This window comes from Vicia villosa, unplaced genomic scaffold (genome assembly GCF_029867415.1).
Source record: "Vicia villosa cultivar HV-30 ecotype Madison, WI unplaced genomic scaffold, Vvil1.0 ctg.000460F_1_1, whole genome shotgun sequence".
Lineage (NCBI taxonomy): Eukaryota > Viridiplantae > Streptophyta > Magnoliopsida > Fabales > Fabaceae > Vicia > Vicia villosa.
Window position 1 is genome coordinate 306,421 of NW_026705220.1, and position 72,089 is coordinate 378,509.

Below are 72,089 nucleotides of genomic sequence, written 5' to 3' on the forward strand. Positions count from 1 at the left end.
GTGGTAGACAGGTTGACGAAGTCTGCACATTTTATACCGGTGAGAATGGATTATCCGATGGAGAAGCTGGCTCAATTGTATATTGAGAAGATAGTGAGTCTGCATGGTATTCCTTCAAGTATCGTGTCAGACAGAGATCCGAGGTTTACGTCTAAGTTCTGGGAAGGTTTGCAGAAAGCTTTAGGTACTAAGCTAAGATTGAGTTCTGCTTATCATCCGCAGACTGATGGACAGACTGAGAGGACGATTCAGTCATTAGAGGATTTGTTGCGGGCTTGTGTGTTGGAAAAAGGAGGTACTTGGGATAGTTATCTGACTTTGATTGAGTTTACCTACAACAACAGTTATCATTCGAGTATCGGTATGGCTCCGTTTGAGGTTTTGTATGGTAGGAGATGTAGGACGCCGTTGTGTTGGTACGAATCTGGTGAGAGTGCTGTGATTGGTCCAGAAATTGTACAACAGACTACAGAGAAGATTAAAATGATTCAGGAGAAGATGAAGGCTTCTCAGAGTCGTCAGAAGAGTTATCACGACAAGAGGAGGAAAACACTTGAGTTTCAAGAGGGAGATCATGTGTTTATGAGAGTTACTCCTATGACAGGGATTGGTCGGGCATTGAAGTCGAAGAAGTTGACTCCGCGTTTTATCGGACCATTCCAAATTTCTGAAAGGGTGGGAGAAGTGGCTTATCGTATCGCTTTACCGCCGATGCTTGCAAATTTGCATGATGCATTTCATGTGTCTCAGTTGAGGAAATACATTTCAGATCCGTCCCATGTGATCCAAGTAGATGATATACAGGTGAAAGATAACTTGACGGTTGAGACTTTACCTGTGAGGATTGAGGATCGAAGGCTGAAGCAATTGCGTGGCAAGGAAATAGCTTTGGTCAGAGTAGCTTGGGGAGGACCTGCTGAGGGGAATGTTACCTGGGAGCTAGAGAGTTAGATGAAGGATTCTTATCCAGAACTTTTTACCTGAGGTATGTTTTCGAGGACGAAAACTCTTTTAGTGGGGGAGAGTTGTAACACCCGTATAATTTTAATTTTTAATTTAATTTGAATATTAGATTAATAATTATTATTATTATGGATTTTATGAAAATAAGAGGAAAATGATGGTTAATGGCATTTGGGCCATGTGTGAAATTAGTAAGAAGAGGGGGTGTGGTGCAGTAAAGCCCTTACTAATTTAATATTATTTTTCATAAAATAATCAGAATTGGGAATTGGGAAAGAAAGAACGTGAAAGAACAGAATTGGGAACAAGGTACGTGAAGGAGAACTGTAGAGGGAGAGACCAAGAACCAAGACTTTTATCTGAGGTAAGGGGAGACTCTCCGTTTAATCTCTTTTATCGTATTATAGGTGATAGTATGGATTAGGAGTATGATTTGATCCATTGATTCTATATTCTGAATTTTCATCTGTGTTCATCATTGAAATTGAACTGTTAATCCCTAATAACTGATAGATTTAGGGTATGATGAATGAAATTGATTATGGGATCATATACTATGGTTATGGACGAATTCGTATGCTGTTTAGATGCAATTTTTCTGGTTTTTAGACTCAAAATCGTGGACTGGTATGAGTAAAAACGAATGGGTTTTGGACTGTTACGAATTCTGCAGGTTCTGGGCATTTTCTGGTGTTTCGCGTATGAAACAGTTGTTAGACGCTGGCCTTAGGACCTAGAGGGGGGGTGAATAGATCGTACACAGTTTTACGGATTTAAACGACTTTTCAGCGGAAGTGATTCTGAATCGACTCGCGTCTATTCCGAACCACTATCGAAACGATTATATATGTGTTTAAAAAACCAGTCAAAGACTTGAGGTAAATGATAAGAGTATATGTTGCAGAATCAAAGCGTTTCTCTTATTGAAAATCAGATTAACTTTTTGTATGATGGACAATGTTTGCAATGCAGTAAGAGTGATAGAAACAAATATACAAACACTTGGTGATAATGATCAAATTGAGGGTAATTCAATGTGTGGTGGATTGTGATGTTTATGTAAGTTCTTAATTCACAATCTTAACACTTGAATCGTTGATCAATTTGCTATTATAACCAAATATGAACAGAATGTAAAAGAAAAAGTAAAAGCGACAAGAACACGATATTTGTTTAGGCAGTTCGTCGATCGTCCTCGCTACGACTACGTCTGCCCCCAATTCCAAATTGAAATTGGGTAATCTTTCATTAATGTTGAAAGTAGTATATACAAAGAAGATAACAAAGCGATAAACGATAAACCAATTATGTCGATCCTTTGAATCTTCTTCCCCCTTAATCTTGAGCAAGATCAAGGTTATCCAAGAGCTTCACTTTGATTCCCTTCTGCAGTGTCTTGATTCCTTGAACTCCCCGTTCCTTAATCGTTACACTCAGCCGAATCCTCAATGAACGCCTCTTGATAAAAACCCCAAGAACCACCCGTCGTGGAGGACAAAACCCGCAGATTTTATTCACCAACAAACCCCACAAACCTTCACCCACTAGGAATCTTCAATTCCGTTCCATGGACGTTATCGAACTCATCACTAACCCGCAACGCAAGAATGATTATGTGTAATTGTGTTGGAGATGATGAAGAACGAAGATGAGAAGCGTTTGTGTATCTTTCAGTCGTTGGTGTTCTGTTGAATAATGAACCTTTGATAATATATAAGATAGCTTAGCAGTTGGAGATGAGAGAAACAAATTTTTTGGCATTCTTGATCAGTTAGGTCGACCTCTTGTAGAGCTTAGGTCGACCTAGCAGTGCTTGCAGAATTTTGCTCCCAGTTAGGTCGACCTGTTTAAGGAGTAGGTCGACCAGAATCCTCTCAAAATGCATTCTGGGGACATTTTCTCATATTAGGTCGACCTAGTCGTTGTGTAGGTCGACCTAGCAGACTGGTATGTAAATTTCATCAATTTAGGTCGACCTGGATGATGTGTGAGTCGACCTAGCAGAAGTATGTGGATTTTTCTCCATTTTAGGTCGACCTGGGTTGAGAGTAGGTCGACCTAACTGCTGGTTTTCTGCATTCTTCTTGATCTGCTTGTGTTGAGTCGACCTAAAGTATAATAGATCAACCTGTACTGTCATGAGTGATCAATGCTTGCTTTTCTTTGAGTTTTCTGCTTCCGCCTTGTTGTTTGAATGCTCATTTGAGTTTGCCATAAATCAAAAACATCTTTGAGTGTAATCTTGTATTCACATGCTCCCCCTTTTTGATGATGGCAAACCATTAGTCGAAGCTTTGGTGGTAAGTGATAAAGACTCAACAAGGCTCCCCCGTACATCCAGCATCTATCTCTCAACAAGTCAATCTCTCAACACAGCTCCCCCGTACACTCAGCATCTATCTCCCCCTTTGTCAACATCAAAAAGAGATACAACGAAAATAGAAGAGTAACGAGAGAACCATAAATAAAATGCTAGCATTCATAAAAAGGTAGTCAGTTATAGCATGAGAGTCAAATGAGCAAGAGCGATATATGTATGAAGTCACTATAAGCATGTTAATTGATAGCATATTATAGTATCAATAATATTTTTGGAAGTGAACAACAATAACGTTACCGCTTTCTCAACTTTAATGGCAGCCTTTAATCAATGTGGAATGACGCCTGGCTAGATGATGAACTACCTTTACGCTAAGAAAAATGTTAGCAAGAGAGAACATATATATATATATATATATATATATATATATATATATATATAAAGTAAAGGAATAATATTAAGAGAGAACAAACGTAATTAGCCCAAATTAGAGATATCGAGTATCCCTAATTCCCTACGAATGTTGAAGTATTGCTCCGTTGCTAGAGGTTTGGTGAATATGTCAGCTAGTTGCTTCTTGCTTTCTACATGTTCAAATGTAACGTCTCCTTTTTCTACATGATCTCGTAGAAAGTGATGTCTTATTTCAATATGCTTGGTACGTGAGTGTAAGACAGGATTTTTACTCAAGTTTATGGCACTTGTGTTATCGCACATGATAGGTATGCGATCAAGCTTAATACCAAAGTCAAGAAGTTGTTGCTTGAGCCATAATATTTGTGCACAGCAGCTTCCAGCAGCTACATATTCTGCCTCAGCAGTAGATAATGCAACCGATACTTGTTTCTTGCTATGCCAACTTATCAATGAATTTGAGAATAGATGACACGTTCCACTGGTGCTTTTTCTATCGGATTTGCAGCCAGCAAAATCTGAATCAGAGAATCCTACCAAATGACACTCATTTCCCTTTGGATACCATAGGCCATATGTAGTAGTTCCACGTAAGTATCGCAGAATTCTTTTGACAGCTTTCAAGTGAGATTCTTTTGGACAAGATTGATATCTTGCACACATACACACACTAAAAATGATGTCTGGTCTTGAGGCAGTAAGATACAATAGTGAACCTATCATACCTCGGTATAATTTTACGTCAACCTCTTTACCTTTCTCATCTTTGTCTAGATTAGTATTTGTTGCCATAGGTGTGTCAATTTCTTTTGCTTCACTCATTCCAAATCTTTTGAGCAGCTCCGTACAGTATTTAGTTTGATTCACAAACGTTCCATGACTGAGTTGCTTGATTTGTAGGCCAAGGAAGAAATTTAGCTCACCCATGAGACTCATCTCAAATTCACTCTGCATAAGCTTAGAAAAATCTTTGACAAGTTTTGCATTAGTCGACCCAAATATAATGTCATCTACATAAATTTGGACTAAGAGAATATCTTTATCTTTTCTTTTAATAAAGAGAGTAGTGTCAACTTTACCCCTAGAGTACCCTTGACTAAGGAGAAACTTGCTCAAACGTTCGTACCAAGCCCGAGGGGCTTGTTTAAGACCGTATAGAGCACGTTTCAGCTTATAGACATGAGTTGGATACATGTAATTCTCAAAGCCGGGTGGCTGAGCAACATAGACTTCTTCATTTATATAGCCATTTAGAAAGGCACTTTTAACATCCATTTGGAATAGTTTGAAGTCTTTAGAACAAGCATAAGCAAGTAAGAGACGAATAGCTTCGAGACGTGCTACAGGAGCGTATGTCTCTTCATAATCAATACCTTCCTCTTGATTATAACCTTGGGCAACTAATCTAGCTTTGTTTCTAGTAATAACGCCGTTTTCATCAAGTTTGTTACGAAAAACCCATCTAGTGCCTATTACTTGATGATCTCCCGGATGAGGGACTAAGTCCCAAACATCATTCCGTTTAAATTGGTTTAATTCTTCTTGCATGGCCATTAGCCAATGCTCATCAAGTAATGCATCCTTAGCGTTTTTCGGCTCAACTTGTGAAACAAAAGCAAAATGATGACAGAAGTTGCTTATCTTTGAGCGTGTTGTAACGCCCCTTGAGATGTCTCCTATTATATTGTCAATTGGATGGTCTTTCACGTTTGTCCAGGCCTTGGGAAGTTCTTCATTGTTTGAGATGCTTTCTTTTTCATTTTCATTGTGAGACTCATCTTTCTCTCTCTCAGCATCTTTCTTTACAATACTTTCATCCTCATCTTCCTTATCCTTGACAATGTCTTCAGTGGATGGACCTGCACCATTAAATGAAAGACCTTTCTCGACATATTTTGCATAAGATTCATCAAAAGAAACGTGTACTGACTCTTCTACTATAAGTAATCTCTTATTATATATTCGATATGCTTTGCTAGATTGTGAGTAACCAAGGAATATGCCCTCATCAGCTTTAGCATCGAATTTGCCAAGATTATCCTTACCATTGTTCAAAACAAAACACTTGCAACCGAATACATGGAGATGAGATACATTTGGTTTTCTACCTTTTAGTAATTCATAGGGAGTTTTGTTCAGTATAGGACGTATTGTTATCCTATTCAAAACATAACATGCTGTACTAATCGCGTCAGCCCAGAAATACTTTGGTAGATTACCCTCATTCAGCATTGTTCTTGCCAACTCCTCTAGAACCCGATTTTTACGTTCAACTACTCCGTTTTGTTGAGGTGTTCTAGGAGCTGAAAAGTTATGCTCAATTCCATGTTTATCACAGTATTTTTCAAAAAGAATGTTTTCAAACTCTCCACCGTGATCACTTCGAATTGCAACTATTTTGTTGTTCATCTTGTTTTGACATAATCTTGCAAATTGTGTGAAAGCTGGAAAAGTTTGATCCTTACTAGGTAGAAAGATTGTCCAACAAAATCTCGAGTAATCATCGACAATGACAAAACCATAGGTGTTTCCACCTATGCTTTTAGTCCTTGAAGGGCCAAAGAGATCCATGTGAAGTAGTTCAAGAGGGCGTGATGTTGAAACCACGTTCTTTGATTTAAAAGAGATTTTTGTTTGCTTTCCCTTTTGACAAGCATCACATAGATGATCTTTTGAAAACTTCATTTTAGGTAAGCCGATTACTAAATCTTTTGAGACAACTTTATTAAGTAAGTCAAAATTTACGTGGGCGAGACGTCTATGCCACAGCCATGAGTCATCGCCCAGAGCAACTAGACACTTGGTACTAGACTTAGATACCTCATCCAAGTTTAGCATGTAGATGTTGTTTACTCTTAAGCCCTTAAACATAATGTCTCTTTTCTTAGTATGTTCTATTGTGCAGCCAGAATTTGTAAACATTACTTTAAATTCTTTGTCACACAATTGACTTATACTTAAAAGATTATGTTTAAGACCTTCTACTAGCAGCACATCAGTTATAGTAGTGGTAGAAGGGTTACCTACACTTCCTTTACCAAGTATGGCTCCCCGATTGTTATCTCCATAGGTGACATACCCCTTTTTCTTTGCTTGAAACTCAACGAAAAGAGATAGGTCTCCAGTCATGTGTCTTGAACATCCGCTATCAAGGAACCACAACCTTTCGGCAATGTCAAGACACTTTTCCTGCAAGATTAATTTAAAGAGGGAGGTCCCCAATTTTCATTGGGTCCTTGGTAGTGAGTACACAATTTGTTGCACTTAGGCAACCATTGAAATACTCCTTTAGGAACTAAAATTCTCCTAAATTTGCATTTTTCAATGGTATGTCCCTTTTTGCAACAATAATGACAGGTAATATGATGAGAATATGGAGTTTTGCTAGTTGATACTTTTGGTACAAAAGTGTATTTACTATATAAAGGAGTATACGATCTTTTGAACTTATTTGGATCAACCGCAAAAGTCACTTTTGGTTGTAGAGCCTTGTCTAACTTGGCTTTTAGATCTCTTACTTCTTTTTGCCAAATGTGACATGTCTCACAACCAAACCATGATGTAGGATCTATTTCAACTTTGTCCTTTTGAATGTCTAGCATAGATTGTTTTAAAGCTTCCATATCCTTTTCGGTTTTCTCAACTTTTGATTCAAGATATGAAAATATTTTCTTATTTGAGGCCAAAAGTTTGAAAGCTTTAATTGCATCTCTATGTAATTCTTCAAAAGCAAGTTTTAGTTGAGAATGAGATACCTTATCTACGAGTTCAGGTTTAAGATGACTTACAGCTTTCTTTTTCTTGTTTTGATGAGCCATGAAACATAGGTTTGCTGATTCTTCTTCATCGCTTGATGAGCTTTCACTAGATGAATCACTTTCCCATGCTATGTAAGCTCTTTTAGATTTGTTATGACCTTTGCTTTGGTTCTTCTCCTTTTCTTTCTTAAGGTATGGACAATCCGGTTTGTAGTGACCGGCTTTCCCACAATTGAAGCAAAGACCTTTGATCTTTCCTTTGTTGTCGTCATCTTGTTTGAACATGTTTGATTGCTTTCTATAGTTGATCAAGCCTTTGTCGGAATGTTTTGCTCCATTTTTCTTTAGATATTTGTTGTATCTTCGCACAAACAGTCCCATTTCCTCATCATCGGAGTCTTCGTCATCACTTGTGTCACTATCCTTTGGCTCTCGTTTTGAGGTCTTGGAGCTCGAAGCTTTTAGAGCTATTGACTTCTTCTCTACCTCTTTCTCCATGTTCTTTTCTTTCTTTGTCCTTTTCTCATGCATGTCAAGGCATTTAAGGTGTTGTTCATGTTCCTCTAGTTTACCAAATAGAGTTGTGATGTCTAAAGTGTTTAGATCATTTGCTTCCTTTATTGCTGTAACTTTGGGTTGCCATTCCCTGTTCAAGCATCTTAAGATTTTGTTAGTAGCAACTGCATTGGAAACAGGTCTATCAAGTGAATTTAACCGATTTTTCAGATGAACGAATCTCTTCTGCATGTTTTCGATGGATTCACCATCTTCCATGTGGAAGAGTTCGAACTCTTGAGTTAACGTATTGATCCTAGCTAGTTTGACATCATCCGTTCCCTCGTGGGCAACTTGCAATGTGTCCCACATAGCTTTAGCTGATCTACAATGGGAAACGCGATAGTATTCATCAACTCCTAGAGATGAGATTAGAATGTTTCTCGCTTTCCAATCGTATGCATATCTCTTTTCATCTTCAGCATCCCAAGTATTTTCTGGTTTTGGAACAACTGCACCAGCTGCATTTGTCATGGTGATCTGAAAGGGACCATTGACAATAGCTGTCCAGATGTTCCTATCAATTGCATTGATGTGGACACACATACAATCCTTCCAATAGCCATAGTTTTCACCGTTGAAAACTGGAGCTCTATTATGAGCCCCTTTAGGTCCGGAAGCCATCTTTCCAATAAGTGTTTCACGTAGCACGGAATAAACCAGAGCTCTTGATGCCACTTGTTAGACGCTGGCCTTAGGATCTAGAGGGGGGGTGAATAGATCGTACACAGTTTTACGGATTTAAACGACTTTTCAGCGGAAGTGATTCTGAATCGACTCGCGTCTATTCCGAACCACTATCGAAACGATTATATATGTGTTTAAAAAACCAGTCAAAGACTTGAGGTAAATGATAAGAGTATATGTTGCAGAATCAAAGCGTTTCTCTTATTGAAAATCATATTAACTTTTTGTATGATGGACAATGTTTGCAATGCAGTAAGAGTGATAGAAACAAATATACAAACACTTGGTGATAATGATCAAATTGAGGGTAATTCAATGTGTGGTGGATTGTGATGTTTATGTAAGTTCTTAATTCACAATCTTAACACTTGAATCGTTGATCAATTTGCTATTATAACCAAATATGAACAGAATGTAAATGAAAAAGTAAAAGCGACAAGAACACGATATTTGTTTAGGCAGTTCGTAGATCGTCCTCGCTACGACTACGTCTGCCCCCAATTCTAAATTGAAATTGGGTAATCTTTCATTAATGTTGAAAGTAGTATATACAAAGAAGATAACAAAGCGATAAACGATAAACCAATTATGTCGATCCTTTGAATCTTCTTCCCCCTTAATCTTGAGCAAGATCAAGGTTATCCAAGAGCTTCACTTTGATTCCCTTCTGCAGTGTCTTGATTCCTTGAACTCCCCGTTCCTTAATCGTTACACTCAGCCGAATCCTCAATGAACGCCTCTTGATAAAAACCCCAAGAACCACCCGTCGTGGAGGACAAAACCCGCAGATTTTATTCACCAACAAACCCCACAAACCTTCACCCACTAGGAATCTTCAATTCCGTTCCATGGACGTTATCGAACTCATCACTAACCCGCAACGCAAGAATGATTATGTGTAATTGTGTTTGAGATGATGAAGAATGAAGATGAGAAGCGTTTGTGTATCTTTCAGTCGTTGGTGTTCTGTTGAATAATGAACCTTTGATAATATATAAGATAGCTTAGCAGTTGGAGATGAGAGAAACAGAATTTTTGGCATTCTTGATCAGTTAGGTCGACCTCTTGTAGAGCTTAGGTTGACCTAGCAGTGCTTGCAGAATTTTGCTCCCAGTTAGGTCGACCTGTTTAAGGAGTAGGTCGACCAGAATCCTCTCAAAATGCATTCTGGGGACATTTTCTCAGATTAGGTCGACCTAGTCGTTGTGTAGGTCGACCTAGCAGACTGGTATGTAAATTTCATCAATTTAGGTCGACCTGGATGATGTGTGAGTCGACCTAGCAGAAGTATGTGGATTTTTCTCCATTTTAGGTCGACCTGGGTTGACAGTAGGTCGACCTAACTGCTGGTTTTCTGCATTCTTCTTGATCTGCTTGTGTTGAGTCGACCTAAAGTATAATAGATCAACATGTACTGTCATGAGTGATCAATGCTTGTTTTTCTTTGAGTTTTCTGCTTCCGCCTTGTTGTTTGAATGCTCATTTGAGTTTGCCATAAATCAAAAACATCTTTGAGTGTAATCTTGTATTCCCAACAGTGCCATACGCGTATGGGATGAGGTCATACGCGTATGGGGGACACTCCCAATGGGCTATACGCGTATGATACGCAGTTGCCCTGTCCCAAATACCACGTACTGGTGTTTTGCGTATGAGGAGCGTATGAGGATGCTCATACGCGTATGGAAATTTTGAAAGAGGAAAATTATTCTGGTGATACGCGTATGACAAGACTGATACGCGTATGAGGTTGCTTTTGGGCAAAACCTGGTCTGTTGAAATGCGTATGATACGCGTATGAGGCAAGGGGATACGCGTATGGGCGCGTATGGACCCTATGATACGCGTATGGTTTCCTGCATGTGAAATTTCTGTTTTGTGATTTTTCTGGAAAGTTCGATGTTGTGTAACTTTCGATTTGTAGGCCTGTTTGTATGCTGTTTTAGACTGTGTAAACCTTGTGATGTGATTCTGCGGTTTACTGTTGATTGATTGTATTGAATGATGTAATGTATATATGAACATGCTTAGTATTGTTGATGATGATGATGATGATGAAATGAGTATAGATGATGCTACTCATAGAATGGTAATGATGAAAGTATGTTATATATATGTTGCATGCATTCATAAACATGGGCTGAATCCTAGATGATGAGAGGATTCAGTGAGGGGCAGAATTCCCATTGTGTGGAATTGGTGCTGGCAGGGCCGTATCTGGATGATGATAGATCGGTCGGTGGATGATTTCCACTGGTGATGATTGGTACCACATGCATAGTGTCAGTTTCATACATGTGCATGATTTGTTTATAGCATGATGATATATGTTACATGTTGACTGTCTGTTTATCTGTGGATGTGTGAATGATGATTTGTCTGAATATGAAACAATTGGGTGAATGATATAACTATGATATGTTATTATTTATGATGCAATAACATTGGTTAACTGTGATGAGACTCACCCTTACTTGTTGTCATTTTCAGATTGAGGATAGCGGCGCGACTTGGTGAGGATTAGCTCATAAGTCGGTTTCTAGTTATAGTGTCGGTGTCATGCTCTGGTAGATGTAACACTGGGAACACGTTTGTTTTGAGTTGATTATAACTCTAATTGGTTTTGTTGGTTGAGTCGGATACATTAATGATGAATGTTGAGTCTATGTTTTTGATTCCGCTGTGTAAAACATGATTTTATTTAATGAGTTATAATTTCAGTTGTTTCAGTGAATGCATGATATGTACCGACATATGTTTTCTTCATTTTATGAATTGTGATGCCTCTCTACATGTTTACTCTGATTAATAATTATTTAATTGCCGCGGGTTATTAGAGGGGTGTTACATAAAGTAGTAACCTCTTCACATCGGGGAGTTACTACGGTGTAGATTGTGTTGTAATCGAGTTTTGGAGCACTTTGGTTGAAGTTTATCATATCAGCCTTCACTTTGTATCAAGATTCAATCTCCGATCGGAGTAAGGTTCAATTTACTTGCTTTATTTATTTTCTTGCTCTTACCATAGTCTACAAGTTTTATAGACTCTAAATGCTCTTACAATAGTCTACATGTGTTATAGACTCTAAATGCTCTTACCATAGTCTACAAGTTTTATAGACTCTAAATGCTCTTACCATAATCTACAAGTGTTATAGACTCGCACCCTTTTATTACTCGCACTTACCATAGTCTACATGTGTTATAGAATCGCAATTACTATGTCTAGCTAAATCATAAAGGTTTGAATGTAATGATTGTGATCATGTCTGTGTTCTAATTGTCGCATTAGTGAAAATACTCCGGGGATGTTTTACTTTTAACTTAAGTCAAATTGTGCTTAAAATGTTTATTGGGTAAGATCGAAAGCCGTCCATATCAAAGATAGACTTGATTATTATTTAACCAAGCAAAAGAAGTGAAAGCGATTTGGTTGGTTAAATAGGAATCATTAACTCTTTTTAGAAAACGATTTTGAAACTATTTTCAGACGCGTTTGTAGGTTTGAAATCTGACTCTTGGTCAAAAGCCAAGAGTCTCTTTAAGTTAATCTTTCCAGGTAAAATCACTTTTCTGTTAAGTCAAAACTATCAATTTCTTAAAAATAGATTTACTACTTTAATGCGGAAGGCACCCTTTATATGTGACAATAAAGGAAGTTAAATTAAAGAGTAAATTCGGTTCTTAGTAGCCAAAAGCTACAAGTTCCTGTTAAATTGGTTCTTTGCTACGAATAGAGAATACTGCCCCATGAGTTGTTTCACTGATGCATGTCTAGAACATTGTCTGGTTTCATGATTTACATCCCAACCTATCGCTTTTAACTGTTATTCACTCCACTCACTTACCTTGTTGCACTGCACTCACAACAATATTCCTGTTCACCTTAGATAAGCACCTTAACAATAGTGTTGATAGATTGACGATTGGTCTCTGTGGTTTGATAATCTTTTATATTACTTCGATAGGCTGTGCACTTGCAGTACTATATTTAGGCTATACGTTACAGACCCATAAAGTTTTTGGCGCCGTTGTCGGGGACCAACTTCGTCAAATTTCGTACCCTATTGTTATCCCGTTTAGACTAAGGCTATTCTAGCCGGTAGATGCGTAGAAATCATAGCACCGGTAACTTATTAAACCCTTTAGTGGAACCCGAACGTTACGTCCGAGCACGTCTGTTTATCCTTAAATTAAGGAAAGCAATGGCTGAAGACCGTAACCAAAGATCACTTAAAGAGTTTGCTCAACCATCTAATCAGGAGCCCAGTTCTAGTATCGTAAACCCCGTTATAACAACCAACAATTTTGAACTTAAGCCCTCACTAATTCAAATAGTTCAACAAAACCAATTCGTTGGTCTCGCTACAGAGAACCCGAATCAACACCTAAAAGTGTTTATCCAGTTAGCCGACACCCTTAAGGCAAATGGAGCCACACCTGAAGCCATCCGCTTAAGATTGTTTCCTTTCTCCCTTAAAGGTAAAGCCCGTGACTGGTTAGACGCCCTTCCAGCCAACTCAATAAAAACTTGGGAAGACCTTAGGAGAGCCTTTCTTGCCAGATATTTCCCACCGAGTAAGACCGCTGTCCTTAGGAACCTGATCACCAGTTTCACTCAAAACCAAGGCGAATCACTTTTTGATGCTTGGGAAAGATATAAAGAACTTTTGAGAGCCTGTCCACACCATGGCCTAGAGCAATGGTTAATCATGCACACCTTTTATAATGGACTCCATTACAACACTAAAATGTCTATTGACGCTGCCGCTGGCGGAGCGTTGATGAACAAACCTTATCCCGACGCTTGTGCCCTGATAGAGGACATGGCCCAAAACCATGCCCAATGGGGGATATAACCAGCAACGGTAGAGAAAAAGGAGAGCCATGGAGGAAAGCATGAGATAAGCTGCATGAACATGATGAATGCTAAGATGGACACTCTGGCCTTAAAATTCGAAAACATGTCTCAAAACCTACCACGGTGGCAGCAATCCAATCAGAGTTCGAGCTCTGTGGAATTCAAGGACATCAAACCATTGATTGTAACCTTTTAAACGATTCTGGCTCAAACCAAGTTAACTATACCCATGGAAATCCTTCCTCGAACACATACAATCCTGGATGGAGAAATCACTCGACTTAGGAAATCATATGATAGACAAAGCATTTCTGGACTTAGGAGCAAGCGTATGTCTGATGCCCTTGGCTGTCTGTAAGAGGTTAAAACTAGGAGAGCTTCAACCTACTAAGATGTCGTTACAACTAGCCGATAGATCTGTTAAATACCCCATAGGTATCTTAGAGGACATACCTGTCAAGATTCGTCAGTTATACATTTCGACTGATTTCGTAGTTATGGATATCAAAGAAGATGATGACATCCTAATCCTTCTAGGTAGACCATTCTGATCGACCACTGGAGCTATAATAGATGTTAAGAAAGGGAAGCTGACTTTTGAGGTAGGAGATGAAAAGATCGAGTTCATTCTATCAAAATTTCTAATGGCACCAGTGATAGGAGATGCGTGTTATGCCATCGCGTCATCGATGAATGTGTAAATGAGCTCAACGATTCCTTAATCAGATTACCTTCTACCCCCATTTTAGAGGATAACGGATTTAAGAGTATGGAACCTTACATTGACGAAAAACTTTTTGAATGCTTAGCACTTACCCCCGACCCTATGCCGTGCACCAAGAAACCTACCATAGAACTTAAGGAACTACCCAAGAATCTAAGATATGAGTTTTTGGATGAGGAGATGAATCGACCTGTCATAATAAGCGTCACTCTGAACCAAATCGAAACAAACCAACTCTTAGATACCTTGCGGAAATATCCCTCAGCTTTAGGATACAAAGTCTCTGATTTTAAAGGAATAGGTCTGTCTGTATGCATGCATCGGATTCTGCTAGAGGAAAATTCGAAACCCTCGAGAGAGCATTAGAGAAGAATAAACCCTATCATGAGCGATGTAGTGAAGAAAGAGGTCCTTAAGTTATTAGAAGCTGGCATCATTTACCAGATTTCGGATAGTGAGTGGGTAAGTCCCGTCCATGTGGTACCAAAGAAAGGAGGTATCACTGTCGTGGAAAATGAGAAAGGTGAGCGTGTAGCAAAGCGGACCGAAGGAGGATGGCGCATGTGTATAGATTACAGAAAACTGAACAAGGCGACTAGGAAAGACCATTTCCCTCTTCCATTTATAGATCAGATGCTTGAGCGTCAAGCTAGACACTCGTATTTCTGTTATCTTGATGGATACTCTGGTTTTTTCCAAATCCCTATTCACCTAGAGGATCAAGAGAAAACCACATTTACTTGCCCTTATGGAACATTCGCCTACAGAAGAATGCCCTTTGGGCTCTGTAATGCGCCCGCCACTTTCCAACGCAGTATGATGTCGATTTTCGCAGACTGTCTCAATGGAATCATGGAGGTATTTATGGACGATTTTTCGGTGTGTGGATTTGATTTTAAAAACTGCTTATCGAATTTAGAGAAAATCTTAGAAAGATGTGTGGAAGTAAACCTTGTGCTGAATTGGGAGAAGTGTCATTTCATGGTGAACGAAGGGATAGTCTTAGGACACATCATCTCCGAGAGAGGCATAGAAGTTGACAAGGCCAAGATAGAAGTTATAGAAAACCTAAACCCACCTAAGACCGTTAGGGAAGTGAGGAGTTTTCTAGGTCATGCTGGATTCTACCGACGCTTCATCAAGGACTTTTCTGGAATAACTAAACCATTAACAAACCTATTGATGAAAGATGTCGAGTTTGAATTTGATAAAAAATGTCTTGAGGCCTTTGAAGTTTTAAAGCAAGCACTGATTTCAGCGCCTATCATACAACCCCCTAATTGGACGCAACCCTTTGAAATCATGTGTGATGCAAGCGATTTCGCTGTAGGAGCCGTATTAGGGCAGAGAAAAGATAAGAAACTGCATGTCATTTACTATGCTAGTAGAACCCTAGACGCTGCCCAGCTTAATTATACAACCACAAAAAAGGAATTGCTAGTCGTCCTGTTTGCTATCGATAAATTCTGATCTTATTTGGTAGGAGCCAAGATAATAGTATACACTGACCAGGCTGCAATCCGATACTTGTTAAGTAAGAAAGATGCTAAGCCTAGATTGCTCAGATGGGTTCTCCTACTCCAAGAATTTGACCTTGATATTAAAGATAAAAAGGGAATAGAGAACTTAGTTGCTGACCACCTCTCTAGGTTAGAACATCTTAAACCTGAACTAATACCCATAGATGATCACTCCACCTACGAAAGGCTAGTAGCTGGGATGAACACTGTTGAGAAGGACACCCTAGATACCCTTGGAAAAGAAACCTTTGAGGAAATCTCAACCTTGAGTAGCGCGCCATGGTATGCAGATATTGTAAATTATCTGGCCGCTGATATCATACCCCCTGACCTAAGTTACCAACAGAGGAAGAAGTTTTTCAGCGATGTTAAACACTTATTCTGGGAGTGTTAGCTGAAGATTTCGTTTGGAAAAAATATTCTTCGAAGGTTTGAAATTCGAAGGAAGATGGTTACTGATGACCATCTTTTTTGGGTCAAAAATGGCTACTGATGGCCATGTTCGAGAATGATGGTTTAAGTTGGAGCGGAGACAGTTAGCACTAAAGTTAAATTCGAAAGGAATCATCTTTGGAGACTTAGACATTTTTACGAAATATGTAAAGTACTGAAGCTTAACGTATTTTCGTGGCATTCTCGATTCTGATTACGTTGCCACGCGTCGAAAGAGGATTCAGGCGGGAGGATTTGAATTTCGAAGAAGTTTTTATAACTGCACAAAGACAGATGGCATCCCAAGGATTCTCGGGAGTAACGTGGCATCAAATTAGTGTAGGACCGTTAGGGTCGAATTTAGTATAAATAAGGGTCTTAGTATTAGGATTCCGGGTGTTCATTTTGTACAAATCACTCACATATTGCTCAAGTATCAAGTGTTAAGAGAATGAGTTTCGCTGAGAAATGTACGTATGACACCAACACCATTTTAAATACCTTTGTATCTTTCGTTATTCAAGTATCTTTTGATATTATTGCATTTCGTTTACTTTCTGTCATTTACATTCCTGCACTCTTTATTTTCATTCTATTTAGTTTCGAAGCATTTAAGTCTCTACACTTTAAGATTCTTGCACTTTACAGTTTTTGTCTTATATTTTATCTTTATCTTACCTTTCGCTGATGTTGTATTTACGTGTATAACAAGGTGATTGTTAATCTTTATTTCTTTGATTAAGCATTTCTTATTTCGAGACAAGCCAACCATAGACATGATTCGAACTATCATGAGTAACAACCTTTTTGACTGTCCTAGGATCAATCTAGTCGATCCTGCGAGTAACCAAATCGTATTTATTATAGTTTAGAAGACTAGCGGTTGTTTACCGGAAATCACCGTAAACAAATTGGCACGCCCAGTGGGACAGTGTCAAACAGATTGTTATTAATTGATTGCTTTTGTTTTCTCTAGAAAATATCAAGACCTTGTATGAACCTTAGGAACGGTAAATTAACCAACAGTGCACAACCGATTCCTAAACGAAGGTACAACAAGAAAATGGTCAATGTGGCCAGTGCAGGGGGAGATCAGGATCCCCCACAAGGGTCAGGAACGGTGGCTGCAAGTTCTACTCATGTTTCGACTTCTGCTCCAGAAACCCAGGCTATACCGGTTTCGACGGAATCTGATCCTATAGGCAATTCCCAGGCGATACCTAAAAATACTACAGGGACGACAGGAACGCTCCCAGTTTCGAGTTCGATTGCTATCCCTTCATTAACAGGTACAAGCGAGATACCGCATTTTGCAACTAATACCACAAATCAGATGTTTACCCCAAGACCACCACCTGCCTCAGAGATGTGGAGATCCAATTTCCAATACGGAATGCCACATTCATACATGACAGGATTAGGAGGAGCAGGGCCTACATACACTACAACTAACCCAACAGCGTTTTCGCCTAATGTTGGTTCGATAGGTCGAAGCGGGCAGAATACGGGTTTCTCTGCCCAAGTACCCCCTTTTACCACAAGTAGTCAAGCAGCATTTCGACAGGAAATCGATGCAAGTAACCATGATATGTTAGTAAATCTTGCTAAAGAATTGGGGTCCATTTTGAATCCGTTAGCAACAAACATTGCTAGGACTAACCACGATAATGTGGAAACTTTCCAAAAAATATCATCTCAAATGAATCGAATGGCGGATTTTTTAGGAGTTCCACAAAATAGACGAAGGAGCAACCAATCAACTTATCAGGAAGGGGAACCCATTCTAGAGCAAGTTAGAGCCACAGCACCGCCACCTAGACCAACACCAGTCGAGCAAAACCAAGTGGTAGATGTAGAAACTCGAAGGCAAACGCCTAACGTTGGCCAACAAACAGTTGCCCAGTGTTATACCCCAAAATTTGCCCGCATCTTTTTTCAAGAAAACTTCAATCTAAAAATTAAGAGTTTCATATAATCTTGGATTTTCACATCCTGATTTATGAATACTTGGTTTTTAGAATTTTTCTTATACGGTATTTTGGCTCGCTGGTGGATTTATTCTTACGCAAACGCCAATTACTGTTTATTACTTCACACACGCTATTTATTTGATATTTATTTACAGATAAATAGTACTGACGCAATTGGTACAGAACTAAATCTTTTGCAGGCGCAGAGTCCGGGATTCAGACTGTACTGGTAACAAGTAAATTATTATTAATTTTTTGTTTACCACTAATTTTTTGTACTATATTCCATTATTTTCAAAATATTTTCCTTTCTTTTCAAATCTCTTTTTCAAAAATCAAATCTTAACTTTATTCTACACATCTCTCTTTTTTTTTCAACACTATCATACACTTTCTTTCAAATCTTACTTCCACTCAAATTTTCCTTTTGTACGGAATCACTTCATTCCCCAACATCTCTATCCTTCTTTTCATTCTATAAATACCTCTCATTTTTTCCATAAAATCTCACATCAAATTCTAACTCATCTCTCAAATTTCTACTTCATATTCATTCTCTCTTCTTCCCCCGGCAAAAATGGTGAAGCGGATAGAAACGTGTTTTCTTATGGTCATCACTGTTGTGGTGGTAATCATGTCTTTCTTCTGTCTACATAGCCCGGAAAAATGTGGACCTGGGATGTTGACACTCCCAATCATCTACATGTTATTGTTTGTAGCATTGGTTATTAATCGTCATTCTTAAAGTTTGCCGTATCTCTTATTTTCTTAAAATGTACCGTTTACTCGTCGTACCGTTCATTATAGTATGTAATGTTTGTACTGTCAGTATTAAATGTTGTACTATTTGTCATACTGTTGCTTAATTATTCAGATAATATTTTGTGTGTTTTCTGCTAGTTAAATATTTATTTTTCTGTGCATTAAATGATTTTCAGGGATATTATCGGTAATTTTGCTCGCATACAGTATATATTATTTATTTATTATGTTTGTGTTTTTCTAACAAGTCATGTAAATAAATTTTCACCATTAACATAATCAAAAACAATAAAAAAAACAAAAACAAAGATATCAACTTTGACTGTTGAATTTTTTCACTCTAACTGCTACATTAATACCTGAACAGTCAGTCGACAATCAAACCGCTGACAGTGCAATTCTCCGTGTTTTGTACCATCAATCAAATCAATCTTTTGCAATTCAAAACTCCAAGATTTTTGTTCTAGAAGTCTTCTGAATATCACATGATTAGCAGAGACTCAGCACTGCACAAAAATCAGGTACGCTCAACTGTCTCCTACACAAACAGTCCCTAATTAGGGTTTATTGTTTTTTCAGGAGAAACAAGTTTTTGAGACTTCAAATGGATTTCATGGACCTCCATATATCTCAAAGTACCATCATACAAATTTTCAAACTTCAATTCGCTCAGACGCACCGTCAGCAGCTCAAACAGTCAACAGACAACCCGTTTGACCAAAAAAGTCAACAGACAGTCAAAAATGAAATTTTTTGTCAACATCCATATTTTGTCAAAGGATTCATCATTTGATCATTGGATGATCATAATTCATCAAGGAAAGATCAAAAATCAACAAAACCCTAAGATTCAAAATTAGGGTTTTCTCCTAAAAAGTCAACTGAACTTTGACTGGTCATAACTCTCTCATCCTTCATCCAAAAAATTCAAACCAAAGCTCATTGTGAAGGAAATTCAATTATCTTTCAAATGAAATTGGTCCCATGATCATTTGATTCACCATTTGAAAAAGATGAATCAAGACATTACAGGTCATTTTCAAAGTCAACAAAAAGTCACTTTTTTCAAAAGGACACACAAGGAGCATGGAAAATCATTTTGACATGAGACCAAAGACATTGGTTAGAGGACTCTTTGAGGTTTCCAAAAAGTGCAAGAACTCCTTCACATGACAAAAATTGAGGGATTTACACCTTGTTGAAGTTGGCTAAATTTTGGGAAAATGCATGAAATCAACATTGATCAAAAATGTGTTTTTTTCCAAATGGGGCCTAATTTCCATGATTCAAACATATTTCCCATGATGTAAAGGGCCTCCCACGACCAAGACAAAGCCCACATCATTTTTGTTCCATTTTTGGTTTAATTTTATCATATTTAAGATTAAATTGAAAAAGAAAATGGGAGGATAATGCTTGGCTTAGTTTCTAAGCATGACTCATCAAGGAATCAATCAAAACTCTGCCCCAAGCCAAGTACAGCAGAAGGAGAGTGGAAAGTCAAGCCATGGTAGCTTAAATGCAAAGCTACATGTGTTGAAAAAGTCAAGAATTCAACAAAAGCACTTAATGCTTTTTAGCTTAGTTCTTAAGCACTTCAATGCTTATATAAGAGCTAGCATACTTCAGTAATGAGGAGAGACAAATTCAGAACCAATACTATGCATATGCCACTTTTGTAATCACTTGAAATTTTGAAGAAAATTTAGAATTCGAATTTTAAATTATAGCTCGTTTCAATACAAACTAAATACTCAAACACATTCCCTAACCCTCACTAAACATAATCAGATCAATTTCAAGTCTTGAAACTCACTGAATCGAGCTACACAGGTCACGATTTGTTCAAATATAAATCAACTCGTATTTGATCATACACGCATACTTAGCAAGATGTAGACATATATTTGAGTTTAGCTTGATGTGTTGATCATTTCTGGAAGTTTAATTGAGTTTTGAATGCTTGTATACGAGGTTACCATTTTTAGGGTTCTTAGATCCTATTTAGGGATTTTCGTTACAAGCAAAATTAGAAGAAACTAAGGCCATATTCGAATTCAGGGGAGAAAACCCAGTCAAAAGAGCATATCGCGAAAAATTTATGTTTTGATTTACCCCTGTTCGCTATTTTTGCAGATTTAGGGTTCATCAATTACAGCGCTTTTGCATAAAAGCGCTGTTAAAGGTGGTGTCTAGAGGTTGAAGACGAAGACGTGTCCTCACCCCATTGGCTTACGCGCGCGCGTTTTTTAAATTCAATTTTTCTAATCCGGTGTGTTGCAGGTGTCTTACGTGTCATACGCCTTCAGGCTTCCCACCATCAGATCCATCCATCTGTCAATCCAACGCATCAAAACACGCATCCTTATCATGGACTTTATTTAAATACCACACATGATCATATCTTTTTATATTTTCTATTTTATTTTAATTTCTTTGCAAAATTAATTAAAAATAGTTCTAAAAATCAAAAAAATACACAAAAAATATTTTTAGGCTTCTAAAATAATATTTTATTTTCTGATATAAAAATATTTTATTTTTCTTCATAATTTAAATATTTTGCATAATTAATTAGTTTATATTTATATATTTACTTTTTAATTATTTCAACCAATCAAAAAATCATAAAAAAATTTGTTCTTTATATAAAATATAGTTTATATATTATAGGCTAATTTTGTATATATTTAGAATAATTTTCTATTTAAGTTTTAATTACTTGTGTAATTATTTGTATAATTATATGATTGTTTGACTTAATAATTTTCAAAACAATTTCAAAAAATTCCAAAAAAATTAGTTTTGTTTTAAAATTAATTGACAAGCATTTTGAACATATTTTAAACTTTTTTTTTTAGGTTTAAATTTTATTTCCATCTTTTTCTCATTTTAATTAAATTAATCATGCATTAATTATAATTAAAATCAATCATAAAAAATCCAAAAACACTTCTTTTATTTTCTTGCAACTTAAATTCCTAGATAAATGTATAGGTTGTCAAACTCATGTAAATAGCGTAGTTTACATTTCCTGCACAATCGATGTAATAGCGTAGATTTACTTTCCGCATTTTACATTTCCGCATTTAAATTCCAGCACATATAAAACTGCGTGTATGCCAAAGTTAAAAATTGAATCGTTAGATCACTAACTTCAAAGATAAAATATCTGAATCAAAACACAATCGCACTTGCACCTCTTAGGGTAATCCCTCTTTCACTCTTTTTCAAAATCAAAACCAAACTCTACTATTTTAAATGCAAAATCGAACTTTCGTTTACATCCGGTAAAAGGATAGTTTTTTAAAGGAAATAGGATAAAGACCTTATAACTTAGGGTAGACCTCCTAATTTGCTTGCTCAGATCAAAACAAACAAATCTCTCATACACCATTGTTTTTCAAAATAAAACTTTCAAAAAAGACAATACTTTGTATATATCCAAACAAGGATCATTACGAAGTTAACGTTCTTTTTTCAAAAACATCTTTCGAAAGATAAAAACACTTTGTATACATCCGCACAAGGATCATTACAAAGTCAATTTACAAAGGTATTTGAAACCACATACAAGCATTTCAAGGCAATAGAAAAGTGATTGAAAACAAGTGAGCTAAGCAAATTAAAGAGCCCATGGATAACCATGGATACAAAGGGTGCTAACACCTTCCCTTTGTATAATCTACCCCCTTACCCAGAATTTCTTAAAGGTATTTTTTCTGTTTCTTTTATAAACCTTTCCTTAATTGGATAAAATAAAAGGTCGGTGGCGACTCTCTGATTTTCAAAAACACAAAAGCAGAAACAAAAAAGAGTCAGTTCGCGTATCTCTCCGCGAGAGGTATGGTAAAAAACCGAGTGCACGACACCCAGCAACAGCCTAATCTGGTGATGGTAAGAAGAAACGAACATCCTGACGAAGTGGTCCATAGGGTTAGGAGAGACAATTTGGCAACAGAGAACAATCTCACTGCCATGATAAAGAGAATAATGGCTAACAATGGCCTTAATACCGGGCTTCGACGCCCAAATTATACATCCCCAATAGCAGAATATATTATGCAAACGGAATTGCCAAGGGGTACCAAAGTACCAAAATTTACTAAATTTTCAGGGGACACCAAGGAGTCTACCGTGGAGCACATAGCCAGATATCTGACGGAAGCAGGGGATCTAGCAGGGAACGAAGACTTAAGGATTAAATACTTCCCTAGTTCGCTAACAAAGAATGCTTTTGTTTGGTTCACTACGTTGCCCCCAAATTCCATAGATGCATGGGCACACTTGGAGAGATTATTCCATGAACAATTTTACATGGGTCAAACCAAGATAAGCTTGAAGGAATTGGCTAGCATCAAGAGGAAGTTCACGGAATCTATAGACGATTACTTAAACAGGTTCCGTTTGTTGAAATCAAGATGCTTCACGACTGTCCCAGAACATGAATTAGTTGAAATGGCTGCAGGTGGCCTAGATTATTCAATTCGAAAGAAACTGGATACTCAATACCTGAGGGATATGGCCCAATTGGCAGACAGGGTTCGACAAGTCGAACGGTTAAAAGCAGAAAAAGCCAGAGCAAGTAAGAGTTATAAGAAGGAGAGAGTAGCATACGTCGAAGCAGACGACGGTGATGGCGAACCTTTTGAAGATTCATACGACATGGAAGAGGTCGAAATAGATCTTGCTGAGTTAAAAGAGGCGCCACCCTATTCTTGCAAATTGCTTACCCCTTCTAATGAAAAGAATCCAGTAGAGAATGATAAAAGCGATAGATTTCCTAAGAAGACTTATACATTTGATGTCACTAAATGTGACGAAATATTTGATTTATTAGTAAAAGATGGCCAGATGATAGTACCTCCCAATTCAAAAATTCCTCCGTTAGAACAACGGAAGAAGCGAGGTTTTTGCAAATATCACGGTTTTTTAGGCCATAAAACTTCACAATGTTTTCTTTTCAGGGATCTAATTCAGAATGCTATCAAGGATGGACGTCTGAAATTCGCTGACAAAGCCAAGAATCTTATGAAGGTTGACGCAGACCCTTTGAATGTGGCTGACACTAACTTGTGTGAACCACTTGACGTCAACATGGTGGAAGTATCTGAAATTGATGTTGCCGAGTCGGAGATAATTTCAGGTGGAAAGCAGGCTACTGAAAGCCTAAATGCCAATTCAACCTTCAATACTGATGTTGAAGGATCCTTTGATGCTGAAATGACTGAAGATCTGAAAGGAAAAACAAGTGAGGCCACTGAAGACCTCACAGTGAAGCTTCAGCAGATACGAATTTCCGAGGCTCCTCCGGCAGGTGTTAACATGGTCAATGTTAGACGGCCTTTATCTGAAATAGAAGAACTAGAAAAATGGCTGAGAAGGGAGAAAGGAAACATTGAAATCCCACCAAGGGGAAACAGTCTGAAGGATTATCTTTGGGATTGTCATGTGAAAAATGGTGGAAAAAGGCTGATGTGCCCAAGATGTTCAGTTATGTTAAATCGAAGGGTTCAAGCCAATTTCGAGAGGGCCCTGCGAGAAAGAATGGAGCAGCCTTGGAGAGGAGGAAACTTGTTGCTGAAAGTATACCCAAGGTCTGAAGAAAGCTTGGTTGGTTTCTTAGTCAGATGTCACAACGACAACTCTGAAGTTGCACTGTGCCCTAGATGTGGTGCAGTCTATGACAAACTACTAGCAAGATCATTCGAAAGGGTGTATCTCTACATGGGTCGGGAGACTCAGGGACTTCGTCCTAATTTGTTTACGTTCGACAATTGGACCCCTGCGAAGAGGCCTGACAGCCCACACCCTAGAGCTCGAAGGGTCACATTCAGAGTCCCTGCAGACATACCCAGGGATAGATGGATGCAAGCTGGTACCAGAACCAACAAATGGCGAAGTTGGGACCAAGGAGGAAGAACTGCAATGGCATATAGGAAGCAATTCCAGACTTCCAATCGAGAGATGTACAGATTGGAGAACTGCAGAGGCAAAAATCCTATGTCCAGATCCCAATGGAGGAGGCACCAGAGGATGAAGAAGGCCCAAAGGGAATATAAACCAAGGGAGACTGGAGAATCAAGTAGCAATCAGATCCTAATGCAGGGGGCAAGGACAAGTAAACCTCTAGTTGAGCGTAAGTTGTTTGATTCTGAAAATGAAAAAGAAGAAGAGAAAATGCATTCCAGCCCTTGGAAGGAAGATGATAGGATGACAAATGATTTCGACTCAGACGGAGTGTCGTCTATAAATCTCAATTGCAATGTTGTGTCAGTACTCCCTCATGAGTTTAACCAAGAGACTGAAGTTGAAGATTGTGAGGAAGCTGATGAGGAAGAGATGGCAAGACACAGACCTGTGTGTTATTATGTGCTGAACAATGGGGCAGTCGAAGAGCAGAACGCTTTCTTCGAAAGGCCTGATGAAGGTATGAGGAATCATTTGAAACCACTCTACATAAGAGCCAAGATTGAAAATGTTGGCATTAACAAAGTGTTAGTAGATGGGGGAGCAGCAGTGAACCTAATGCCCCAATATATGCTGAAGAGAATTGGTATGTTCGATACTGATATAAGACCACATAACATGGTTCTGTCCAACTATGAAGGCAAGACAGGGCAAACTTTAGGAGTAATTCAAGTGAATTTAACTGTGGGTTCCGTCACCAGGCCAACGATGTTCATGGTGATACCAGCAAAAGCTAATTACAATCTTTTGCTTGGAAGAGAGTGGATCCATGGAGTGGCGGCTGTGCCTTCGACGATGCATCAAAGACTAACCATTTGGAGAGAAGATGGCATAGTAGAGAACATCGAAGGAGATCAAAGTTACTACATGGCTGAAGTCAATCAGGTCAATAAAACTAGTTTCGACAGGAATCTGGCGAACATAGGACCTTGTCATGCTGCTGAGGATATATACACTCCAAACAGAAATGCTTTATACTATTTGTCTTTACATCCTAATGGATTCCAATGGAATAGAGAGATAATGGACGGTCCAGAAGATATCTCTCCAGCGGAGCATTCACCACCAATACGGCCAACAGGCTGGGATGATGACGTTAACGATGTCTGAGTCATCCTTCTTCGAAAAGATTTCGGCTTATATAGCCGAGAACAAAAGAAAAACGGCTCTTGAAGCCGAATTATCAAACATGATGGTTAACGCAGTTCCAAGAAAGGAAGAAACGACAGATTTGGGGGTATACACGATCCCTCAATCCCTTGAAGATCCAGGTCAAGACGAAGTGATCTCAGGAGAAGAATCGAGTCAAAGATTAGACGCAATCTACGATGAAGAACCCTTGGGATTCGAGAAAGACCCAATGGGGGCAAATATCAAAATGTTAGCCCAAGATCCACTCGAAGAAGTAAATCTCGGAGATGGAGATCAGAAGAGGGTAACATACATCAGTGCGAAACTGGCGCCAACGCTGAAGGCAAAAGTCATCGCGTTGTTGAAGGAGAACAAAGATTGCTTTGCATGGGACTACGACGAGATGCCTGGTCTAGGGCGAGATTTGGTCGAATTAAAGTTGCCCATAAAGGAAGGAAAAAAGCCCATCAAGCAAACTCCTAGGAGGTTCGCACCAGAAATTCATTTGAAGATCAAAGCAGAGGTCGAAAGACTTCTACGGTGCAAGTTCATCAGAACCACGAGGTATGTTGAATGGATTTCTAATATTGTGCCGGTTATTAAAAAGAATGGTTCATTAAGAGTATGCATAGATTTTCGTGATCTTAATGCAGCAACGCCTAAAGATGAATATCCCATGCCTGTGGCAGAAATGTTAGTAGATTCAGCCGCAGGCTTCGAATACCTAAGTATGTTGGATGGATATTATGGGTATAACCAAATCTTCATTGCAGAAGAAGATGTGTCTAAAACAGCTTTTCGTTGCCCAGGGGCCATAGGCACCTATGAATGGGTTGTAATGCCTTTTGGTCTAAAAAATGCTGGGGCAACTTATCAAAGAGCAATGAATTCTATATTCCATGATTTCATAGAAACTTTTATGCAAGTATACATAGATGACATTGTGGTTAAATCTGTGTCGGATAACAGCCATCTTGACCATCTGAGCCAATCGTTCGAAAGAATGAGAAAACATGGCTTGAAGATGAACCCCCTTAAATGTGCTTTCTTTGTGCAGGCTGGAGATTTCCTGGGCTTCGTGGTCCACAAAAAGGGAATAGAAATTAATCAAAATAAAACAAAGGCTATTATGGAAACGAAGCCTCCATCCACGAAGAAAGAATTACAGTCTTTACTGGGAAAGATAAACTTCTTGAGAAGATTCATTTCCAACTTGAGTGGACGCACGCAAGCATTTTCTCCCTTACTTCGACTAAAGCAAGGAAAGTTCGAATGGCGTGCTGAACATCAAGAAGCTTTCGAGAAAATAAAGCGATACTTGATGCATCCACCAATCTTATCTCCCCCGAATGGGAAGAAACACACGCGCCTGTATATTTCAGCGTCAGATAATACAATAGGTAGCATGTTAGCTCAAGAAGATGATAATGGCATCGAAAGAGCCATTTATTACTTAAGTAGGGTACTCAATGATGCAGAGACTAGGTATAGTGCAATAGAAAAACTCTGTCTTTTTTAATATTTCTCTTGTATCAAACTAAAGTATTATATAAAGCCAGTTGATGTTTATGTTTCGTCTCATTGTGATGTGATTAAACACATGCTATCAAAGCCTATATTGCATAGTCGAATTGGAAAATGGGCGTTGGCCCTCACTGAGTACTCTTTGATATTTCAACCCCTTAAAGCAATTGTCATACCCCAATTTTTGACCCCCCTGAGATGACATATCTTCAGGATTTTTCATCAGGTCAAGACAAGTACCCAGAGCAGTCATTTCTCCATCTGGTACCTAATCGAGGATGCTCAAAGACAAGAAAGCTCAGGCAAAGGATCAATCAATACAAGGATTAGTCCCTAATACAATCATGAGGCTCAAAGACTTCACTTTTCTCATCTATGATTGATTAGACATCCAGTCATATGAGTACAGGTTTACTCAGGTCGCCAGACTAGGGTTCTGAGCCTATCAAGGACTGAAATCAGGGATCACATTTGGGAAACCCTAAAAAACCTCAGAGGGTCATTCAAAGACATCAATCATCTTCAAATAACTCATATTACAAGGTCTACTGGACATCACACTTCAATTCAAAGTCTACAGTCATTACTTTCACATGGTCGACAAATTAGGGTTTTGACCTAATTCACCAAGATAGTTGACTTCTGATCAGGGCATGAATCCAAAACTCAAGACATGATTCAAGGATCTCTACTACCTCCATATAATCCATTTATATCATCCATTTGTGGAGAAGATCCTATTTCTACACAAAAGCCCAAAAATTCACTTTGTCAGGAAAAAGTCAACTGTGAAGGATCATCATTGACTTTTAAGGTTTTTGGTCAAAAAATGACTTCCAAAGATCAATATCATCAATATATGGATGTCAAAGTCATTTGGCCAAAGAAATTCAAAGAAATTCATCAAGGAGCGAAAAGTCGGGAATTAGGGTTTTTTGAAGGCATGGTGAGATCTCAAAATTTCACCTACACAACTCAAAAAACTTCCAACATGAAAGTTGTAGATCTTGCAAAATAAAACAATATCTTACAAAGGAACTTTTTTCAAAAGATCAACCATTTATGAAGTTTTGGAAATTTTGAAGTTTAGGTCATAAACACTTAGAAATTTTTCTAAGTGTTTTAACCTAGTTTTCATCCAACTTTGGGCTCATTTTTCACAAATTTCCCAAATGATTCTGAAGAAGACATAAACTAATGATTTGAAGTAGATGTTTAGGGCTTTCCAAATTGTGTTCAACCTTCTCCAAATTCAATTTGAGCTAGGAGTTATGCTTGTTCAAAGTTGGCCTCATGAAGTAAAATTATAGGTCATGGACACTTTTGGACTTTGCAAATTTTGTGCAAATAACCTCTCTTATGGATGCTACACGACCCATAACACATCTGAAACCATGCCATGCATTCATTTTCACCATGCCATAAGGATTGAAGAAGATTCTAAAAACAAGAACATGTGATTATGTAATGATTACATTTGTGAATTTATGGCAAATTGATGAATCACCCAAGGAATCTTCTCACCAACCAATTAGAGCTCATTTCTGGCTCAGAATTGTCCCCTAAGATCAAGCAAAATCGAGGGCTAGGGGATTGATCAAATGGAATCAAAATTCTCATCATTGCATAAGAGATATTTGCAAAATTCCTTCATGGCTAAGAAAGCAAATCAACTTCACTAAGGAAGCTCACTCCTCTGCAGCTATACTGATCCATTTGCCTATAAATACAGATGCATTCCTCATTCAAAAACACACCAAAGCAACCATATTACTTGCTTTCTCCTTCTCTCCTCTTGTTCATTGTTTTTCAAAGTTCTTTGGCAAGAAGAATCGATTTCTTCAAACCAAAGCTTATCTTTGGGAAGTGAGCATTCTAACATCTCAAGGGAGGTCATTTGAGGTGATCCAAGCACCTGGATCACTTCTGTAGGTGGAGGAACACCATTGTTGCTCTCACTTTGAAGCACTTGCAGTTGGAGGTCCATGGAGTGATTCAGAAGGTTTCAAGGCAAGCCAATCATCCAGACACACTCCTCAGGTCATAGTGAAGCTAACCAGATGGCTGCAGCTCATCTGTAACTCAGGATTCAACAACCTCCATGTCCACTTGAAGCTCAAATCGAGGGAGGTCCATAGAACAATTCAGAAGGATTCAGGCTACAATAAGCATCCAGTTAGCATCATTGAGTCTCAGGGAAGCTATTGAGATCATTCATTCAAACCCAGGTGCTCTCAATCATCCTCACGATCTCCATTTTCAGAGGTAAGTTTCTGAACTTCACCTCTCTAATTTAAGTACCTTTTGTGAAATAGCTCGATTCTATCTTGTTCAGCATCATCAGAGGATTGAAAACCCTCTATCATCATCCATTTATCTTTCAGTATAGTCATTTAATTTGATTTTGAAATTTTAGGGTTCTTCACGTATTTTAGGTAATTCAGTAGATGTAGTTAATATAAATTCATGTTAGTTACATATTTGAAATCGTGAGAGAATTTAGAGCAAGTTTGGTCTTTACATCTTTGCAAATGGTTGAGAATTGAGAGAGTTCAGAAATTCAAAAATCCAAAAGCTAGAGGTTGAAGACAACAATGGTGGTGGCGCGCAAAGTTCAAATCCAGGGCTAAAGTTTATTTTATTTTGAATGGTAGTTGTTTCATAAACGACTAAATCGTTATAGCCCAGTGGTAAAGAGTGTTTGTGTGTTGCGCGTGCCCAAGGTCTGGGGTTCGAATCCCCCTCGCCCCAGACCTTTTGATTTTATTTCTTTTTTCTCCTCTATGCATTAGACAACATACATATTGCAATGGATTCCCTTCTATAACACCATGCGCGCGTTGGCTGATTGGTGTGTGTTTTGATTGTTGGCTTCAAGGGCGTGGGTTCAAACCATGGTGAGGCCAAAACATTATTTTTTATCACTTTTCCTCTTCATTTTCTTCACAACTTTAACCAATTATTTAACTTATCAAATTAATTCATTTTGACTTCATTTTTTAAACACTTGTTGATTAATATATATATTTTATAAATAATCAAAAAAATCATAAAAATATTATTTATTTCATGTATTTTAATTAGGTTTAAAATAGTATGTTTTAAACGTTTTCTTAAATACTTTAAAATATATATATTCATTTTGTTTTAACCTAATTACTTTGTGAATAATGTTATGATAAAAACCCTATTTATTTAGGTCTTAATTAGGTATAGATTTCATCTTTGCCTTAATTAAGTTGACTTTTGTCAATCTACAAAATTGTTTTCAATCTCCGATTAAACAGATGATTAAGGTTTTCAAACAACAAAACCTTATATCATTTCAATCTTTTCTTCAACTGTTTTCATAAACAGTAAATCATTTTTAAGTGGGCCTCTAATAGAGTATAAGTCCCAAAAACCTTCTCTTCTTAGCTTGTTTTCAAAACTGTATTTTCAAAATCTTCTTTCTGTTTTCAAAAACATTCTTCTGGTATTTGAAGGGCATTATTCCCGGTGAAACTCTTCAGATACCTATGTGACCTTTGTCCATCTTCACTTCTTCTGTTTTTCAAAAACCATTAACTGTTTATCATATACATTCAACTGTTATCAACAAAAACAACAAAAATTACTGTTGAGGCTCTGTACATACTTCTTCAATGGCCTCCACTCCATCCAGGTTAGGCTTTACAAGCTTTCAATTTACAGTCTTTATTTAAATTACTGTCAAATATAAACTGTGCATATATTAGTTTAGAACTACATTTGAGTATAAACCTTAGGACAGTTAAACTATATATATATTATAGGAATATGACCTAGGATTGAGAATGTCTTCCCGGTGAAGGCTCTTTCCTAATTAGAGATCTGTAGTTCAAACCCCCAAGATGAATTATTCCCGGTGAAACATCTTGGCAAAAACCTTAGAATCCAAAAGTAATAGGACACATCCACCCAAAGAGGAATTATTCCCGGTGAAACCTCTTACCCATTTGCTTAGAGCCAAAATAAGTTCAAAACCACATAGCTTTCTCTTGTGCTATAACAAGGACCCTCGATCAGCCTCCTCTTGGGCTTTGTACAAGGACCCACAGGCTTCTTAAAAGCATTTCCAGCTTCCTCTTGAGCTTGTATACAAGGACCCATCAGGTTTCTTATAAACATAGGAACAGGTCTTTAGTCACCTTTTAGCCTACCCTGGTGAGTTTCTTCCAATTTAAACCAGACTTTAAACAAGCTAAGTTTGTCTCAATTTCACATTGAGTACATTTTTGGAATGAGAGACATGGACAGTCTCTGTCACCCTTATCTTCATCAATCCTCCTTAGTAGAGTCTAGGATCTATGTTTTGGTCATCCTCAGCATTGAGTCAGCCTTCATCTTGGGCTTTAAACAAAGAGTCTCCTCTAGATAATCTTTCTGCCATCCACTTTTCAATCATAAATATTCCCTGGAAAGGGTTAGCCTCCAAAGTCAATTAAAATCAATCCATCATTTCAATAAAAACCCCTGGAAAGGGTTAGCCTCCAAAGTCAATTAAAATCAATCCATCATTTCAATAAAAATCCCTGGAAAGGGTTAGCCTCCAAAGTCAATTAAAATCAATCCATCATTTCAATAAAAACCCCTGGAAAGGGTTAGCCTCCAAAGTCAATTAATAAAAAATGTCAAAAAATAAAGATTCATCTCTCTTAGGAGATAATTCCCCAAAAGAGTCAAAACCCCTGGAAAGGGTCAGCCTCCAAAAAACATGATAAAGTCAGTCTTTTAACAGACAAATTCACCAGCTGAGTCAAAATCCCTGGAAAGGGTTAGCTTCCAAAGAAAAACAGTCTTTTTATAAATAAAATCTCCTCAGTAGAGTCAAAACCAACAAAAACAGTTAGCCTCAACCTTGGGCTTCATACAAGGCACCCAAACAATAAAACTCCCCTGTCAAGAGTCAGCCTCAACCTTGGGCATTGTACAAGGCAGATAATAGAGTCTCCCCAGTGAGTTCTTCATCACTCAGTAGCCACAACCTTGGGCTTTGTACAAGGCAGATAAATAATATTTTTCATGTGTCAAAGATTCCTAACACTTAGGATCTTTCCCCATATAGTCATCCATACTCAATTCATTTATTTAAGAGTCCGCCACAACCTTGGGCTTTGTACAAGGCAGAAAATAATGTTTTCCCCTAGCTAGAGTTAGCCACAACCTTGGGCTTTGTACAAGGCACACAAAATAGAGTCATTCATTCAATTATCCTCAACAGTCAGCCACAACCTTGGGCTTTGTACAAGGCACACAAATAGAGTCTCCTTAAGTAGAGTCAGCCTCAATTCTGGGCTTTGTACAGAACACAAAAATACCCTGTAATTAATCCCCAGTGGAGTCATCTCCCAGAGTCAATAATATTAATTAATCAATCAAAAAGCCTCAAGCTTGGGCCTCATACAAGCCAGCTAAAGTCAAATCTTTCATACAGTAGATAGACATAGCTTATCTCTATAAAGAGATATTTTTACTACTCTACCACATTCAAACAAACAAACATTTCAATTTCAATTTCAATCAAAGTCTCCCATTTAGGACTCTGAAAGACATGCTCTGGCACATCCCCAGACTTGTACACTTTCCCTAATTTGGACGAGCATCTTTCTTTCATTTAAGAGGCATCTGACTGGCATACTTGCACACACACAAGTAAGGTCCCCCTCTTGAATGAAATGAATTCAGTTATTCTGTCACTCCTTTAAATGTTTGTGGTAGAATAGTACAAATACCTCTCTGTAGAGATAATTTCATGTCTCTTTACTGTAAACAGAGATTTAATTCCAAGCTTCAACCTTGAGCTTCAAGCAAGGCACCAAAAACAATTAATTTCCCTAGTTAGTTCCCCGAACTACATTAAGCTCTGACTTCCACTAGGGATATGTAGGCATGAGGTTCACAAGGAATCTCAGCGAGCTAATAAAATACCAAAAATAGTCAGTCTGTCTGTCTGTCTGTCTTTTCAAATCAAATCAATTCCTTCTCCTAACACAAAGGAGAAACTTTCCCAATCATTAGCAGCAAACACAAACACAAATGACACAGAGAAGGTTCCTGTAGAGTACTACAGATATGTAGGGTGTTTAAACACTTCCCTATGTATAACCGACCTCCCGGACTCCAGAATTTCTAGTCTAGGTGTAAATCCCCACACTTAGCAAACTCCTAGGGTTTAGTTGAGATCTTTTTTCCCCTTTCCTACTCGTAGGACAAATAAGAAAGTTCGTGTGATATCGTAGGAAGAACTGAAATAAAATTCATCCCACCACGGGCGCATTCTCCTTCCAAATTTCGCGTGAAGGGTTTAGCGTGCCGTCCTCCCAAGTGAAACGGGGAGGTAAAAGAAAACGACACCACAGCAATGAAAGGTCAAATTGTATCAGATTTCATTGTTGACCATGCAGTGGTCGAAAACCCTCAACAATACGTAGAATTGAAGCCTTGGAAGCTATACTTTGATGGTTCAACCCATAAAGAAGGGACTGGCGTTGGAATACTAATAATTTCTCCTGATGGAATTCCAACAAAGCTCAAGTATAAGATTGAAGGTCCCTTATGCTCCAACAACGAAGCTGAATATGAAGCATTGATTGCTGGACTTGAGGCTTTGTTAGAATTGGGGGCAACCAGAGTCGAAATTAAAGGAGACTCTGAACTAGTGATTAAGCAGTTGAAGAAAGAATACAAGTGTATCAAAGAAAATCTGATCATGTATTTTGTCATAGCAAATAGGCTGCTCAAAAAATTCGAGTACGTGGATCTAAATCACGTTTCCAGGTTAAAAAATCAAGAAGCGAATGATTTGGCACAGTTAGCTTCAGGATATAGGGTATCAAAAGAAAAACTAGAAGAACTGATCGAAGTAAGAGGCAAGGCGATGGCTACCAGGCTCTCCCCAAGTGACTTGGAGAACTCACAATTAGGTTTTGCCAACAAACAATAGTTTGAAGTTTTGAATATAGACTCTTTAGCAGACACAGATTGGAGAAGTCCAATTGTGAATTATTTAAAAGATCCTTCGACATACACGGATAGAAAGGTAAAATATCGAGCTTTATCATACTTTTTAATGGGAAATGAATTGTTTAAGAAAACTCCCGAAGGAGTTTTATTAAAGTGTCTGGGCGAAAAAGAAGCGTATTTGGCTCTCTCAAACGTACATCGCGGAGCATGTGGTGCGCACCAAGCAGGGCATAAAATGAAATGGCTTTTGTTTCGATACGGAATGTATTGGCCCTCTATGTTGAAAGATTGCATAGAATTTGCAAAGGGTTGTCAAGAATGTCAAGAGCATGCAGGTATTCAACATGCTCCTGCAAATGAATTAAGTTCAATAATAAAACCATGGCCTTTCAGAGGCTGGGAATTAGACTTAATTGGAGAAATTCACCCCAAGTCTTCTAGAGGTCAAAGGTATATTTTGGTAGGAATAGACTACTTCACAAAATGGGTCGAAGCGATACCACTTGCGAATGTGGATCAGGAATCTGTGATTGAGTTTATTCAGAAACACATCATATACAGATTTGGAATCCCAGAAAGTATAACCACAGATCAAGGATCAGTGTTCACTGGGCGAAAGATGCAAGACTTCGCCAAAGATATGGGGTTCAAGTTGTTCACTTCTACACCTTACTATGCTCAGGAAAATGGACAAGTCGAAGCAGCAAATAAGATAATAATTGGTCTTATAAAGAAACATGTAGGGAGAAAACCCAAGAATTGGCATAAAACTTTGGACCAAGCACTTTGGGCTTGTCGAACATCTCCAAAAGAAGCTACAAACACAACGCCTTTCCAACTGACGTTTGGACATGATGCAGTACTCCCAATTGAGATATATTTGCAGTCAGTTCGGATACAAAGATAGGCAGAAATCCCTCCAAACATGTATTGGGAATTGATGATGAATGAATTAGTAGATTTGGACGAAGACAGACTTCGAGCATTGGAGATGATAAAAAGACAGAAAGAAAGAGTGTCCAGAGCATACAATAAAAAGGTGAAAGGTAAAACGTTTGTTAATAATGACTTAGTTTGGAAAGCTATTTTACCTATAGATCGAAAGAATCAAGCACTTGGTAAATGGTCCCCACATTGGGAGGGACCCTTTCGAATCTTGAAAGTGTTTTCAAATAACGCTTATGAAATAGAAGAATTGGCAGAAGATCGTAGGATTTTAAGGGTAAATGGAAAGTATCTGAAAAGATACAAACCAAGCATGCATGAAGTAAAGATTCTTACAAAAACGTAGATATTCGAAGTATATTACGTAGGCCAATATGGTTGAACTAACACCAAAATGGTTGTATGTTCAAACGAACATGCATGATAAATACAGTAAGAAGCCAAAGAAATGCCAAAATATTTTTCATTAATATCAAAGGAGTACATTTGTTACATAGAAGGTGGTTTCTAAGAACATTGAGGATTACATAAGCCAAAACATGAAGCCTAAAATAACCCACCTCCTAGTTGATCCTTTGATCTAAACCCTCTAGGGACAGCAGGGGCAAGCTTTCCGCCTCGAACATGTCCAAGGATCCAGATCTACGCATCCTTCTCACTATTCCCTTTTTAAGGAACATGTAGGACAAGAGTCTTCCATATGGAAGACATGTTACCACACCTTGCCGAGCAGCAGCCATGGAAACGGCTTCAACAAGTCCTTTGAAGATCATCAGAGGAAAGTTAATCTTCTTCCCACGGAGGGCACAGAGTATAAACTCCAAATCCTCCACCATGATGCTATTTTGATCATGGTTTCGTGGACGAAAGTTGCCCACGAGGAGTTGGTGCCAAACCCTGATGACCTTGGCGCTGAAAGGATCATTATCCATAAGAGTCCTCAACATAAGATGGGTGGTCATGTTGAAGGTATTGTCGTCAAAAGTCTCCCCAGAGTTATTGCATCTCAGCAGGTTGGAGATGGTGGAAGGAGTGATAGTGATATGGGCCCTTCGAACCTCAGAGACGATAGTGGTTCTGCCTTCCGGATCTATGCGCAGAGACGCAAACATCCAAAAGTCTGCTAACATATTGGGATAAACAGATCCCTCCAGGATTTCATGGTAAAAGTCAAGCTCTTGGTTAGCAAAGAGGGCACCGATATTGATAAAGTTTTCATCAAGTTCTTCTTCAGAGATTCTGAATTCTTTCTTGATGCAAGCCCTGATGTTAGCATAAGTTAGGGGTAGTGCCATTTGGACAAGAAAAGGTTGGAGAAGGTTTTATCTGACTCTGTATTTGAGAGGATGCAAGAAGAAACGAAAATTTTGGGCAAAAGTTTGAAGAAAGGGTGAAGGAAGAAGTGGAATGCCAACCCTTTATATAGAATAAGTTGGCAGTAGAGGAACGGTTTATTTTAATGTTTGATTGGACTGCGTTTGGTATTCCAAAGAGAAGTCATGGCTTCTGCCGTTTCCCGCCCTTGGAAGTTGAAATGTAATCATGATGAGAACTGATGCACGCACGTCTCAAATAGACGTTTTGGAAAAGGTGACGTCAGCTTTCAATGATGGTTATGGCTAAGGGTAGTAGAAACGTCAAGTCTAGGCTCAAAGGGCTGCGAAGGATAATCATGTCACGTGGTTACATTTATTAAAATTACTGTGACAGTGGAAAAAGTATATTTTGGCAAGTTTTAGAGAATTGCTAAGACATTACTTATGATAATTGCAAAATAAAATATGTGGGGAAATTGAAAGATAAAGTTGCACATATATATATTCTTGGAGAAATTTGATTACAAAACAAGATAAGTACGCAGCACAAAAAAGAGTACAAGGTTCGAAGCAACTAATTAAAATCTTTGGGAAGGTTATCTTTTATCTTTGAGTACGGGATCTCCTATAAGGACATATGAAGTTCGATTAATGCCTGTTGTCTTTTCAGTTCTTCGATCTCTGGCACTAGTTGATGTGCCGTCTCGAAGTGTCGAATCCCTGACTGCGCCACTTCAGTTAATTCGTCTTGATTGGTTTTTTGGATTTCTACCTGACGAGACTGGGCATCCTTTATCTTCCCTTTGAGTTGCTCAATTTCTTTTTTCCAAGCTTTGATATTTGTCTCACACTCTTCATATTCTGGTTGGTTCTTCGAACGCTCGAGCTTAAGGGTTTCAACCCTCTTCGTTGCATCGTTAGCAGCTTTCCATGAAGAACTGTGAGAAGTCATTTTTGCTGTGAGTTGTCTGTCAATATCCCGTTTTCGAAGGAGATTAGATTGGAGTTGTTCAATCAGAGAACTCAATAAAACAATGACTTCTGAGATTTCCACTGGAACAAGAAGTAAATCCACTTTCTTCAAAAGGTTGTTTAGGCCATAATATTTGGTGGAATCCTTGCTGAGAGCTTCGACGAGGTTGGTTTCAAAGAACCTCTCTCTTATCTGATGAAGGAGTTTAGTAATATCATCCTTGTCTCCAGTACCTGCCAAGACAGTCGAAGAAGTTCCAAGAGACGAAGCGCTATCGATACTCATCATGGTCTTGAGGAAGCTCACAAGATCAGTTTTCTTGAGTTGCTCTAGTTCTGAGGGAGTATGCATCGCAGGAGCTTGCTTCGAAGTAGTCACAGGACTGACCGTAATTCCAAGGTTCGAAATTTCATTAGAACTAGGTGTAGCCAGTTTGGAAGTTTCTTCTGCAGCATCTTGTTCAGATATAGTGTCTTCGCTGCCAGTTGGTTGTCCAGCTGCGTTACCACTATTCGAACATTGCAGATTTTCCTCCATAGTTTCATATTGATGAGTGGGTGGAGACTCGTCATTTGAGTGGCTTTCTTCAGCAGACGCAGTCAGAATGATGGTTGTAAGAGGTTGATTGTCTTCGAGAACGGGAGAAAGCACATGATATTCATGTTGAGAAACACCTGTGATGGACAGTCAGGATCGATTAAAACGAAAAGGCAGAAAATTCATCTGTCATTCGAAAGAGCAGACATTTACCTCGAAGTTTGTCAAGGTCAATGTGTAAACTTGAGGCTTTGAGATCAGAAGTAGCGGTACCAGCATCATCCTACATTTACAAGGTAAAAATGTGAGCTTAATCATTAGAATTAGAATGTAAAGAAATGATTAAATGATGAAACCCAAAATACCTTGGTCGGAATGTTGTCTGGACTGGAGTTATGACTCTCCATAATGGGGATAGTGCTAGCGGCCTTCAAGGAAGAGTCCTCGGAAGACACCTTGTCACTCGAAGAGGTGAGCTTCGAAGTCCCAGATCCCTTTCCTTTGGCTGAAGGGGTAGCAGCTTTTTGTCTTTTCTTTATCGTTTGTCTGGTGCGAGGAGGAGATTTATCTTCATCATCTGAGTCGGCTGTTGGAGGAGTTTTTTCGTTTTGAATGCGCTGGAGGTTTCGAGCTCTGAAGTACATATTAAAACCAAGTGAGTGACATTCATTAAATTTTACAAGCTAAAATATAAGGGATCCATGTACCGTAGGTTTTTTGCAAGTGGTGATAGAATCACTCCCACTCGCCCTGGTAATTCTCGAAGTCCCAGAACCCTTTTGTACAGGGGCTTCCTTGATTTGTCTCTTTCGGGCAACAGCTGTGAACAAAATATAAATCAGTATTTCAATGAAAAAGGGGGAATTAGTCGAAGGATTATCTAAACCCCAACCTTCAAGCAGTGGAGTTAAAACGCGGACATGCTCAATATCTATATGAAGATGTCCTTTGAAAGTATCCAAGGTATGCTTAGTCGGGACCACTCGTTCAGCGTGTTTTTTAGTTTGTTCCTGAAGAATTTTCATAGGATTTCCACACACAAACCAGTCTGGAAAAGGAGGACTTAAAGCCACACCAAAATCAGCACTTGGCAGTGGAGGGAATTTTGGAGGATTAAGTTTGAAAGCCACTTCATAACGCAGTTCTGGTCGAACAGACGGGGGCAGTTTCAACTTATCCAGTTTAGCAGAAAAGTTTTCATGTAAAGTAACCGCAGCCTCGCAAACGGTCCGACTAAGGTCATCAGGCCTGTAGATAGTTTCAAAGAACTTTTGAAATACTTGAATTTCTTTAATATGAGTCGAAGTACCTTTCTGGAAATTCTCCTGCACATCAGCAAAAGCTGCAATTAGTTCCCGAGTAAGGCTGTCAGCATCAAAGATTTGCGTAGAATAATAATCTGTCCACCATTGATGAAAATCTATGGTAGAATAAAAAGCAGGCTCGAAGGAAATAGGAGACAAAGTGGTGATGCCAACATATCGGGAGATTTTTTATTCATATTTATCTTCTGTCAGATGCGAAGTGTGTAGACACATGTGATTCCTTTTGTCATACAAACACTTCGGTTTGAGTTGAACCAGCCCAAATTATCTTGAAACCAGATTCGGTTGATAGCAGAGGAGACAGCAATGACTTTTTGGAGATCGAAGTCGGTGATATAACAGCTTTGGGGTGAGGAAAGCCTCCCAGATGGCCATAGATTCAGCTTGTTGATCAGGAGAAGTGGCTGGAAATTCTCGAGTAAACCATTCGGGACCCACCTTACGTTGTACGGATGGAGCCATCGAAGGAGTGAATTGATGACGTTCAGCGAACATCATCATGAATGCCAGGAAAGTTTCACGAAGTTTGCCACTTTCTTCCTTTGGAGTTAGGTAAGCCAATGTTCGATCCTTTATGGCTTCACTTTCTTCATCCACGACATTTTTATATGGGAGGTGAGCCTCGAAAGTGGCATTAAGCCATAGTTGCAACAGCCAGAAAGGACCAGCGAAAAGAAGAGACCCTGTTTTGTAGTTCTTAACAAGGTCCGTTGCCTCACCAAGATTCTCATAAAGAAATCCTAGGATTAACTGGCCTAGGTTTAACTTTATCCCAGCATTTAGCTGGTTAGCCATGCAAAGATATCTTTTTGCTACTTGTATGGACCTAGAGCAAAAGACACATCTCGAGAGCCAAAGTGCTAGAAACGCTATGTGTTCTTTGTCAGAAACGTCTGGGTCCGTTTCATTATGGTATTGTTGAATGAAGGCAGTATAGGTGACTGTTGCTTCGTTAAAATTAATGGTGTCAGTATCCATGAAATTAGGGTCGAAGGTTTCCCCAGTTGGTCGAAGCCCTGTAATGGCAGCTACATCGAAGAGGGTAGGGGTAACCATCCCGCATGGAAGGTGAAAAGTATTGTGAGAAGCATCCCAGAAGTAAACTGACGCTACTAACATGGTTTGGTTATATTCTAAACCTGTTTTGGATAATTGGATTAAATCGTAAATGCCTAGTTGTTTCCAGAAAGGCGCTTTTTGCTTTTCTACCTTCGTTAGCCAAGCATAATACAGGTCAGGATCCTTTGCTAATGGGATTGACCTAAATACTTTCACAAAATTGGTTACATAGTTTAACCTAATTTTTTCTAAGGCCAAAGGAGTTTCAATTGAGGTCTCTGTTGGGCTATCAGGGTTTGCTGAGACTGGGTGGCCTTCATCGTCTATCTTATTCTTGCTAACTAAAGGCCTAGTCTTGTAATAAGCAGGAAAGAATTTATTCAAAGAGGAGTTATTTTCTCCTGATAAAGGACCCATGAAGGCATGAGTTTTTCCTGAAAGTTCAAAGGGAATGATTACCTGAGAAGCATAGATGGCGCGCGCCTCTGCAGTATTTGGATTTGGTATGTGTTCTTGATCCCCTGTCTGCATAGGATTTTGAAGTTTTAGAACAGGTTGAAGAACATTTGAAGAAGACGCCATGGGTAAATTTGATTTGGGAAATGGGTTTGAATGTAACCGGAGATGTTCTTTTCTGTGAAGAGAATGAGGAGATAGAAGTGAAAGTTATATGGAGGTGGAAGTTCAAGTATTTAAAGGTTTAACGGAAACCCTTTCAAATCTTTTGGGTAAAAGCCAAGAGACACGCGACAGGCGTTGATTTAATCCAACGGAGGTCGAATAATTATTAGCTTTACTCCTAGTATATAGGAGTAATGATCATGAAGTAAGACCAGAACGTGGGAATGTAAGTTATGAGAAGACATCTTTGAAAATGACAAGACGTTTTGGAAACGGAGTCATAAATGATTATGACGTCAGTCAATAGTCTTGGAACTCTAAGAAGTAAGTAAAACGAAATCTTATTATAACAAGAAACGCCTATTTCTCTTGTTTTCGAAACAGGCATTTATTGGGGGCAATTTGTTAGCTGAAGATTTCGTTTGGAAAAAATATTCTTCGAAGGTTTGAAATTCGAAGGAAGATGGTTACTGATGACCATCTTTTTGGGTCAAAAATGGCTACTGATGGCCATGTTCGAGAATGATGGTTTAAGTTGGAGCGGAGACAGTTAGCACTAAAGTTAAATTCGAAAGGAATCATCTTTGGAGACTTAGACGTTTTTACGAAATATGTAAAGTAATGAAGCTTAACGTATTTTCGTGGCATTCTCGATTCTGATTACGTTGCCACGCGTCGAAAGAGGATTCAGGCGGGAGGATTTGAATTTCGAAGTAGTTTTTATAACTGCACAAAGACAGATGGCATCCCAAGGATTCTCGGGAGTAACGTGGCATCAGATTAGTGTAGGACCGTTAGGGTCGAATTTAGTATAAATAAGGGTTTTAGTATTAGGATTCCGGGTGTTCATTTTGTACAAATCACTCACATATTGCTCAAGTATCAAGTGTTAAGAGAATGAGTTTCGCTGAGAAATGTACGTATGACACCAACACCATTTTAAATACCTTTGTATCTTTCGTTATTCAAGTATCTTTTGATATTATTGCATTTCGTTTACTTTCTGTCATTTACATTCTTGCACTCTTTATTTTCATTCTATTTAGTTTCGAAGCATTTAAGTCTCTACACTTTAAGATTCTTGCACTTTACAGTTTTTTTCTTATATTTTATCTTTATCTTACCTTTCGCTGATGTTGTATTTACGTTGTAATACGGTGAACTGACTTTTACGAAATGTGCAGATAGCAAGAGTCGCCACCGACTTTTATTTTATCCAATATAGAAAGGCTAAAAGAACAGGAAAAGACCTTTTAAAAAGATTTTGAGCTCGGGGGGTAAGTTATACAAAGGGAAGGTGTAAGGCACCCTTTGTATCCATGGTTATCCATGGGCTCTTAATTGCTTAGCTCACTTGTTTGTTTGAATCATTTGAAAAGATTTTGAATAAGAAAAGATTTTGAAGAAGAACTTTAGCTTGTAAATAAGCGTAGTCTTTTTGAAAAGATTCTTTGAAAAGAGGTGTGAAAAGTAATTTGAATTTTAGAGCAACCAATTAGTAGCAACTACCCTAAGTTTGAAAAATCGTTCTTTTAGCTTTTTGGGCGAAAGGATCTATCCATACCATGAGAGGGCAGGAAGTCTTTCAATTGGATGTTAAAGGGTCATCGAGAAATTATCGTTCACCACAAGACTGTACCTTGCCATAAAAAAGGCAGGTAGTCTAAGGAAAGGATATAATAGTCATTGAATCTGTTTAGGCATCATGCGAGGATACCTTAGCAATAGGGACAATCACTCTTTATAAGGCAACCTCGGGGGAGTTTCAATAACTTTGAAGGCAACATTACATTAGGTATCCTCGGAATCGAGGGACTTTGACTATTTAGCATACTTAGAGGCAACAGGTTTATAAGGCAACAGGCAACAAAGGCAACAAGAGGGATTACCCTAAAGGTGTGTGTGTGGCACAATCACGTGGTTAATTCAGATATTGTTATCTTGTAATTAGTGATCTAATTTAGTTCAAGGCTTGCACTCCCTAAGATTACTAACCACAGCAGAAAAATAAAGGCAGAATGAAAATCCTACGCTATTACAATAAACACCTGCGGGGATGGGGAATTAAAAGGCAAAGAATAAGAAGGAACAATAATTAATCAAAAAATCTTGAATGTCCTGATCTTCCTTGAACCTTCGATTGACCCGACTAATTGAGCTTTGACGGTTGGCTAACCCTGAAAATTGGAAAAAGAAAAATAAACACACAGGGTGAGTGTATGGCCAGTTCATTGATATTGAAGATAAAACCATAATTTCAAATCAGAAAGGCAAAAATAAATAATTAACTTAAAAGGCAAAAAATAAATATTTAAATTAAAAGTCAAAAATAAATATTTAAATTAGAAGAATAGAATCAAGAACTTAGCTTTGATCCGATATGGCTCGTAGTCGGAGGAAATCCTGGTGCTAACCCTGAAAAACTACACAAGAAAAACATTTTCAGTGCAGGCATGATCTTCGTAAACCTTGATTAGGTCACAAATTAACTATGATTAGTAGAATAAATAAAAAACCAAATTAATTAATTATTGGTTTTTAATCTAATCACCTAATCCTAATATGTATTTTTTTTATAAAAAAAAATTATAATTAATTAAATAATTAAACAATTAATCTAAACATTTAATTATTTAAGTCAATTAAAATAAATATTTTTAATTTGAATGTTTTTATTGAGAAAAAAGAAATTTATAGCAAAATGTTAAAATAGAATATAAATATAAAAAAAGTTTTGAAAGACTAGATATAAACAAATAAATAAAAACTATGTTATAAAAAATAAAAAAAATAAAAAATTTAGAAACACTCAGCTCATGTTCCGGTGTGGTGAGCTTGTGGAGGTGCATGGTGGTCCTTCGTATTCAGGTGCGTTGGATCCATTGAGAAGCTGATCGGATGGCTGCTGTAGCGAGGGTCCATCAGGCACATGCGTGAGCCAACCATACTGAATCTGCGAGCAACAAAGTTCATGAAAAATTAAAGGAAATAAACGCAAGAGGCAGGGAACGAACCCCTGCCCTTGCGTATGAAAGACGTAGCGCACTGCCAACTGAGCCAGTTACGATTGCTGATATTGAATTGGGCTGGGATTAATATAAGCAATTAAATGACGTTAATGAACTAAAAAAAAAACGCCCAGACTTTGTCTTCCTCGTGAAAACTAGAACTTTCAGCCACGGTTACTTCATGTTGCTGTGGACCTGTGTAAATCAAAACCAAAATAATACTACAGATAATTTCAAGATAAAACCATGGATCAATGCGACATCGACCCCTGAATTCAACTGCGTTATTAGTTTCGTCCGATTTTGGCTCTAACCCGATTTCCCCAAAATCACGAACATGAACCATGGCTATGGTGATTCATAGTACCTGCAACTAAACTCCAATTAAACATCACAGATAGTTTGCAAACATCATTCTAAACGCAATAGTACAATCCAAACATGTTTATGATGCACAAATTCGGCAATTCGATTTAAAAAAAAAAAAAGAAGAGGAAAACCGTGAGGTGTGAGACTGAGTTTCTGGAGGCTTCGATCAATGGAAGCGATATGGTTCGTTTCAGAAAGCCACGAGAAAAGCGTTTTGGATGCGTGAGAGAGCTTGAATTGGCCTCAAAATTTGTTTGCCACAGCACTTGAATTCACGGTTTGTTTTTTGGAACTCCCCTATCTTTCTTGCCGCGGCCAATCCTCTTCTTCTGTGTGATGCTGCTCTGTATTTATAATGCCAAATTAGGTCTTTCAAATTAATTCCGGATTCAATCTTGTTAAATGCTGATTGAGTGATATTGAGGATGATTGAGATCTAATGTATCTGAAAGTTTGTAACCGAAACCGTGAATCTTGGATGTCCTCTTTTGCTTTGCTTTAAATCTGGTACTTGTGAGAAATCTCTTGTTGCAGCTTTTGACTAATTCTTTTATAATAACAACATTAATAATGAAATCTACCTAAAATAAGAGAAATTAAAATTCTATAAAAACTAAAAAACTTTACTAAAAACGTGACACAAAGAAATTATTATATATATATATATACATATATATTTTTTATTTTTATGATGATACTAAATCCTAATATAAAAATAGTAAGTGTTTATTTTATTTATTTAATGGTAATAATATTATTATGGTAGTAATAACATAATAAAATTATAATTAAATGCAAAATGACATTAGAAAATAAGTTTAACATATGAAAGGAGGCGAAATTCGAACTCGGGTCTTTTCACCTTTGTACCTTTCACGCTTAAATTCTTACCAACTGGACCATGTCAATTATCGAAATAAAAATGACATTTGCAAATATATGAGGGCAAATTTTGGGGTATGACAGCTGCCCCTGTTCAATCTTCTTGAACCTGAAGATGTAGAGTGGTTTGTATGCCAATAGGAATATGAAGGTGGAAGAGGATTGAACACTAGAATACCCAGGAATTTGTCCTAACTGATGATGAAGGGACTCTTGTCGGAGATGGGCTTGAAGATGCCATCCAGGTGTTTGGAGAAGATGTATGATTGAGATGGTCTTGAAGATGCCATCCAACTTGATATACTTGAGAGTCAGAATGTGTCGTACGTTAGACTGTTTCTGAGGAATAGACTTAGGTTGAGTCGTACGTTAGACTGGGTCTAGTTTGCATCAGCAGATGTCTGGAAAACCGTGCGTTAGGTTGAAGGATGAGTCGTGCGTTAGACTGAATCCAATTTGCATCCGTAGATGTCTGGAAAACCGTGCGTTAGGTTGAAGGATGAGTCGTGCGTTAGACTGAATCCAATTTGCATCCGTAGATGTCTAGAAAACCGTGCATTAGGTTGAAGGATGAGTCATGCGTTAGACTGAATCCAATTTGCATCCGTAGATGTCTGGAAAGTCGTGCGTTAGGCTAGATCCTTTGTATTGAGAAGTATTTGTTAGAGATTAATCGTGTCCACACCGTTCGTGATGATGAAATTTGATCTTTTGTCGTGTCAGCACCGTTCGTAGTAACTGAATTAGACTTTGGAGAAGTTGATCGTGTCCACACCATTCGTGATGATGGAATTAGATCTCTTATCGTGTCAGCACCATTCGTAGTAACTGAATTAGACTTAGGAAAAGTTGATCGTGTCCACACCGTTCGTGGTGGTGGAATTAGATTTCTGAGAGTTGATCATGTCAGTACCGTTCATAGTAACTGAATTAGATCTTTGGAAATGATCTTGTCTACACCGTTCGTGATGATAGAATTAGACCTTTGAGCGTCGACCATGTCAGTACCGTTCGTAGTAACTGAATTAGATCTTTGACAATTGGAGATTTTGTTTATCTGCTTGTACCTGTGTCTTGAAAAAAGTAAAGTTAGTCTTTATGCAATGTCATGATCCATGTATTATATGACGAGTCTCTCAAAGTAAATGAGAAGTCTATATGTTTATCATGAAGTAATGTAGGTAATGTATGAATACGTATGTGATGTATATGATGTGTGACTGATGTTTATGATTTATGACGTATGACTATGATTTATGCTATTTGACACATCTTGATTGAGAAGATGGATCTCCATGTCATTGTAATTTTGATGTTTGATTTTATCTTGTAGATGCTCAGTTGGGGATTTATGATCTCTGCTTGGGGATGATCACTAACTTGATGTATCCTGACTGGGGATAAGAGAGATGAATAAACCTATTTGGGGAAGAGAAAAGTGTCGGGGAACCGCCAGTGTTGAAGATGTAAACTCCGTTGGGGAGCCATGTCTTCGTCGGGACGAGAGCATTTGAAGGTATCTTTTTAATGATTACTCTATGGGGATATGATCTTGTGAACCCGGCTCTGTGGGGAGACAAGGGTGTCTTGAAAGTTGCCCCCAGTATTATAGTAACTACCATTCCTGGATTTGATTAGGACATACCAATGAATATTGATCGAAGTATCAACTGGACTCGCATAGATTTGTCCCTGCTAGTAGGGACTTTAGAAAGATTCGCCTCGCGAGGACTTTATGAGATGTGCACTATGGGCGACATGCCCCTGGTAATCGTAAACTTAGGATGATGCCCATGATTGTTTTGGCATCCTGAGAGATTCTTGGAATCTTGACTTGATTGCCCCAGATTGATTGGGAAATAGTTTGAAACCCACTTGAGATGTATGCCTTTGACTGTTTGGCACTTGAGAGATTCTTTGAATCTTGACCTGATTGTCCCAGATTGATTGGGCAAAATGTGTCATGCCCCTTGTATACGTAGGAGACATTGCTTCTTGGAGTAATCTTTGTTGGTCGGGATAACTTGGAGTCATTAGTTGTACCCTGTGCAAATTCTTTCAGTTGCTAACATTTGAAATTATGTAGCAGAATTTGTTTAATAATGAATTCATGAGATGCAATGCATACGTTTGTCTTGAGTTCTTTAAAAAAACATTAAAACAAAAGATGTAAAAGTGTGATATTTGTAAAAACATGCTATTTTTGTAGAAGCGAAATATCGACTCAGCATTTTTGGTAAACCTTAAGGAGTCAGAGTACCTTTTGGTGACAGTATGCTTTCGAACTAACCATGCTTCAGTTAGGACTTCCAAGGTTTATAACGTGGCTTGGTTCACGGTTTAAGAAACAAAGGATAACGGCTCAAAATTTGATTGCACCCACCCCTCTTCGTGATGATCTTCAGTCCTAAGCTCAGTTAATTCAACTTATGCATTCATGTTCCAAGAGACTTTTGGATTTGCACTTTTGATAATGATGATGGTTCACAAGCAAAGAGAACTTTTGAGATGGCAGTCACTTCTTCCTTTTGGTAGTCACAACATTGTGTTGTTCAGGAATTTATTGACTTCTCTTCTTTCATCTTTTTGATATCCCTAACTTTTGCCTGAACTGTTTATTTTTGAGATTACAGTCAGCGGGATGCCTTGATTTTTGCCTAAGTCATCCTTTTGATTTTTGACTTAGCAGGCTTTTCTTTGTATATATGTTTTTTCATTTTTTTTCTTTTTGAAAGATATTGACTGCCTCGCTTAATGATTGATGAACCATCATTTGCTTTTAATTGACATCTCGAACACTTCTTTGATGTGTGCGGACGAACACTTGTGCTTGAAACCTTTGTTGAAAGGTGTACGGAATGATTCTCTTAAAATAGAATGCACAGTCAAATTAATTGAGAACTACCCTTCCCCAGGTTAAAAATGCGGGTTTTTTCGTACAGAAAAAAAAACTCCTACTTCGAAGGCTCAAACTGGTTGACAAGGGATTAACATCCTTATATCTCCGCTGTTTAGGAATTGAAACAATGCCTGTACATCGTCAGCATAGTCCGCTCAAAAGCATACTGTATGAGGTTGCGGTATCGTTTTCGTCATCCTCCCTCAAAAGGTATACAGCTTTAGCAGGAGTTGAGTATCATAAAACATATGCAAAGTAAAGATGCAATTTAAAATGAGTGATAGCGAAGTAAATTATTCAAGACAAACATATGCAATGCACTGATGATGATTATTAAGACAAATAATGTCTATCATAAGTCGAATGTTTAAACAAACAGAAAAAGAAATTGCAACTGAAAGTAAATCTAATGATCTAAAAAAGTTCATCCTTCTAAACATTAATCAATCTTGTCGTGACTATGAATGGGAGCGGTGATCACTACAGGAGTCTTGGGATGATTGAATTCAATTTCACCAGCATCGATCATGTCTTGAATCTTGTTCTTCAATGGCCAACAATCATTTGTATCATGTCCAGGGCTATTGGAATGATATGCGCACCTCGCATTGGGCTTATAGCTAGGAGCGGAAGTGTTGGGCTTTACAGGAGGATCCCTCACAGTAATCAAGTTTGCTTTCAACAAATGTTGTAATGCCTGAGCCAGTGATATGTTGATCTTCGTGAACTGACGCTTAGGTGCATTTGGCTTGCGTCTTTGTTGTTGTGGAAATGCCCCAGCGGATAGGTTGTGTTTATTACGACCTTTCGGGTTATGCACAATATTAGCCATAGGAGGTTCCTCAGGTAAGTTGAAGTCAATGATCTGGTCGTCGATTAAATCTTGGATCTTATTCTTCAATAGCCAGCAATCGTTAGTGTCATGTCTGATGCTATCGGAGTGATAGGCACATCTTGCATTAGGATTATACTGATGAGACAAAGTGTTAGGATTCCGAGGAGGATCCCTCAAAGTAATTAGCCCTTTCTTTAGCATCTGTTGCAACGCTTCAGCCAAAGTCATGTTGATCTTTGTGAATTGTCTTTTAGGCGCGCTACGCTTACGTTGTGGTTGTGATGCTAATGTGGAGATCAGAACTTCCCCAACTTGTTGGTTACGCACAGTATTAGCCATGTAAGGCCCCTTAATTGAATTGAAGTCAATGATCTTGTCGTCAATTAAGTCTTGGATCTTATGCTTCAATGGTCCATAATCCTCTGTGTCATGACCAGGACTATTCGAATGATAAGCACATCTCGCATGGTGCTTATACCCAGGAGCAGGATTTGTAGGAATTGAATATGAAGGTAATAAGGTTATCAAGTTCTGATTGAGCAGTTGTTGCAGAACTTGGGACATCGGCATGTGCAACGGAGTGAATGATCGCTTGGGTTTGGATTTCCATGTACCTTGACCATCTTGTTGCCTATGTTGATCTTTTTCCTTCTCGATCAAAAGTGCCTTCAGTTCTTCTTGCCCCTTGGCCAAGTTAAAAATTATTTTCTGGAACTGGTTATTCTGAGCCTGAAGATTTTTGACAGATTGTTCGAGATCCATTTCCTTGCTGAAATAAACAGCGGAAAGATGAGGCATTTGTTTTTATGAAACCTGTGATGCGATGTTTATGAAGGATATGATTATGCATATGCAATGTTTTCAAGGACCTTGAAATTTAAATTTGCTTAAACAAGAAAGAAAGAACAAATTTATTAATAATAATAATAATTAACTTGTACTTAGTTATGGTTCTTTGCCACTTTTAGGCTTACAAAAGAAAACAAATAAGTAAAACAACTAGATATAATAATAGTAATAAGATAAAACTCCTTCAAGTCTCCCATGGGCGCTTCCTCTTTGATCCAATGAAGTTGTTGATACCTTGCTCCGCCTGAAGTAGTCTTGTGAGTTCTAACACTTGTTTCTCTTTAGCATGGAATTGAGCCTCAAAAGTATCTCTTTCTTCTTTCAATTGAACCCATGACTTTTGTAGTTCTTCTAAATCGGTAGGCATGTCCGGATGGAGAATAACCAAAGGAACCTTTTCTTCACATTCAGGTTCAACAATCACAGGTCTAACATAGGGATATGGCATGACAAAACGTTGAGCGCGAGTGCGCACCCATCTAAGATAAGGTTCTGAAGGAAAGGAGTTCTTTTGCCCCCAACTTTTGCTATCAACCTTGTACACTTTATTCCAAGCGCGTATGAACTCTCGGCGTTGGTTTTGAACATCTTCTTCATAGTTGAAAACAACCCCTTCAATAATCAAGTGATGAGGACCATCTCTTAGAGCATAACCAAACTGTCGTAGGGCTAATGAAGGATTGTAGGTGATTCCCCCTCTAATGCCAAGGAGAGGCACATTAGGGAATTTCCCACAATGATCGATCATAGTGACGTACTCCTGAGATATGACGTGCCAACGGATATCTGAATGAGAAAGTGACATGATTCTTCGAGACCATTGCATCTTTTGATCGTTTCTGACCACTGAACGCGGAAGGTGCGAAATAAACCACCTAGCTAGCAAGGGTGTGCAACACATAAGAGTCCCTCGCTTCTTCATGATACGGGAGTGAAGAGAGTGCAGAATGTCTCCCAGTAGTGTAGGCACTGGGTTGTGGGTTAAAAGATCTTGATTGCGTGCACGTCAATGAATTGATCAGGATTAGGAAACAAAACCAAACTATATATCAATAAAGCCAAAACATCTTCAAAAGCATGGTAACTCATGACTTTCAGAAATTGTCGAGCTTTTCCAAATAAGAATTTGGCCGAGAGACCTTCGACTCCATTCTTGGTGTCCCAGTTGGAAGCAATGTCTGATCTCTTTAGGTGTAGTGCAGCAACAATAGTCTCAGGTTTGGGAGTGCTCTCCAAACCAGTAAAGGGTAAATGCTCAGAGATGGGTATACCAAGTAAATCCGAGAACTCCTCCAAGGTAGGTACCAACTGATAATCTGGAAAAGTGAAGCAATGATGATCGGGATCGAAGAATTGGCATAAGACTCTCATCATATCTTCTTCAAATTGGGAGGTGACCAGTCGGAGTAGATAACCATGTCTTTCAGCAAACTTAGAATCTCCAGGAACTTCTAAGGCAAGCTCCTTAAGCTCAGAAGGTATCCCCACGAAGTTGAGTCGTACATAATCCCTAGTAGCAAAAGCCATGTCCTACAAAACAGTACAAATATAAATTTCTTGGTCCTTGAAATTGTTAGTGGATATGATATGCCATGATGTCGTAATGCCAAGTAGATAACAAACACAAGCAAGTCACACAATTGCCTTAAGGGTAGGCTTGCATGAAGTCCATAGGTATATACCCTTCTTCCTTTCGTTTAGTTGGTTCAACCTGTCCTAAAAGTAACCAGGTTCTATGGTGCTCATATCCCTGATCTTTCTCGTGGGCATTGTCTCAACATAGCACTCAATCGGCCAGCCAAAAGCATCCCTTGAGTCCAATCTCAATGAGTGTAGCATCGAGTATCAACCGGCTTCAGTCAGGAATCCGAAGCCTGCCATCTCGCTACTTCTTATAAGCCAAAGTCAAGTTCAACTAAGGTTCTAAAGGCGAATTAGTGCTCATGACACCACGCGGTAGCCAAATGTCTCCTCGATCAGATTCAAGGGCCATCAAGACAAACCAAAGCGTCGCACTAACGGTGGCCACCAGTTCAACCATAACGATACATGTCGTACAACTTCCCTGGTCTCATGCCACATACTTAAGGTACACTAGATCCGGGTGTAGGATCTTTCACACAGCAGAATTCCTAAAACAGCCTTGAAAATTAAGACAAGCAAAACAAACAATAGAAAACAATTAAAGTGAATCCTAAACTTTTAAGGTAACCCCTCTTTTATCGAATTTTCCCCAGCAGAGTCGCCAGTTCTGTAATACGGTGAACTGACTTTTACGAAATGTGCGGATAGCAAGAGTCGCCACCGACTTTTATTTTATCCAATATAGAAAGGCTAAAAGAACAGGAAAAGACCTTTTAAAAAGATTTTGAGTTCGGGGGGTAAGTTATACAAAGGGAAGGTGTAAGGCACCCTTTGTATCCATGGTTATCCATGGGCTCTTAATTGCTTAGCTCACTTGTTTGTTTGAATCATTTGAAAAGATTTTGAATAAGAAAAGATTTTGAAGAAGAACTTTAGCTTGTAAATAAGCGTAGTCTTTTTGAAAAGATTCTTTGAAAAGAGGTGTGAAAAGTAATTTGAATTTTAGAGCAAGCAATTAGTAGCAACTACCCTAAGTTTGAAAAATCGTTCTTTTAGCTTTTTGGGCGAAAGGATCTATCCATACCATGAGAGGGCAGGAAGTCTTTCAATTGGATGTTAAAGGGTCATCGAGAAATTATCGTTCACCACAAGACTGTCCCTTGCCATAAAAAAGGCAGGTAGTCTATGGGAAGGATATAATAGTCATTGAATCTGTTTAGGCATCATGCGAGGATACCTTAGCAATAGGGACAATCACTCTTTATAAGGAAACCTCGGGGGAGTTTCAATAACTTTGAAGGCAACATTACATTAGGTATCCTCGGAATCGAGGGACTTTGACTATTTAGCATACTTAGAGGCAACAGGTTTATAAGGCAACAGGCAACAAAGGCAACAAGAGGGATTACCCTAAAGGTGTGTGTGTGGCACAATCACGTGGTTAATTCAGATATTGTTATCTTGTAATTAGTGATCTAATTTAGTTCAAGGCTTGCACTCCCTAAGATTACTAACCACAGCAGAAAAATAAAGGCAGAATGAAAATCCTACGCTATTACAATAAACACCTGCGGGGATGGGGAATTAAAAGGCAAAGAATAAGAAGGAACAATAATTAATCAAAAAATCTTGAATGTCCTGATCTTCCTTGAACCTTCGATTGACCCGACTAATTGAGCTTTGACGGTTGGCTAACCCTGAAAATTGGAAAAAGAAAAATAAACACACAGGGTGAGTGTATGGCCAGTTCATTGATATTGAAGATAAAACCATAATTTCAAATCAGAAAGGCAAAAATAAATAATTAACTTAAAAGGCAAAAAATAAATATTTAAATTAAAAGGCAAAAATAAATATTTAAATTAGAAGAATAGAATCAAGAACTTAGCTTTGATCCGATATGGCTCGTAGTCGGAGGAAATCCTGGTGCTAACCCTGAAAAACTACACAAGAAAAACATTTTCAGTGCAGGCATGATCTTCGTAAACCTTGATTAGGTCACAAATTAACTATGATTAATAGAATAAATAAAAAACCAAATTAATTAATTATTGGTTTTTAATCTAATCACCTAATCCTAATATGTATTTTTTTTATAAAAAAAAAATTATAATTAATTAAATAATTAAACAATTAATCTAAACATTTAATTATTTAAGTCAATTAAAATAAATATTTTTAATTTGAATGTTTTTATTGAGAAAAAAGAAATTTATAGCAAAATGTTAAAATAGAATATAAATATAAAAAAAGTTTTGAAAGACTAGATATAAACAAATAAATAAAAACTATGTTATAAAAAATAAAAAAATAAAAAATTTAGAAACACTCAGCTCATGTTCCGGTGTGGTGAGCTTGTGGAGGTGCATGGTGGTCCTTCGTATTCAGGTGCGTTGGATCCATTGAGAAGCTGATCGGATGGCTGCTGTAGCGAGGGTCCATCAGGCACATGCGTGAGCCAACCATACTGAATCTGCGAGCAACAAAGTTCATGAAAAATTAAAGGAAATAAACGCAAGAGGCAGGGAACGAACCCCTGCCCTTGCGTATGAAAGACGTAGCGCACTGCCAACTGAGCCAGTTATGATTGCTGATATTGAATTGGGCTGGGATTAATATAAGCAATTAAATGACGTTAATGAACTAAAAAAAACGCCCAGACTTTGTCTTCCTCGTGAAAACTAGAACTTTCAGCCACGGTTACTTCATGTTGCTGTGGACCTGTGTAAATCAAAACCTAAATAATACTACAGATAATTTCAAGATAAAACCATGGATCAATGCGAAATCGACCCCTGAATTCAACTGCGCTATTAGTTTCGTCCGATTTTGGCTCTAACCCGATTTCCCCAAAATCACGAACATGAACCATGGCTATGGTGATTCATAGTACCTGCAACTAAACTCCAATTAAACATCACAGATAGTTTGCAAACATCATTCTAAACGCAATAGTACAATCCAAACATGTTTATGATGCACAAATTCGGCAATTCGATTTAAAAAAAAAGAAGAGGAAAACCGTGAGGTGTGAGACTGGGTTTCTGGAGGCTTCGATCAATGGAAGCGATATGGTTCGTTTCAGAAAGCCACGAGAAAAGCGTTTTGGATGCGTGAGAGAGCTTGAATTGGCCTCAAAATTTGTTTGCCACAGCACTTGAATTCACGTTTTGTTTTTTGGAACTCCCCTATCTTTCTTGCCGCGGCCAATCCTCTTCTTCTGTGTGATGCTGCTCTGTATTTATAATGCCAAATTAGGTCTTTCAAATTAATTCCGGATTCAATCTTGTTAAATGCTGATTGAGTGATATTGAGGATGATTGAGATCTAATGTATCTGAAAGTTTGTAACCGAAACCGTGAATCTTGGATGTCCTCTTTTGCTTTGCTTTAAATCTGGTACTTGTGAGAAATCTCTTGTTGCAGCTTTTGACTAATTCTTTTATAATAACAACATTAATAATGAAATCTACCTAAAATAAGAGAAATTAAAATTCTATAAAACTAAAAAACTTTACTAAAAACGTGACACAAAGAAATTATTATATATATATATATATATATATATATATATATATATATATATATATATATATATATATATATATATATATATACATATATATTTTTTATTTTTATGATGATACTAAATCCTAATATAAAAATAGTAAGTGTTTATTTTATTTATTTAATGGTAATAATATTATTATGGTAGTAATAACATAATAAAATTATAATTAAATGCAAAATGACATTAGAAAATAAGTTTAACATATGAAAGGAGGCGAAATTCGAACTCGGGTCTTTTCACCTTTGTACCTTTCACGCTTAAATTCTTACCAACTGGACCATGTCAATTATCGAAATAAAAATGACATTTGCAAATATATGAGGGCAAATTTTGGGGTATGACATACGTGTATAACAAGGTGATTGTTAATCTTTATTTCTTTGATTAAGCATTTCTTATTTCGAGACAAGCCAACCATAGACATGATTCGAACTATCATGAGTAACAACCTTTTTGACTATGTCCTAGGATCAATCTAGTCGATCCTGCGAGTAACCAAATCGTATTTATTATAGTTTGGAAGACTAGCGGTTGTTTACCGGAAATCACCGTAAACAGGGACGAACCCCTCCTATTTAAAAGGGGAATAGATAATATCTTCAGACGATGTGTGCCAGAAGAAGAAGTAGGCAACGTCATCGAACACTGCCATGCTGCCCCTTATGGCGGACATGCAAGAACATCTAAGACATACGTCAAGATTTTCCAAGATGGTCTTTATTGGCCTACAGTTTGGCGCGATGTCCACGCTTACATTTCAAAATGTGACCGATGCCAACGCATTGGGAACATCTCAAGACGTGACGAAATGCCTTTGAGTAACATCCAAGAAGTAGAATTATTCGACGTTTGGGGTATTGATTTCATGGAACCCTTCCCTTCCTCAATGGGTAATAAGTACATCCTAGTGGCCGTTGACTACGTATCAAAGTGGATCGAAGCTGTTGCATCACCCACAAATGATACCAAGGTAGTTGTCAAACTATTCAAGAATATCATTTTCCCTAGGTTTGAAACTCCGAGGTTAGTCATAAGGGATGGAGGATCACACTTTATATCTAAGATATTCAACAAACTTCTAAGTAAGTACGGAGTAAAACATAGAGTGGCAACACCATATCACCCTCAAACTAGTGGCCAAGTGGAAGTGTCGAATAGGGAAATTAAGAAGATCTTGGAGAAAACTGTATCATTGTCTAGAAAAGATTGGTTAGCAAAACTTAGAGACGCTCTATGGGCCTACCGAACGGCCTATAAAACCCCTATTCGAACAACCCCTTATCAATTGGTCTACGGAAAGTCCTGTCATTTACCTTTTGAATTGGAACATAAGGCCTATTGGGCAATTAAAACATTGAACTTAGATTACTTGAAGGTCAGAGAGAAACGTATTCTGGATATCCATAAGTTGGAAGAACTCCGCTTAAATGCGTACGAGAATGCCATCATTTACAAGGAAAGAACCTAGATAAGGCATGACAAGAAGATCATAAAGAAAGATTTCAACATTGGCGACCCAGTCCTCCTATTCGATTCAAGACTAGGTCTCTTCCCTGGTAAGCTTCGCTCACGATGGACAGGTCCATTTGAAGTTTCGAAAGTTCTACGGTCAGGAGCAGTAGAAATTAAGAATGATTCATGTGCCCCGTTTGTGGTAAATGGACAAAGACTGAAGTTGTACAAAGGGGGAGATCAGCCCGTTGGTTACTCTAGTCATATTCTTATAGACTCTCCAATACCTACATAAAGTAAGATCTAACCGTCAAGCTAATGACGTTAAACGAGCGTTGCGTGGGAGGCAACCCATGGTTTATTTTTACTTTTATTTTGTTTTTAGTACATATGTATATATATTATCTGAACTAATTTCTCGTGTTTTCTGATATTTAGGATGAATTACCTCGATGGTATGGTTGTGATTTTCAGGGATGAGGCGCAGAGAGCCCGTTTTACCGCTTTATTCGCTAGACCTATGGTACCCACTAGGTACCCCGATCAGAGCTGCATGAGAGCACTCGGGATTGAGCCGAGTAGCAGGTATCTGTGCAACCAACTTGGCTGGAATGATTATGCTGACGATGTCCACAAGACCTACAGGAACCTTACTTTAGAGTTCCTTAGCTCCTTAGACTATAACCCATGGGTGGGTGAAAGAGATGGCCGAGGACGGATTAACTTCCGGATGTTTGGCACCGAGTACACCCTAAACATCAAGGAGTTTGGGGATTTACTTGGTTTCCAAACTGGGCCGACTGCCATTACTTAGATGCCACTGAATTACTTTCTGAGAAGGGATATTGACAAGTTTTGGCAGAATATTACTGATGGAACTAGCCTTGACCCTTCTGCCCAGCTGTCGAGGAAGATCCATAACCCAGCTTTCTGGTACTTTGAGATGATCCTTTACCACACTTTCTTTGGGAGGAGCTATGGTGACCACCTAGTCACTGCTGAGGAGGTCTTGTTCCTATATTGTGCTAGCCAGTCCAGACCCATCGCTAGTGGAGGTTTTCTGATAGAGAGCTTAGACTAGACCGCCAGATCCACCGTAGGTTTCATACATTCCGGAGGGAATGTGACACAGATAGCTTCTGCTCTAGGCTTGGACAGGATGTTATTTCAGCTGACTCCTTACTATGGGTACACCTTTCTGGATCTAGACTTCTGTATGGACCGTGGACTCATGAGGAGAGCCTCTTTCCATCCTTATCAGCACAGGTTGCTCATAGACGATCAGACAGTTTACACCTTTACCCTACCTGACCCCCTGATGACATGTGTTTTCAACCCTGCCAACTAAGTATTCTGTGGACGGTTGGGGCAAGACATCCTATTCTACACCAGAGGATCCGATTCTTGAGTACACCCCCGGCCCTGAGGACCCTATTCCTGAGTATACCCCCGGACTTGAGGATCCCGTCCCTGAGTACACACTCGGACCCGAGGTTGTACACACTACTGTTCTTACTAACAACCTCAACTTGCAGGAACCTGACATCCGCACTCTATTGATCGCCATGCGTACCGAGATAGCCACGCTCCGGAGTGAGGTGGCCGACCTTCATTTACAATTGGAGCTGAATGATGCCTCCTTTGCTAGTGAGTTAGATGATCTAGCTCACGAGGTGGCAGAGATGCGGCGCCAGTTTACCAAGTTACGTGGTCCAGACCTTCCTGCAGGGCATCCTCCTGGTTGGTGATAGATCTATGTTGTTCACGAGATCTCTTGTTTCTTTATATATATATATATATATATATATATACATATATATGACTTCCCTTCTGTTGTTTTTCCCTTTCAGTTTTGTTGGTACACTTGTTGCATTTCATATTTCATGCACTATCTACATTATGGTGACCTGACGTCCGTGCTTATATATATATATATATATATATATATATATATATATATATATGTGTGTGTGTGTGTGTGTGTGTGTGTGTGTGTGTGTGTGTGTGTGTGTGTGTGTTTTTATGTTTTTTTCTCTTTTTTGTTGTTGTTATACTAATGTTTTGTTTTCCTGGTCATCATAACAAAAATAGAAAAAAAAAATAATATTAACAAATATATATATATATATGTGTTCATATACATGTATATATATACTTCACTAAATATAAAAAAAGGTATAAAGGAGTATATATATATATATATATATATATATATATATATATATATATATATATATATATATTCTACAAAAAATACATATGTTAGGTACACCCCCAAGATATGAGAAATGATGCAAGAGAAGAAGCCCAAAGGCCCAAGGAGACAGAACCAGTCCAGCCAGTTTTCAACTTGCCGCGCCCGCGGTGAGCCTGCCGCGGCCGCGTGACGTAACGGTCACCTAACGGCTAGTTGCTCGAAAACCACACCATTCTTCCCCTTTTCCATTTCCAATCCCATTCTCTACCATTCCTAATCCCCCATAACTCCCATTATAATCCATAACCACTCCACCACATTAATTTCCACCATAAATACTCATCAACCACCACTTTCTTCCACCACCTATAAATACCCCCTCTCTTCTACTTTCTTTCTCATACCTTCTCCATCTCTACACTCCATAACCTTCCTACTCTCTTTGCATCCATTTTCAAAAAGATCCCATGGAATACCAAGGCTACATTTTGCGAGAAGGCAAGCATGGCGACAAGCAACGTCAACTACTCGAAAGGTTGACAACTACACCCATCCACTCTACAAGGTATATCGATGAAAACTCTCTCTACTCTTTAGGCATATACCATAGTGTTTTCTTCCTTTTAGATAAACTAGGCATGCATGATATCTTTGCCACACAAGCACCCACCTTCCCTAGGCTGACGTGCGAATTTCTAAGTTCCTTAACATATAACGTCTCGCCTAACACTGCTAGTACCGTAGGTGGAGTCAAATTTAGAATGTTTAATGTTGAATATGACTACTCCACCGACGGTCTAGCAGCCTTGTTAGGGTTTCCTTATAGGGAGGGTGTCATTTGTGAAGCACCCCTGGACACGGATTGGGCATTCGAAGCATTTTGGGCCAGAATCACTACTCAAAATTCAAACTCTTTTGATGGCCTACTTGCTTCGCATATCCACAATCCTGCCCTTCGCGTCTTCCGTTTCCTTTTAGCATCCACCATCTTTGCTCGGGAGAACCCGAACAAAGTGAATGCTAAGGAACTAATTATCATGCAGAGTTGCCTAGCGGACACCAAAGTGAATCCGGTCCCGTTTATGATTGCCCATATGCACCATGTTGTAAGGAAGGGAGGACCGATTTCCTTTGGTGGCTTGATTACCACTATTGCTCGTGCCATTGGTTTGGACACCGAGCTTGCCACTCTCGACCCACTTCCCCTCGTATTGCAAACCTTAAGTTTTTAAAAGATATGCGTTTGTCCAAGACGAGGCGGGAAGGTGGTTATTACCTTATGGTTGGTGGTGCCGCCGTACCATGTGTTGTTATGCCTTGTACCCATCGCACTGATATCAGATTTGAGCACAACTGGACCTACGATATAAATGCCCCAGATTTTATTGGTCCGTTTCCCCCAAATCTACCTACAGATGAGGGTAATAACACCGATGATGAGTTCGACTACCGTACGGAGGAACCACCCCACTTTTCACCATCACACACTGCACCCTCTTCTTCTAACCCTCATGCAGGTACCGCTCCCACTTTCCATGTCACTGAGGACATGTGGCGTAAGCTCATGGCCCGAGAGGCCCAGAGGGATACCCTCCTTGCTACCATACAGCAACAGGCCGCTGACAACATGGCCTTCATGCAAGCATCCCAAGTGTAGAATGCCCGCTCTCTGCAAACCATTATGGAAAGTCAACTGGCTTTCCAGAATGAGCAGCACCGTCATCAGACAACATATGTTAGTCACTTCCGCCTGATGGAAGCTACCCAAGGTACCCTCCTTGGTAGGACACAATAGCTACAAGCGGCAAATGTCGTTTTGACAGAGAGGATGGAGCAGCTGGCATTGGGAAGAGAGCGCCGCCGCCGTAGTCGTAGCCGCCGTTCCGACCGTACCGACCAGGACGGTGAGGGAGCTAGTGGCCCCCACTAGCATTTTCAGGTACCTCCTACCTGCCTTATCTTGGAACATTGGGGACAATGTCCGATTTAAGTGTGGGAGGAGCATTTATCACTTTCATTTCCCTTCAATATGTTTTTTTCTTAGTTAATAATAAAATGCATGTGATAGATGAGTCCTTATGCATAGTGTATACCCCCCCACTTTTTAGACTTACAAAATTTTACTTTTTCAAAGGAAATTATGGTTGTTTTTAAGGATTTGGGCTATGAGACAGGTTCTGGATAGAGTTTATTTTGTTTTAGGCACTCGTTTTTTCGAAAAATTGTTATTGTTTTAGCACCTTAAGCTTTATGAAATAGTTAGATTAGACCCTTTTTCTTCCCATTGTGCTATGACTTGAAAATATGTACATATAGATCCTTAAGTAGTTTATCTTAGCAGTCGACTCCGACCTAAGCATGCTCTAAGTATAGGATTGATGAATATAAGTGAATGATCTCCATCGCCTAAAAAAAGAAAAAAAAAGTATATATATATATATATATATATATATCTGTGTGTGTGTGTGTGTGTGTGTGTGTGTGTGTGTGTGTGTGTGTGTGCAACTATGAGTTGGGTGACCCTCACAAGATTACCTAACTCGAGAGTGTTGTAAGCATCAATAAAAACAAAGAAAAAATTATAAAAGGCACACCCGTTGTAGTTGATCCACAGGTATCTGGTGCTGGACTTGGTAGGGAGGACTACGGTCTGATCCCCCGCAACTTCAAGTGGGTGAAATAAAAGGGGTTACACCAACTCTTGTACCAAAGTCCCGTTACTTGATATCAGAATCACTAACCGGTCACTATACCATGAGTACGTACGGATAACGGGCTTAATGTGATTGCGCCTGAATGAAAAAGGACCTCGTACCAAAAAGAGTTTTAGCATAGTAGGATTTTAGGGGTCAGTCTACATACTCATGAGGCTTATGTTCGCGTTCTCGCGTTTAGTGTTACCATGATACCTTTAGTTCGGATAGCTAGTGCCTAGCAACACACCTTTACTCGAACTTAGAAGCCCTCTTTGCCTAAAACCTGTAAACACCATAACTTCCCTTTATCTACTTTTGAGAGTTGTTGCTTGAGGACAAGCAAGAGTCTAAGTGTGGGAGGATTTGATCACACTGAATCGCATTATGCTTCTGGCTCGAATATCACATGTTTTCCTTAGTTTTTATTATCTTTATCTTGTATTATGCTTGTATTTCCTTTGTTTTTAGGATTCTTGACCTTTCGAAGCCTCTAGTGAAGAAACGAGCCAAAACGCCAGGAAAATAAGGCTTTTTCAAGAAGAAATGCACTTATGGCATTCTGCACCGCGCCGGCTATAGGGGACGCGATGACATGGCCCACTTCATGATGGAGCCAAATGCCACGATCACACGATCATGTCCGTTACTCCTCACTGTGCCCGCGGTGGAGCTGCCTCGCCCGCGGCCTTCACAAAAAGACTCCCGCTCAAAAGGAGTTGAGGGGCACTCCTGTCTTTACGCTGATCCAGAATCCACTATATATAGTTTAGTTTTTCATTTTCGTTTTTTTATCCAAGCTTAGTACAAACTTAAGCCATATACCATCAGTATATGTAAAGTAGTAACCTCTTCACATCGGGGAGTTACTACGGTGTAGATTGAGTTGTAATCGAGTTTTGGAGCACTTTGGTTGAAGTTTATCATACCAGCCTTCACTTTGTATCAATATTCAATCTCCGATCGGAGTAAGGTTCAATTTACTTGCTTTATTTATTTTCTTGCTCTTATCATAGTCTATAAGTTTTATAGACTCTAAATGCTCTTACCATAGTCTACATGTGTTATAGACTTTAAATGCTCTTACCATAGTCTACAAGTTTTATAGACTCTAAATGCTCTTACCATAATCTACAAATGTTATAGACTCACACCCTTTTATTACTCGCACTTACCATAGTCTACATGTGTTATAGACTCGCAATTACAATGTCTGGCTAAATCATAAAGGTTTGAATGTAATGATTGTGATCATGTCTGTGTTCTAATTGTCGCGTTAGTGAAAATACTCCGGGGATGTTTTGTAACACCCTTCTAAACCCCGCGGAAATTAATAAAACAATTCAGAGTAAAACATGAAAACAAGGGTGCCACAATTCAATTATAACAAATTTTCATAAATCAATTGTCATGCTTCACTTAGGGGAAAATCATCCATTTAACAGAATCATGTTTCTATACAGCGGAACAATAATCAACAGATAAGCATAACATCATCTATGCAATATCCCACAAAATTACTCCAATAACAACAAAATAGAGTATCATCATAAACTCTAAACTAACGTTCCCCCAGGGTTACAATATCAGAGCATGACACCGACGCTATACCAAATAAACTGACTCATGAGCTAATCCTCACCGAGCCAAAAGCCGCTACTCGCCAATCTGAAATCATCAAAGTAAGGGTGAGTCTCATTCTCAATTAATCAATGTTATGCATTCATAAGCAACAAAACATCATAATATATCATTCACCCAATTTGTCATATATTCAGATTCACATCTACTATTCATCAATTCACACAATAAAAGAATACATTACCAAAAGACAACACCATAACAATTACACCGTCATCAAATATTATAACATTGGACAATCTTCCATTCATGTTATAATTATACACAACAACCTAATGCAAATGCAACTATATGCATGTGGTACCAAACATGGGATAACCCATCTCACCGATCCACCACCATAAAGATTCGGCTACTTCTCTCACCAATTCCACACAATGGGAATTAGCTACCGCTGTCCCACCACCATAAGGGATACAGCCCACAACATGATTATGAAATGCATGTATCAACCATAACATGCTCACCATCAACATTAAACAACCAAATGTCATAATCATCAACCACCACGACAATCAATAGCCACACACAGTTATGCTATTTCTCAACTATAAATAAATACATATTTTACATCAACAATATATGTATATCAATTACCAGTTACAACCACGACATCATAGCAGATAAAACATTCACCACACAGTGCAACAACATTAGCACCCCTCACAATCGTGTACCAAGTACAACAAAACAACCCAACAATAACAGAGTATTTACATCATCATTCATCAAAACACATGATAACCATATTTACCATGAACAACATCCATTTTGCATAACAAGCAGAAACAATTACATTATAACAACATCCATCATTGCACGTATTCAATTATGCAAACAACAAACCATGGCACCTCATCAACTATACAAAACAAGAATAAACCACATTTGGAGAAAACGATACTTTTCAAAAGAAAATCAAGTTATTGTTGTTATATTTATTTTATATGGTAGAACATTCAATTTAAGGAACAACGTCCAAAACGGCGTCTAAAACGGACTTACGGTTTGAAAGTTACACATTTTTACATTTTTCAAAGAAAATAATTACCGCTACAGCACGCGGCGCCAACCGGGTTCGCGGCGCGAAACGAGAAAAACTTACGCCTTCGCGGCGCCAACACATGGACGCGGCGCGACCTGAGCGTATCACAACTTCCTGGTTTTCTGCCCAACGGTTCGCGGCGCAAACAGTGGTTCGCGGCGCGACCTGGCGATTTTGCAGAATTACGGGTCTACATTCAGACTCTACGATTTCACATCCTTTTCACCCAAAAACGATTCCATACATCGCATACAAGCATATAATCATCGAATTTCTCATCACACATCATTATACATCAAAACAACACATCAATAACCAACAATCTATACAAATTCATCAATTATCCCAAATCATAACATACCTAACAATATCAAATCCCAATATACCAAATCGAATCGAATCATACGTTAATCCATCTCATTACTCATAATCACATAATAGAAATTAACCGGAAGAGTCCCCCCTTACCTTAGCCAAGAATCTGGACTTTTTCCCTTCTTCTCCATCAAACCCGTAAGCCTCTTTTCTTCACTTTCAGCAAGAATCTCCAATCTTTAAACCCGCTTTTCTCCCTCATAGAGAACCTCCCTGACACGAATTAATATATCAAATCGAAGGAAATTTCGTGTAGAATCCGAATCTTCAAGAATTACCTGATTTGGAGTTACGAGCAGAAAGTTATGACCCATTTTGTGAGGGCTGCATCATGAATACGAAAATGCTCTTGTCCATGACTTCTCCATCTCTCCATGTTAGGTTTTTCTCTTCTATTTTTCAAATTCTTCTTATTTTCTTATTTTATGAAAACATAGCATATAATTTAGTAATGGGCTCCTTCATATTAACACCCCCACGTTACTAACTCCACCAATGGCCCAACAACTAACATTTTATTATTTCCAATTAATCTCAATAAAATGCTAATTTCGAATAATTAATTTAAAACTTAATTAAATTAATTAAATAATAATTTTCGGGATGTTACAACTCTCCCCCACTAGAAGAGTTTTCGTCCTCGAAAACATACTTCGAGTGAAAAGTTCCGGATAGGAGTCCTTCATCTGACTCTCCAGTTCCCAGGTAACATTTGCCTAGCCGATCCTCAAAATTCATCTGACATAACCAACAGAAGCATGTCTCGTGCGTTCAATCTCAGCTCTCACGTCGCATTCGACTACCTCAAAGATGTACCACTCGCCATATCTCCAAAAAGGTTAACAACAATAGAACATTGAGGTACAACCCATACAATACGCCCAATAACTGAATACTAAAATTATGCAACCATGGTATGATCACGTTGATCAACACTGCAGTGGTGCATTCTATCTACCAAACGTACCAACCTTAGACACACTCTTCCATCTGAACGATAAAATAATACTTACACTTTTCACCAACTGCTTCCTTCAAGAAACTCAATACTCATATTCCTACACCATTGAATTCCAATTATCTGTCTCCTCTTAAGTCACACCATCAACTATCCAACACGTTACATTCCTCTTTTTCCGCGCTACTCTGACTACTCATCACAACCATCTATACCAAATAGATTTCTGAGTTTTACCCGATTCCGACTCTCTTTACTCATTCGTTTCAAGAATCATTCTTCATCATTCATGGTACTAATCTACCATTTAGCAATCCTTACTCGCATCCAACGAACCAATTCCTGATTTACTTCCTCTATTTAAACATCATAACCATCAGAACAAATACACACTCATCAGCCTCAGTATACCATCGCTTACAAAAAAAAGCTCAACTAAGTTATGCTCTCTACTAAGAATCAAATCAACTCCGTCCTTCATAAAGTGTAATTCCTCATTATATATGGAATTTACAATATCACCTCAATAACAGCACCAAATTATTACAGCATCATATATTATCAATCCTTCGTTTTAATTTCGCCGACTACATACTCGTTAACTACGTACAACCGTAATGACATATTCATCACCTCGAAAATTATTCAAAAGAGTTATAATTCTTCGACACGACATCCTTACATCCAATGGATTCTAAAACCAACATATAAATCAATACATATTCTCTATGTAGGCTTTCCGACATATTAATTCCTTACTTCCCGCGAGTAGTACTCATAACACTACTCCTCATCACAATTTCGCTGCGCGACTCTGATTACCCGTCTTAAGCCATCATCCACCATGTTGCACTCTTTCATATTCACTTCTTCATAAGTTCACACAACATGGTGAGTGATTATTCTCACAGCTTAGCATTCATCACATCTTAAACCATTAAGGTAACAAAACAAGCTTATCTCTTCCATATGATTCCATCTACTACCAACAAGAGATTTAGGGTGATCAAGTCCTAAATTTGTCAATATTAGTTGAAAATCATATCTAAGCATAAACCGTCGTTACTACATAATAGTGTCCATTTTCCGAGTTTGCACCCAAACTCATTAACATCGTCATAGTTCAATAATTCACTATGGTGTCCTTTCTTCTAGAATATTCTTCCGAAGCTCAAAACATCAGTTACACAAATCCAATCACTCAACCTCATTATACTATTCTCGTTGATTCTGAATCCACCGCCTTTACCTTGGTAATTCAAAGTCAACCTATCGATCAAGTCAACATCATCTTTCTGACCTTCTCTAATCTTGTTAAGAATACTACTAGTCATCTTCTAGCACACTCAATCTAACACTATTAGGAGTGCCTTCACATACCAACTCAAGTCTCAAAATTGTCCAATTAAATCCAACTCATTCATCATTAGCACCGACATATTTAAAGACTTCATACGCAACACAGTAGCACAACATTCTCCCTACCCGAATGGTAATTCAAACCAAAATTATAATCCTAGAAAAATACTTTAATCATCTCTGTCGCCTCATATTAGGCCCTTTCTGATCAAAGAGGTACTTCAAATCTTATAATCCCAAAACACTTCAAATCTTAAACTATACAGTTAACCTGCAAGACCAAGACAACGTTCATAACTCGTGGTCCTACTCCAAATTTTACGACATATTTCGTGCCTAATTATCATTCCACACGACATCTCAACAAAGTCTTCCTCCCATAAATTAGAGCACAATCCCTCCTCTTCGTAGGTTCAAACGGCACATTAATCCGACACTCGGAACTCAAGATATGAATTTTCCAATCATTGCCCGAAAAATGCAACACTGACATCATGCAACGACACTCTATACGATATATCCAAAACTCCTCAAATGCTATATTCAATTCTTAAAATTACTCCTCAACAAACCTTCTAATTATTCCTTCGATCCATTCAACACTGACACTGACCTCCTGTGCAGTACCAATAAACAAGTCTAGTTATAAGAACAAGAGTAACCGTAACTCCACCTCTTTCCAACGTCATCCTGTCACAATTAAATATGTTACAGCTGCTGCAACTATTTTTATAGTAAAGTTCATCTCGTTAGCTTTCCGACGCTTCAAACGGAACTCAAATCGGATGTCCAGAACTCCAGTTATGAATTTTCGAAGTTCCGCAGCTATTCAGCAATTTTCCTGCGTTTTGCTTACGAAAATCTCTCTCCAAAACTCATTCTCTTCAACTCTATCACATTCCAAACAGCCCCTTATCATATCTCTTCACTTCCAAACATCCTTATAACTTAAGCGACACATTCCTCCGCCGAAGTCCGCTTCCTGCAACATCACGACAACAATCCTCCTTGCAAACTCGTAACTGAACCTCTTCCGAGACGCAAGGCTACTCAACTGACAACTTCGCAGCACACCAGCAGAGCTGACACATTGCAACTTTCCAATTTTCCTTCTCTTACAATAAATGTCAATTACCTCTAATCATCTTCCTTCAAGATGTTCCAACTCAATTCCCAGTGAAGTCTTAATTCTAAGTCACCTTCAACTCGCGAAACAACAAACTCCAACAACGCTCGCACTGTTGCCAACAACAGCCTACTGAATCAATCTTCTTCAACTGAAACATAACCGAGAAGCGAAGCTTCTCCCCCACTTGTTTCAATCCCACACCTGCAACAAACAACCAAGTACCGACAGTGATTCACTCACATGTCGCATACCAAGGAATAAAAACGCCGACAGTATTCAACCGTCGTGCAACTCAATTGACTCAACAATTGGCCGGACGGACCGACCTGCTCTGATACCACTATTGTAACACCCTTCTAAACCCCGCGGAAATTAATAAAACAATTCAGAGTAAAACATGAAAACAAGGGTGCCACAATTCAATTATAACAAATTTTCATAAATCAATTGTCATGCTTCACTTAGGGGAAAATCATCCATTTAACAGAATCATGTTTCTATACAGCGGAACAATAATCAACAGATAAGCATAACATCATCTATGCAATATCCCACAAAATTACTCCAATAACAACAAAATAGAGTATCATCATAAACTCTAAACTAACGTTCCCCCAGGGTTACAATATCAGAGCATGACACCGACGCTATACCAAATAAATTGACTCATGAGCTAATCCTCACCGAGCCAAAAGCCGCTACTCGCCAATCTGAAATCATCAAAGTAAGGGTGAGTCTCATTCTCAATTAATCAATGTTATGCATTCATAAGCAACAAAACATCATAATATATCATTCACCCAATTTGTCATATATTCAGATTCACATCTACTATTCATCAATTCACACAATAAAAGAATACATTACCAAAAGACAACACCATAACAATTACACCGTCATCAAATATTATAACATTGGACAATCTTCCATTCATGTTATAATTATACACAACAACCTAATGCAAATGCAACTATATGCATGTGGTACCAAACATGGGATAACCCATCTCACCGATCCACCACCATAAAGATTCGGCTACTTCTCTCACCAATTCCACACAATGGGAATTAGCTACCGCTGTCCCACCACCATAAGGGATACAGCCCACAACATGATTATGAAATGCATGTATCAACCATAACATGCTCACCATCAACATTAAACAACCAAATGTCATAATCATCAACCACCACGACAATCAATAGCCACACACAGTTATGCTATTTCTCAACTATAAATAAATACATATTTTACATCAACAATATATGTATATCAATTACCAGTTACAACCACGACATCATAGCAGATAAAACATTCACCACACAGTGCAACAACATTAGCACCCCTCACAATCGTGTACCAAGTACAACAAAACAACCCAACAATAACAGAGTATTTACATCATCATTCATCAAAACACATGATAACCATATTTACCATGAACAACATCCATTTTGCATAACAAGCAGAAACAATTACATTATAACAACATCCATCATTGCACGTATTCAATTATGCAAACAACAAACCATGACACCTCATCAACTATACAAAACAAGAATAAACCACATTTGGAGAAAACGATACTTTTCAAAAGAAAATCAAGTTATTGTTGTTATATTTATTTTATATGGTAGAACATTCAATTTAAGGAACAACGTCCAAAACGGCGTCTAAAACGGACTTACGGTTTGAAAGTTACACATTTTTACATTTTTCAAAGAAAATAATTACCGCTACAGCACGCGGCGCCAACCGGGTTCGCGGCGCGAAACGAGAAAAACTTACGCCTTCGCGGCGCCAACACATGGACGCGGCGCGACCTGAGCGTATCACAACTTCCTGGTTTTCTGCCCAACGGTTCGCGGCGCAAACAGTGGTTCGCGGCGCGACCTGGCGATTTTGCAGAATTACGGGTCTACATTCAGACTCTACGATTTCACATCCTTTTCACCCAAAAACGATTCCATACATCGCATACAAGCATATAATCATCGAATTTCTCATCACACATCATTATACATCAAAACAACACATCAATAACCAACAATCTATACAAATTCATCAATTATCCCAAATCATAACATACCTAACAATATCAAATCCCAATATACCAAATCGAATCGAATCATACGTTAATCCATCTCATTACTCATAATCACATAATAGAAATTAACCGGAAGAGTCCCCCCTTACCTTAGCCAAGAATCTGGACTTTTTCCCTTCTTCTCCATCAAACCCGTAAGCCTCTTTTCTTCACTTTCAGCAAGAATCTCCAATCTTTAAACCCGCTTTTCTCCCTCATAGAGAACCTCCCTGACACGAATTAATATATCAAATCGAAGGAAATTTCGTGTAGAATCCGAATCTTCAAGAATTACCTGATTTGGAGTTACGAGCAGAAAGTTATGACCCATTTTGTGAGGGCTGCATCATGAATACGAAAATGCTCTTGTCCATGACTTCTCCATCTCTCCATGTTAGGTTTTTCTCTTCTATTTTTCAAATTCTTCTTATTTTCTTATTTTATGAAAACATAGCATATAATTTAGTAATGGGCTCCTTCATATTAACACCCCCACGTTACTAACTCCACCAATGGCCCAACAACTAACATTTTATTATTTCCAATTAATCTCAATAAAATGCTAATTTCGAATAATTAATTTAAAACTTAATTAAATTAATTAAATAATAATTTTCGGGATGTTACATGTTTTACTTTAACTTAAGTCAAATTGTGCTTAAAAAATTTATTGGGTAAGATCGAAAGTCGTCCATATCAAAGATAGACTTGATTATTATTTAACCAAGCAAAAGAAGCAAAAGCGATTTGGTTGGTTAAATAGGAATCATTAACTCTTTTTAGAAAACAATTTTGAAACTATTTTCGGATGCGTTTGTAGGTTTGAAATCTGACTCTTGGTCAAAAGCCAAGAGTCTCTTTAAGTTAATCTTTCCAAGTAAAATCACTTTTCTATTAAGTCAAAACTATCAATTTCTTAAAAATAAATTTACCGCTTTAACGCGGAAGGCACCCTTTATATGTGACAATAAAGGAAGTTAAATTAAAGAGTAAATTCGGTTCTTAGTAGCCAAAAACTACAAGTTCCTGTTAAATTGGTTCTTTGCTACGAATAGAGAATACTGCCCCATGAGTTGTTTCACTGATGCATGTCTAGAACATAGTCTGGTTTCATGATTTACATTCCAACCTATCGCTTTAAACTGTTATTTAATCCGCTCACTTACCTTGTTGCACTGCACTCACAACAATATTCCTGTTCACCTTAGATAAGCACCTTAACAATAGTGTTGATAGATTGACAATTGGTCTCTGTGGTTCGATAATCTTTTATATTACTTCGATAGGTTGTGCACTTGCAGTACTATATTTAGGCTATACGTTACAGACCCATCAGACACATTGGTCAGAGGACTAAAAATGGATACAAATTATTTACAATATAGTATTGACCCCGAAAATCACATCAATGGATCTAGAGGACACAATTTGGAGAAACAAGGTACTAAGGAATCAAGGGCTCATGGATCTCTAGATAGAGGGGATAATGATAACACTGATTGCATCATATGTTGGAAAAAGTTTGGTTTATTGATAAGACTCGTCTTTTTGCCAAAATGTAGTTATTTTGTGTATATAAATAGTGGCACTTATCGATACTTTTTGTTAATCTCGTGTGAATAATTCCCTATTTTTGTGTAAATTCGTATACTTTGAGTTTTATTACGTTTTCGTGTAAATATGTACCGTTTGATAGTTTTGTTGTATTTTTGTAGGTTTTTCTGCGTTGTCGGAGCCTCGAGGAATAAAGTGTCAAAGACACGGCTGTGAGGGCGTTTCGAGAAATAAAGTTGTTGTTCTGGTGTAG

At 38.3% G+C, this 72,089-nt stretch overlaps 1 protein-coding gene and 1 non-coding gene across 2 annotated transcripts; one reads left to right on the forward strand and one right to left on the reverse strand.

Annotated features, from left to right (window-relative positions):
• Window positions 1–13,286: 13,286 nt before the first annotated feature.
• LOC131628541 (small nucleolar RNA R71) lies at window positions 13,287–13,393 on the reverse strand. The gene has a single exon (XR_009291843.1). It is a non-coding gene; the product is annotated as a small nucleolar RNA R71 (small nucleolar RNA).
• A 42,762-nt stretch (window positions 13,394–56,155) lies between these two features.
• LOC131628534 (uncharacterized) lies at window positions 56,156–56,815 on the forward strand. Its single transcript, XM_058899365.1, has one exon. The coding sequence runs from the start codon at window positions 56,156–56,158 to the stop codon at window positions 56,813–56,815; it is 660 nt and encodes a 219-aa protein (XP_058755348.1).
• Window positions 56,816–72,089: the final 15,274 nt, after the last annotated feature.

Excerpts from the sequence above, each read along its gene's own strand:
- LOC131628534 (XM_058899365.1), top strand. The coding sequence starts at position 56,156 with ATGCCTTTGAGTAACATCCAAGAAGTAGAATTATTCGACGTTTGGGGT.